The 61,282-nt window shown below is 34.4% G+C and overlaps 4 protein-coding genes across 4 annotated transcripts; all 4 read right to left on the bottom strand.

The window, feature by feature from the left end:
* Positions 1–5,099: 5,099 nt before the first annotated feature.
* On the bottom strand, positions 5,100–5,555 carry LOC133284155 (uncharacterized). The gene has a single exon (XM_061481145.1). The coding sequence runs from the start codon at positions 5,553–5,555 to the stop codon at positions 5,100–5,102; it is 456 nt and encodes a 151-aa protein (XP_061337129.1).
* A 4,966-nt stretch (positions 5,556–10,521) lies between these two features.
* LOC133284154 (zinc finger protein 4-like) lies at positions 10,522–11,019 on the bottom strand. The gene has a single exon (XM_061481143.1). The coding sequence runs from the start codon at positions 11,017–11,019 to the stop codon at positions 10,522–10,524; it is 498 nt and encodes a 165-aa protein (XP_061337127.1).
* A 30,569-nt stretch (positions 11,020–41,588) lies between these two features.
* On the bottom strand, positions 41,589–42,452 carry LOC133284153 (zinc finger protein 4-like). Its single transcript, XM_061481142.1, has one exon. It carries the CDS (start codon positions 42,450–42,452, stop codon positions 41,589–41,591), a length of 864 nt encoding a protein of 287 aa, XP_061337126.1.
* Positions 42,453–58,490: 16,038 nt separating this feature from the next.
* LOC133284156 (zinc finger protein 3-like) lies at positions 58,491–59,351 on the bottom strand. Its single transcript, XM_061481146.1, has one exon. The coding sequence runs from the start codon at positions 59,349–59,351 to the stop codon at positions 58,491–58,493; it is 861 nt and encodes a 286-aa protein (XP_061337130.1).
* Between the last annotated feature and the right edge of the window lie 1,931 nt (positions 59,352–61,282).

Below are 61,282 nucleotides of genomic sequence, written 5' to 3'. Positions count from 1 at the left end.
CAGATCAAGTTCCACCTTTGGTTCAGGAGCAGCAACCTTATCACCATTGGAAAGCTTCAACAGATCTAGCAGCGCCAAGGGTTTGGAACTGGAACCCTGATCTAGGTCAGGCTTGAGACCCATCTCCCTCAGTTTCATGGCCATATTCTCATCTTTGGAAATTGATGAGATGCTAGAGGCTTCAGAGGGAGAAGGATTCACACCGTGTGATGCCATGGCAGAAAAGTTAACAAATGTAACTTTTGAATCTCCGTGTGAGAATGGGATTGAAAGAAGCAGGCACAATGAAGGTTATTTATAGAGTTTCAATTCAATAATATCTGCATTAATGGGTAGGAAGAAGATCTCGTTTTACCGTTTTTATTTTGAATTATTACATCAACAAAATATCAAAATATTCTTAATCACAAAAACTTCCATAATTAAGAACGCGGGATGAGTTGTGTTAGTAAATCACAACTTATATGTAGTTCAAATATGATCATAGTTGTTAAAATCTCGATTTATCACTATAATTTTTTTCATCAAATTTTTTACGATTTTTTTACATTACGATTTTACATTTTATGATTTTTTAATCCCCTTCAATTTTACTTAAAATCTCGATTTTCACACCATTGAATATGATATCAACCGAGAAGCGGAATTGATATGATTAGTTACATTCAAATATTTTCCTAGCAAAGAAGTCTCTTGAAGATGCTACTAAAGAAGATATGAACTATAATATCGACTTAATTAATGACCATTATTTTTTTGAAATGCCTTTTTTAATATATTTTCTCTTATAATATGGGGAGATATATGAAATAATTAGGGGTGTACATGGGTCAGGTCGGGTCAGGTTTTTGTGCCGACTCGACCCAACTTGATTTTTATAGGTCAGGTATTTTGACCCGACCCGCTTTAATTTGATCCAAGTCAGGCGTGACTTGGTTTGGATTTTTTTGAACTAGTTCAGAACCGGGTCGGATCTGACCTGACTTGGTTTTTGAATTGGGTCTGACTTGATTTCTGAAGTGGGTCAAATCTGACCTGACCCTTTTTGACTTAGTTTCGTCACAAAATTTCGTTGAAATTTCTACGTTGCAAACGACGCAAAATTTTGTCACAAAATTATTTTTTCGTCGGAATACTTTTTGTCGAAAAGCGACAGAATTTTTTCTCTAATGAAAATTTTTACAAAAAGGAATTTTCAATCGAAATTTAGCTTCCGTCAAAAGTTTTGACGAAAATGATTTCCTCCATCAAATGTTTTAAACGAAAAAGAATTCATCAAAAATTTTGACGGAATATTTTTAGTTCAAAATTTTGATAGGAATGTGTTCTGACGGAAATTGTTTTAAGGAAAATGTTTCATTTGAAAATATCGACGAAATTTAGATTCTCTAAAGAATTTTGACAGAATATTTTTTCGGTCAAAATTTTTTATCGAAATATTTTTTGTCAAAAAATTTTACTAATTTTTTTTACAGAATTGTGTTCTGTTGAAAATTTTTATTGAAATATTTTTTATCAAAAAACTTGAAGAAAATATTTAGTTGAAAATTTTCGATGGAAATGTGTTTCGCTAAAAATTTGGACGAATTTTTTTTTTTTTGTCAAAAAATTTAACGAAAATATATTTGTTGAAAACTTTCACCGAAATTTGAATTCTGTAAAGAATTGTGTTGAAATTTTTTTCTTCAAAAAATTTCTATGAAAATGAGTTTCGTCGAAATTTGTGATGAATTTGTTTTTTTGTGAAATATTTTGACAAAATTTAGATTCCGTAAAAAATTTGACAAAAAAAGTTTTTCTGTCAAATTTTTTTACAGAAATATTTTTAGTCACAAATTTTGATGAAAATATTTTTCGTCAAATTTTTTTGCAAAAATTTTTTGTGGATTTATTTTCCGAAAAAAAATATGACGTAATTGTTTTACGTTAAAACTTTTCTTTTAATGTAATTGTGATTTTTTTTTCTATTTTTTTCACATAATGGGTATGGGTCAAGTTTTGGATCAATGTGTCATTATTAAAACAAGTCAGGTCTAAAACTGACTCAAATAAAAGTGGGTCAGGTCAAGGTCAGATCAAGGGCAGACTAAGTGAACCAGTTTTTTCACACCCCTAGAAATAATATTATGATATTTGACACTGTAGATAAGTTTGAACCATCCATTATAATTTTCAATTTAATTTTTTTCCTTTCGCAGGAATGGACGCAACGATTAAGGCTGCGTTTGTATGGACTTTTTAGTAAAGTCCTTTTTATCACTTCCTTATTTTAAAAGTACATTCTATAAAAGTTATAGCTATTTAGATTTTTAAAAAAATATTTGATTTTTGAAAAAACATATTTGACTTTTGACTTCTGCTTTTTTTAAAAGTTAAAATTTTTAGCTTTTGAAAAAAGTAAGTTTTTAGCTTTTTTATGACTTCTGTTTTTTTTAAAAGCAGACATCCAAACAGACTTTTTTCGAAAAGGACTTTTTTTCTTAAAAAAAGCAGCTTTTGAATAAAAAAAGCCCATCCAAACGGGCTCTAATTGGTGATTGATGAAAAAAGAACTTGAGAACTAAGAAGTGACTTAAAAAATTACCATAAAGTGACTCCCTCATTCATACTTACAATTACAAATGAATAACTAACATGTACAATTTCAAAGATAAGGTTGATAAAATCTATAAAAAAAATGTTATCAAAAAAAAAAAAAAAAAAATCTATAAAAAAATATGTGATAGCGTTATTCTATGTGAATTATATGATATATATCATAGAAAAAAACGTATTTGTTATGAAATACATAAATTAGAACTGTATCATAATAATAAAATAAAGATATAAATTATTGAAATTATTATAAAAATACTCTTATTTTAATATATGCATATACTAAGTTAAAAAATTAAGTCAAATTATATCATCTATCTTTTCTTATTTTCTTTGTCTGGGTTATTTAGAAACAAGTTTAGAAAAATTTATATCAAAATATTTTATCATAAATATTATATAAATTTTTAGTTGGTAAATTTAATTTTATGAACTTAGAATTTAAGTTTTTAATTCATCTTGAGATTTATTTTTTAAATTATGTTATTGTCTTATTTAAATTTAAATAATTAGTTTTGCAAAAAAAAAAATTTATAGCTGCACAATTTCTTTTTTAAATTCTCAGAAGTAACAAGAATTTCGGTTTAAAAGCATGAGATGTAAGGAACATATATGCAAAAAGTTTACAAAAACTCAAATGCTCTCAGCTCAGCAGAAAACCTGAAGCAAAAGGCAAGACAATTCACCCCGGCAGCCTGGACAACCAAACTACCGGGCTGAGGGGCAACTGTTATGGACCTGACAAAGGCCTATATTCTAGATGGCTCAAATAGGGCTAACAACTAAGATGGAATTAAGAAAATATTCCTTTAATTATACTAATCCTACTACGACAGCAATGGATCAACAATTGGACCCCCAATACTCCTAAGAGGCCGAAAAGTTCACTCCTCCCAGGTAACCCATCTATAAATAAGGGTTAAACCAATAAGGTACACACATTCTAAACTCTCTCTCTTAGCTTGTCACTGTGCACACACCCCACGCCTTGGCTATGTCGTTATATTATAGTGCACAGTGATCCGCTTATCTTTAGGGTACCTCTCCTATAGGTACCTGAGGGAGGGCAAACAGATCCTATATTAACATACCAATCTCTGATTAGACAATCACGATCTATCAGATCGTAACAAATACAAAATAAAATGATTTTATACCATATAAGCTCATTACCACATAACTATGTGGAAAATTATTTCATGTGAAAATCAATACCATTTAAGAACAAATCATATGACTCCAAAAATCAAAGTTTATGTGATTGGTGTTACTAAATTCATGATATATTATACCTTTTATGGTATCAGGAGAAAGAAATTTATGTAAAAAGCAATGAAAATAGTAAAATAAAAAAAAGGGTAAGATATTGTAACAACCAATTAGTGTTACTATTAATGTTATTACCAAACAATTTCACCGTTAGATCGATTATGTTGATCTAATGGTTATATTTATTTTCATTTTTGTATGGGTATGATTCCTCAAATTTAATACTTTATATTTATTTTCATATGGTTAAAATTTTAAAAACCTTTCATAAATTTCTACCACAGTAAGAAATTTAAATATTTTTGTTATGAATGCAGACGTTGACTATTTTCTAATTTTGTACCAATGAATGATGAGTGAAAGAAACCAACTTAATTAGGGGCGAAACCCATTCTGTTTGATGTTTTCAAATTTATTGATTTTTATTGCAATTTAGTATATAAATTATGAAAAAGGATATTATGACAGCTAATGAGATTGTTATATAAAAAATAAATAAATATTTATTCCATTCAAAATTAATTGTAACATAAAATCCATTATTTATTTCTTTCATGAATCTGTCACCAATCTGTTGCAATCTATAATTATTCAAAATATATACGGAAGTTATATTTTGCACAAAATTACGGCTAATTAGCTAGAGGCTGTATTGTGGAATTTCTGGTGAATCAATTTCCATTCCAATTCCTTAAGATATATAAATTTTCTTAGTGATAGTCAATCACAAACCTATCAAAACTCGTTACAAAAAGCTATCGACTTTTACTATAATGAACGCACTACTTATGTTATTCATCTCAAATGAATAAAGAAAAAATAAATCAAAATTAATACCAATAATTTCATATTCAAATCTGCAATTTGAAGCATGAATTGCATAACAATCGTTTAGTGATGATAAAGCCTCTAAATTGAAACAAGAATTTACAACTTCAATGATTAATTAAGTAACAAATCAAGATCCGAAAATTCTGTTTTGGAGGTTTCATCAGTAATCAATCAGGAATCTCTCAAAATCCGTTCCAAGAAAACAATCGCAATTGAATTTCTTACCAACGAAGATATAAAGTTATATCATTGTTCATCTCAAATGAATAAAGAAAAAAATGAAACAATATAAATAACAATAATTTCTTATTCAAATCTGTAATTTGAAGCCTGAATCACATGACATAACATCATTGATAATAAATTAAAAATCCTCTAAAAATTGAAACAAACAATTTACGTCTTCAAAACTTAAGTGACAAATCAAGATCAGAAGATTCAGCTTTGGCGGCTTCTTCTGGCACAGAATGATGATCAGCGGTTGCTGTTAGGGTTGGTTTGTTTATTGCTTGGCTTGATGAATTGGTAGCAGCATTTGCTGAAAGAGGAAGTCTTCTAGCGGTACCATTATCATCCTCTAGCCTTGAACTTGGAGTTGCACCACTTCTCAGAATTCCAAAGCCACCAAGTGCTGAAGAGTTTAGAATTCTCTGACCCTGATTTGACCAAGCGTGACCATACATGGAACTAGTGGAGTACCAAGAAGGATAGAAAGGCTTCTTGTGAATCGTGGAGTCCCTTCGAGGCTTCTTGTGAATCGTGGAGTCCCTTCGAACCCCAAGTGCATTATTATTAAAGGATCCTTCATAGAAATTAGAAAGTGTTGAATAAGGGTAATTAATGGAAATGAAAAGTCTCATATTATTGCCTTGCCTTCAAAGAACTACATCACAGTATTTATACATGGAAGCTAAAAGTGTAAAAGACAAGAAATAACAATATTCAATACAACTTAACAGAATGCAGCTGACATGGCAGAAATAACAATATTCTTAACTAACTGCATGTTTCTAACTAACTGCAGCTGACGTGGCAGTTCTCTCTTCATCCTCCAATACCCCCCCACAAGCTGGGCGATGGAGATCATACATCCCCAGCTTGGACATAGCATGATGAAAAGGGGTAGAAGAGAGTGGCTTTGTAAAAGAATCAGCAAGCTGAGCAGCGGAACTGATAGGAAGGAGATGAATTAAGCCAGATTGAATCTTGCTACGAGTAACATGGCAATCAATTTCAATGTGTTTAGACCGTTGATGGAAAGTAGGATTATGAGCTAGATAAACAAATGATTGACTATCACAGTAGACGGAAGCAGGGCGCGACCAAGGTAAATGGAGATCCTGAAATAGAAATTGTAGCCATTGGAGCTCGCAAGAGAGAGATGCAAGAGCTCTGTATTCAGCTTCGGAAGAAGATCTGCTCACTGTGGTCTGTTTCTTGGAGTGCCAGCAAACAAGAGCAGACCCCAAGAAAATGCAGAATCCTGAAGTTGATTTCCGAGTATCAGGGCAATTGGCCCAATTTGAATCAGCAAAAGCTTGAACTTTAAGGTCATTAGTTGCTGGAAAATATAAACCATATCCAGGGGAACCTTTCAGATAACGCAAAATACGTTTGGCAGCAGCCAAATGAAGATCAGTTGGTTGAGATACATACTGGCTTAACTGATGCACAGCAAAGCATATGTCCGGTCTTGTATTGGTCAAGTATAAAAGTCTTCCAATCAATCTGCGATAAGGAGAAGGATCAGACAAAATAACCCCTGTGTCGCGTGAAAGTTTGATGGTAGCACCCATAGGAGTAGAGACTGGTTTCCCAGCAGTAAGACCAGAATCCGACAGAAGCTCAAGGGTATATTTCCTTTGATTAAGGATGATGCCACGAGAGGAATGAGAGACCTCAAATCCGAGAAAGTATCGAAGCTGACCAAGGTCTTTAATTTTGAATTTACCATCAAGGAGCTGTTTAACTCTAACAATTTCATTCATATCATTGCCACAAAGAACAATGTCATCCACGTATATTAATAAAACAGTGAATGAATCTTGTTGCTGCAAAATAAAAACCGAATGATCAGCTTGAGTTTGCTGATATCCAAGTGAAAAGAGAAAACCAGACAACTTTGCATGCCATTGCCTGCTAGCTTGGCGCAATCCATATAGAGATTTTTGCAACCTGCATACTTGACCAGGTTTATCAGGAAGAAGACCAGGTGGCGGTACCATGTATACTTCTTTATGAAGGTCACCATGTAGAAACGCGTTGTTGACATCTAATTGATGTAAGAACCACCCTTTTGAAGCTGCAACAACAAGAAGAATCCGTATAGAATCCAGTTTAGCTACAGGACTGAATGTATCAAAGAAGTCCACACCTTCTACTTGAGTAAAGCCCTTTGCTACGAGTCGTGCTTTGTATTGTTCAATAGAGCCGTCTGACTTGTATTTAATCTTATAAACCCACTTGCAGCCAATAGGTTGTTTTCCCGGAGGAAGAGCAACTAATTTCCAAGTATTATTTTGATCCAAAGCATGAATTTCAGACTGCATGGCTTTACACCAATCCTCAGATTTGACAGCTTGATTATATGTGGTTGGTTCAATATGTGATGAAACAGTATGACAGAAATGTGTATATGACAGGTAATTGGACATGGAGTATTTAGGAAGATCAGTGGAAGACATACCTGGGCAAGTACTGATATGCTGAGAGCTGGATGGGTTGTAATAATATTGATCAAGATACTTTGGAGGTGCTTTGGTCCTTGTAGATCGACGAGGTGGTGGCACTGATGTGTCATGAGGTAAAGGTATTGGAGATATAGATGGAATAGGTTCAGGTTGTGAGGCAAGGATAGGTTCAGATATGTGGTTCTGAGTTAGGTTTGGTTCAGATGGTATGTGATTTTGAGCTATATTTGGATTGGATGGCATTTGGTGGATGGTTTGTATATGTGGAAGGTAATCATCAAACTCAGGTGTTTGTATATTGGATGATATATCAGAGTTAGTGCTTGTAAAATTGGTTTCGAGAAAAGGAAAATCAGTCTCATAAAATAGCACATTCCTTGACACAAATATCTCACCAGAAATAACATCATATAACAGACTACCTTTCATTCCAGTTCTATGTCCAAGATATACTGTCTTTCTGGCTCGAGGTGAGAACTTCAGTCGATGGTTTTGTAAGGTGGATGGATAAGCCAAACAACCAAACACTTTGAGATGGATTAGAGTAGGAGGTATGTTATACAATATTTCATAGGGTGTTTTATGGTTGAGAAGAGGTGTACATGTTCGGTTTATCAAGTGGACAGAGTGAGTAATTGCAAAATTCCACAATTGAATTGGGACCTTGGACTGAAATAATAGAGCACGTGCTACATTAAGTATATGTTGATGTTTTCTTTCCACTCTTCCATTCTGTTGAGGGCATTCTACACAACTACGTTGATGTATTATTCCCTTTTGTAAATAAAACTCAGACATTAGAAACTCACTACCATTGTCACTTCGAACTGTGCCTATGTGAGTCTGAAACTGATTTTCAACATAGGCAATAAAATGTTGTAAATGTGTTCTAGTCTCACTCTTAGACTTCATTAGGATAATCCAAGTGTATCTTGACATATCATCAACAATTGTAAGGAAATATCTATGACCCTCAATGGATGCAATTGAATATGGACCCCAAATATCAACATGGATCAAATGGAAAATTCTTGAGGATTGAGTTTTACTGTCACAAAATGGCAACTGCCTTTGTTTGGCAAAATGACAGGCATCACATGGGTTGGTACTTACAAGTGGGATAAAGGGAAATTTTAATGACATCTCTCTCATTACAGAATCTGGTATATGTCCAAGTCTTTGGTGCCATAAAACAGAAGCACCCTTATTCAAAGTATAACTACTCATAGCACTATAACCATTTGTTGAATATGTCTTGCAAGCAGTTGAAGCAGCCTTGCCACTGATCACATACAACCCATCCCTTTGCTCAGCTATACCAATCCTCACCTGGGAGTGTGCTTCCTGAATGTGACACATAGAACCACAAAATTGTAAGGTACAAGGAATAGTGTTTAGGAGTTTTGTGACTGGTATTAAGTTCACTCAGAAACAAGGCACATAAAGGACATCATATAAAATGAGTTTAGCAGATAAGGAAATGTTTCCACAATGTGTTGCCATAGCATAATCAACATTAGGCAAACTAATTCGAATAGGCTTAATTTTCTGTAACTGTAACAAATGAGACTGTATATATGTGACATGATCAGTAGCACCAGTATCCAGTATCCACTTCTCATTCGAAATACCTGGTTGCTGCATAAGGCTGGTATTCATGTTTGACACTTGTGTGAAATTCGTGGCATGTGGCATTGAACTTGGAATGGCTGTGTTTCTTTCCAAAAGACTCAGAAGTTGTTGATACTGATCATTAGAAAATGAAATACCAGATTGCTCACTTCGTGTGTCCTGAGTTATATTATTTGTGCTGGAATTAACATCATTCCTGGTTTTGAATCCTGGTGGAAATCCATGGACATGAAAGCATGTGTCTACTGTATGATTCGATCTCCCACAATGTGTACACAGTCTGGTGGTGATGCCTCTGCCACCATACATATTAGATGATGAATTTCGTCCACTGTAATTGCCATTTGGACCTCTACCTCTTCCTCTAAAACCAGGAAATGAACCACGACCATTAAAAACTCTTTTATTCATGTTACGATCATCAATAACAGCAAAGGCTTGAGCATTAACAGGATTTGCTGATCGAAATTCTCCTTGAAACTGACGCTCTTGTTGAACTATCATTGCAAAAGCTCGAGTAACATCAGGTAATGGATCAATCAACATGATTTGAGATCTTACCTGTGAGTACTGGTCGTTCAAACCTTTTAGAAACCGAATCATGTGGTCACGTTCTCTATATTCTCTCATCTTCGCATATCCTCCACAAGAGCAACGTGTGTTGCATTTACATACTGGTATTGGTTTAAGGTTATCAAGTTCATCACACAGAGTTTTCAATTCTGTAAAAAACTCAGTAACATTCTTGTCTCCTTGCTGTATTCTATAAATCTCCTCTTGAAGATCAGAGATGCGAAATACATCTGATCTTGAGAACCTTCTCCGCAGATCCAACCATACATCTTGAGCATCTTCTATCCAAATGATCGATTGCGCGATAGATTGTGATGTTGACTTATGGATCCAAGCTACTACCATGTTGTTGCATCTTTGCCAAGCAAAATAATTCGGATCTGTTTCTAGCGGTGGAATGATGGATCCGTTGATGAATCCGATCTTGTTTTTGGAGATGAGAGCTACTGTCATTGCTTTGGCCCATGTGTGATAGTTACTGGCATTCAACAACGGCGAAACCAACACTACTGATGGTGATTCATTCGGATGTAAGAAAAACGGATTAGAAGGATTGGTAAGAAAATCAGGTAGTTGATTTTGATGAGATCCAGAAGAGTGTGATCTGGAAAGTTGATGAACTTCAGGGATTTCCTCCTCTGTATGTGCCGTATCAGGATTCTGATCATCCATGGTAAAAAATAAATAAAACTCTCGTGTTTTCTCTCTTGCTATACCAGAGCTCCAATTTAGAGCTCTGATACCATAATGGAAATGAAAAGTCTCATATTATTGCCTTGCCTTCAAAGAACTACATCACAGTATTTATACATGGAAGCTAAAAGTGTAAAAGACAAGAAATAACAATATTCAATACAACTTAACAGAATGCAGCTGACATGGCAGAAATAACAATATTCTTAACTAACTGCATGTTTCTAACTAACTGCAGCTAACGTGGCAGTTCTCTCTTCATCCTCCAATAGTAATAAGGAAAGTGATCAAAACTACCAGCACCGACACCAAGGGTTTGACAACGTTTTGCAAAGGCACGCTCTCCTTTATGAGCGTTTTGATGCCCTCCCAAAGCTTGTGAGGTAGAGAATTTTCTCTTGCAAAAGTTGCATGAGAAACTCTTTGCCTCTGTCTTTGAGTTTTCGTTTTCCTCAATGCCTTCAGTGTCATGAACCCTAGAATTAGATGAACCAACAACATTATTACCTGATGGGTTGAACAGATCAAGTTCAACCTTTGGTTCAGGAGCAGCAACCTTATCGCCATTGGAAAGCTTCAAGAGATCTAGCAGCGCCAAGGGTTTGGAACTGGAAGCCTGATCTAGTTCAGGCTTGAGACCAATCTCACTCAGTTTCATGGCCATATTCTCATCTTTGGAAGTTGATGAGATGCTAGAGGCTTCAGAGGGACAAGGATTCACACCGTGTGATGCCATGGCAGAAAAGTTAACAAATATTGTAACTTTTGAATCTCTGTGTGAGAGTGAGAGTGGGATTGAATGAAGCAGGCACAATGAAGGTTATTTATAGAGTTTCAATTCAATAATATCTGCATTAACGGGTAGGAAGAAGATCTAGTTTTGCCGTTTGTATTTTGAATTATTACATCAACAAAATATCAAAATATTCTTAATCAGAAAAACTTCCATAATTAAGAACGCGGGATGAGTTGTGTTAGTCAATCACAACTTATATGTAGTTCAAATATGATATCAACCTAGAAACGAAATTGATATGATTACTTACATTCAAATATTTTCCTAGCAAAGAAGTATCTTGACGAAGTTACTGAAGAAGATATGAAATATAATATCGGCGTAATTAATGACCATTATTTTTTTGGAATATTTTTTTTAATATATTTTTTCTTATAATATGACTAGATATAAGAAATAATATGATATTAATTTGACACTGTAGATAACTTTGAACCATCCATTATAATTTTCAATTTTATTTTTTTCCTTTCCCAGGAATGGACGCAACGATTAATTGGTGATTGATGAAAAAAGAACTTTAGAACTAAGAAGTGGCTTAAAAAATTACCATAAAGTGACTTCCTCATTCATACTAACAATTACAAATGAATAACGTGTACAATTTCAAAGATAAGGTTGATAAAATCTATAAAAAAAATATGTGATATCATTATTCTATGTGAATTATATGATATATATTATAGAAAAAAAGTATTTGTTATGAAATACATAAATTAGAACTGTATCATAATAATAAAATCAAGATATAAATTCTTGAAATTATTATAAAAATTAATACTCCTATTTTAATATACGCATATACTAAGTTAAAAAATTAAGTCAAATTATATCATCTATCTTTTTTTATTTTCTTTGTCTGGGTTTCGAAAAATTTATATCAAAATCTTTTATCATAAATATTATATAAATTTTTAGTTGGTAAATTTAATTTTATAAACTTTGAATTTAAGTTTTTATTTCTTCTTGAAGTTTATTTTTAAATTATGTTATTGTGTTATTTAAATTTAAATAATTAGTTTTACGGAAAAAAAGTATAGCTGCACAAATTTTTTTTTTTAAATTCTCAGAAGTAACAAGAACCGACGTCTTAAGTTATGTTCACAACTTGATTGATAATACCTTAGTGTAGGGGTGTTCATCAACCGATCCAAACTGATTCAAACCGCGGCGAACGAACCGAAAAACCGATAACCGAATAAACCGAAAATCGAAAAATTAAAAATCGAAAAAAACCGCAAATTTTAATTGAATTGGATCGGTTTTTGGATGGGTTGATGAAAATCGATCCAATTCAAACCGATTCAATATATTAATTCGCCTCTACCTACTTGAATCTTTCCCTAATCATAACCTAAAAATTTCTAAACCCAAGACCCATTAACTAAACCAAAGAAAAAATTTAGTCACATCTCATCAACAAAATTTTATCTTTGTAGAGCTTCATATTTCATTGCAAAAAAAAAAACTATATTATAGTTTACTAATGCTTTTGTATTTCAAAAAAAAAATTTACAAAACCAATATATACAAAAGATGTTATTTGCACAATAATCATGAAATAAATTTTAGGATTTTCAGAAAATCGAAAACCGGTCCAATCCAAACCGAAAAAATTGGATTGGATTTGAAAAAAAATACAAACCGAATGGATGATTATAAGATCAAATCGAAGGTATTGGATCAGATGATTTTTGCTTCCAAAATCGATCCAATCTAGACCGCGAACACCCCTACCTTAGTGTACGGGTAGTTAACGCAAACATAAATCAAATAAGAAGAATAAAAGGAAAATATCTCTTCAAATTTCATTTAATATAAATCTGATTCATTCTATCACTTCTCATTCATATACGCCTTTAAAAAGAAAAAGGGAAGTTTATGATAACGGGGGACTACAGTCCAATCAACATTATACACCCCTAAAAATAAAAAAGTAAATTTTCTAAGAATAATTATATTTGATTACAAACCAATCAATATTAAACACACTTAAAATAAAAAATAATTAAATCAAATCAATATAAAAAAATTAAGACAGTTTTAGGAATGAAAAGTTAGGTCATTTAAATGCTCAAAACACATCCCTTAAAGCTTCCTTCAAAATATAGGTCATGTTTAATTGACACCTAATGAGTGTAGCTCAATTGACAACACATGTTGAATAGGTAGGGAAAAAAATGAGAATTAATCCTATAATTAGCTCAAATAATTAAAGTTTGTTTGTGGAGATATATATTCAGGCGACGCACTCATCTCAAAAAGATAAATATGTTCGGTATAACAAAAAAAAATTGATTGACCTATGTTTTCTAGAATAACTGCATTTAGTGTATCCTTGAATTTCCTAATTCAAATTTTTATATTTGGACAAACTCGGACTTAAGTTAGATCCCTTAATACCGTGCTCTGATTTATATTAAGATCAAATGCTAATAATTTCATCTATTATGTGAAACAGTGCATTCAAAATAGAGTTTTCGATTATGCAAGAGTTTTGATGATAATAAATGAGTATGGAAAAAAGACTTCAAAAGTGGTATAACTTGTAACAATATTAAAAAAGAAGTTTAAGAAAGCAATTTAATAAGTTAACAAATGCAAAACTATCAAGAATATTACGAAGTCCAAAAAGAGATCAAGAATTATGATAGGTAATGAGATTGTTATGTAAAAAATAAATAAACATGTATTCCATTGCAAATTAATTGTGAGATAAATAAATTCATTATTTATTTCTTTCGTGAATCTGTTATAGAATCAATATAATAAAAAATATTATTCCATCACAAATCTGTTGCAATCTATAATTATTCAAAATTTATATGGAAGTTATTTTTCGCACAAAATTACTATTAATTAGCAACAGGCTGTATTCTGGTCAATCAATTTCCATTCCAATTCCTTCGTATGTATAACTTTCCTTGGAATTTCGTCGGTAATCAATCACAAACCTGTTAAAACTCGTTTTGAGAAGCTATCAATTGAACTTTTTATTAGTTTCTTTATTAAGGTATTCTCAACTGACATCCTAAGATTAATCCTTTTGAGGTGTAGAGATCATCGAAGTGGATTTTGTCTCTACCAACAAAGTCTTTTTTCATATACACAGTCAAAGATGAAACATGAAACGGAATTGATATAATTACTTGGACATTCAAGAATTTCCCTAGCAAAAAAGTGTCTTGAAGAGGCTACTGAAGGAAATATGAAACATAATATCGGCTCAATTGATCATGACCTTTATTTTTCTAAAATACCTTTCTTTTAATATATTTTCTCTTATAATATGACTAGATATATAAAATAATATGATATTTGGCACCGTAGAAAAGCTTGAACTTTGAACCACCCATTATAATTTTTAATTTAATTTTTTTTCCTTTCCTAGGAATGGACGCAAAGATTAATTGGTGAGTGATGAAAAAACAACATAAGAAGTGACTTAAAAAAGTTACCATGAAGTGACTTCCACATTCATGTTTACAAATTAATTACTATGATGTGTATAATTTCAAAGATAAGGTTCATAAAAACTATACAAAAGTGATAGCATTGTCTCTATGTGAAATATATGAGGGGATTAATATTTGTTCCTTTAAAAGATATGTCATTTTAGTTAAAATTACAGTATTTTATGATGAGAGAAAGAGTTATATAATGGGAAATTATGGTCGGAGAAAGTATGAGGTTTTTATTTTTAATCTAAAAACTAAAATAACTATCATTTAAAAGAACAAATATTTTTCCCTTATATGATATATATAATAGAAAAAAAGTATTTGTTATCATATACATAAATTTGAATTGTATCATAATAATAAAATCAAGATATAAATTCTTGAAGGTTATTATAAAAATACCCATATTTTAATATATGTATATACTGAGTAAAAGAATGAAGTCTAATTATATTATCTATCTTCTTTTTTTATTTTCCTTGTCTTGTTTATTTTGAAACAAGTTTAGAAAAATTTATATAATAAAATATTATATAAGTTTTTAATTCATCTCGATATAAATTTTTAAATTATGTTATTATTGTATTTAAATTTAAATCGTTAGTTAAAAAAAAAACAACAACAACAACTATAGATGCACGATTTAATTTTTAAAGGGTACCTTAAAATTATTATTATTAGTTACGCAATTGAAACCATTACATTGGTCTACAAATACAGTCCACCCTTTTCAATTAAGATAAAGAAATTTTTACATTACTCTTTGCTTATATCATGATATCAATTGCTCTACTATTTAGCAGTCAAAACGTAATTACATATTATGCTTAATTGAAATATGAATTAATTCTTTGGACCGATCTTAAATTTTCAATATTGCATAATCTTAATATTTAATATTGTCGAATATAATATTTAAGAAATAATTATCACGTAATTATAAGAACAAATAGCTGATAATTTTTTTACCTTTAACTCGCATATATTAAAATAAAAAATTTCAATTGTTAAATTAAATATTTTAATTAATTGATATTTTATAACATGTGAACCCCATATTATTTTTACACCGCACGCATGTGCACTTTAAAATGTGAAATTTCTTGAACCGTGGCCTTTGATGACACAAAAATTATCATAAAATATAATTTTTACTCCAGAAGTAACAAGAACTTGATACTTGATATATAGTGTAATTAGCTAATGTAAACATAAATCAACTAGTTAAGAACAAGAAAAAGTAAAAAAAAAAAAAACAATCTCTTCAAATTTCATTTAATATAAATCTGATTCATTTTATCGCTTCTCATTAATTTACGGCTTTATAAATATATGGGGAAGTTTATGATGACGGAGAATTACAGTCCAATCAACATTTAAAAAAAAGAATTATATCTTATTGTAAATCAATCAATATTAAACACACATAAAATAAGAAAATAATTAAAATCAAATCCACATAAAAAAAATTAAGATAAAGTTTTATGAATGCATGAAAACACAGGTCATTATTACGGAAAAAAAAAAACTTAGGTCATTTACATGCTCAAAACACATCCCTCAAAGCTTCCTTCAAAACAAAGGTCATGTTTACTGGATCATAAATATGATTGACCCATATTTTCTAGAATCACTGCATTTAATGCGTCCAATTTCCTAACTCAAACTTTTATATTTGGACTAATTTGTACTTAAGTTAGGCCCCTTAACATTGTGCTCTGATTTATATAAACATCAAATGCCAATAATTTCATCTATAAGACTTATTTTATTATTAAAAATTGATAATGAAGATTTATTAATAAGGAAGAAGAAAAATATAACTGAAGACACCCAATGTAAAGACAAAAACAAAACAAAAAACAAAAAAAATAGAAAACAAAGGCACGAGCCTCATGGCTAAAAACTTAATAAAGTTATCTAATCATCAAACCAGACAAGTTTTATAAAGAAAATGACTTTTAATTCAATCAATTGGAGAGATTTAGTGCTTTTTTGTTAGTCTTTTTTTTTTTCTCCGTTAGTCAAATGACTCAATTTATATACATATTTTCATATTCTCAATTCCAATATGAATTACAAGCTATCAATGCCTCCTTGGACTTGCATCAATTTGTGGAAAATTTCTTAGTTGAAGATCGTTAAATTGGGGTAAACCTTCATTTGTCAACATTAAATTTATGGAACCATTTCCACTTTTAAATCCACAAGATGAGGTCAATACAAGTTTAAAATATTAATTCGTGTTGATTAATAAGTTTCAATTGCATCAATCACTCAAGTAGTAAAAGAATAAAAGGAATCAGTATCCAATGTAGCACCGATACCGACACGGGACCCGTGACACGATATGATACGACACTCTGACACGTTAATTCTAAAAAATGTTAAATTTTGACACGTTAGGACACGTTTTGATATTAAATAATATTTTTAATTTATGTAGTGTATATTATATTTAATATTTAATAATTTTAAAAAAATGAATCTAAACTTATAATATTCATAAATTTTGCAAAGAAACATAAGATATCCCAAATATTTATATAAACTATATAAAATAGTAATCGTAATTCAACAAATCTAATAGTTGGAACTAAAAACTCAACGCAACGCAAGCTTTGAACCTTTTTTTGAATTTCTATAACGCGTGTTGAAGTGTCGGAGTGTCCGAGAGTGTCGGAAAGTGTCGGACACGACACGTCAGGATTTTTGAAGTGTCAGTGCTTCATAGTCAGTATCATCCTACACGGATTGAATTTGATTACCAAAATTGAAATAACTTAATCTTAATTTGGAGGAATAATTAAAGAGATGTATTATTAGATAAATAACGCTTCAACAAATTAAAATAGATACGGTTGCAATCAACTAGAGAGATCCAAAGCTTTTGATTTGACCTTGTTAATCTTTGCCAAAAATTTTACGAAGGTGTCTAATCACAAAATGGTTAAAAAAATATAATAATAATAATAGTTATTATTATTACTTAATTATAAAATATATAAATAATCAATCATAAATTATTACAAACAATATTGCAAAACATATAATTCAATCACAAATTATTATAAAAAACACTTTAAAAAATATAAATCAATCATAAATTATTACAAACAACATTCTAAAATTTATAATTCAATCACAAATTAACATAAACAATACTCCAAAAATATATAAATCAATCATAAATTATTACAAATAACATTCTATACATATAATTCAAACACAAATTATTATAAGCAACACACCAAAAAATATAAATTAATCATAAATTATTAATCTACCAAAAAAATCATAAATTATTACAAACAACATTCTAAAATATATAATTAAATCACAAATTATCATGAACAACACTCTAGAAATATATAAATCAATCATAAATTCTTCTAAACAACATTCCAAAATATATAATTCAATCACAAATTATCATAAATAAAACTCCGAAACCTTAGAATACCAACAACAACAACAACAAAAACTTCAAAACCTTCCACATGAAAATATTTTTTTAATGATTATTAGGTAAAATAATATTTTACTATTACATTTTTAAATTTACCATTGATATGGTAATATTTTTCTTATAAATAGAAGCTAGAGAAGTGTAAGAACCCGCACCATTAATTAAGACATTTAATTAATTAATTATGTGAAATTAGGAAATAATTCCATAATTGAACCTAATAATTATTATGAGGCTTTAATAATTATAATTAGTGAGTAAGAATGCTGAAAGTCGCTTTTCGGAAGAAAAGTGCAGATACCGGTTCTGCTAGTCGGTATAAATGCGTACTGAAAAAAGTATCCCAGAAAATTATAATAAGTGCATGATAATTACTAGAATAATATGTAGGACTTGTAAAACGAGTTTTAAGTCCAAATAAAGAGAACTGGTGCTAGAAACCGGTACTGGCTTTGGAAAAGCGCGTACCGGAAAGGTGCTCAGAAAATTATAAGAAAAATATGATATTTCTTGTAAAATTGAGTAGTTAAGAATCCAAAGTTTGGGATTAAAATGCTAAGCGTAGCAATTAAAGTTAATATTGTGTGTTTAAATGTTAAATCACTATAAATATGCACACTTGGGCACAAAACCCTAAATAACTACTGCATATACGTGGCTTGGGAGAGGGTGGCTGACCAGAATAGTGTCCAAAGGTCTTCTTCTCCATTTCTTGGCCAAGTAATCACCTTTTGCTTGGTTTCTTCACCTCCAAACACTTGAGCCTTGTATGAGTGGCCTTGTGAGTGTGTAGAGAGCTTGTGTTCTGAGTTAAGAGGCTGTTGGAAGTCAGCTTTGAGGGCTGAGTTGGAGAGTTGAGTTGTGGGAACCTTGGATTTGGCTTATTAAGCTTCAAGGTGTGTTCTTTGTGGAGAAAAGACCAACCTTCAACTTACATTTTCGTTCTTGAGGGAGTCAGAACCTTGGAGTTGCCTTGTGAGCTCCAAGAGCACCTTTTGTTGGCTGGTTGAGCTTTGGGGTGAGTTACCTTACCTTGGTCTTGAGTTTTGATGAGTAAAAGAGGTGTCTTTGCATGTTTAATGAATTAAACAAGTAACCAACAGTGGTATGACCCTAAAACAGTATAAATATGCATGCTTTAACGTGTTTAAGTGTTAAAAATGGACCCTTGGGATTGATATCCCGATATTTGGTTGTAAATATCCGGATATCTGATATCCCGATATTTGGTTGGAAATATTCGGATATCAGATATCCCGATATTTTGGTCTGGACAGCAATGAACTTGTTTTAGTAAAAATTTGATATCTTGGGCTACAGAGCTCCAAATTGAGTACCGTCTGGACCTATGTGAAGCTCACCCATAGGGCTACAACTATGTAAATTTTTGTATCCATTGGATCAGTGCTTTGATCGCAGTGTCTATTATAAGTCACGTTTTAGTTGTTGGAAATTCTGTTTATCATGGTAAAATATTGGAATATGAATATTGATATAATTGTTGGTCTAAAACAGATTGTGATTGTGCTATTTGTGGACCTCGAGCTAGTGTGGACCTTGGTTTGGGTTTTTAGCTTGTGAGGTAAGCTTTCGTGTCCTCGGTTTAGCCATGTTGTGGTTCCACCATGTCCCATGGGGGTATGGTTATATGCATGTTGTGTTACATGCTTTGGATATTTGAAATGCTGTTGAGCTTTATGTGTAATGGCTTTTAATATGCATGTGTTGTTCCATCTTGACGGTAAGCCTGAGTATGTAGCGTCATACAAGACGGTGATCCGAGGTGGATGCAAGTAGCGTCTTGCACTAGTGTGGGTATTTGGCGTATGTAAATCCTGCATTTCTCTGGCCAGTAGAATAGAATTGACACACATGACATGATTATCTGCTGCATTGCACTATTTTAGAACTGATGATGATAAATTGCTTTTGAACTTATATTGCACATGTAAGTGAGCTTGGGGTGGAAGATCCTTGAGGACCCCTTGTCTTACTGAGATTTCTTGTTTAGAGATCTCACCCCACATTTGGGAAATGCTTATTTCAGGTTCCGGTAGTATGGTGACTGATGCCTCTGGTGGCAGGAGGCCAGAGCTTAGCTGATTATGATATTATGTTGTATTGCTGCCATGACTGGATTTGGATGTTGTTTATGTTTTCCGCTATGTATGTTTATGTTGTTGTTGAGACTGATGTTGGGCGTGTTGCCTTATTTGAGTGAGCATAGGGATTGTCCATGACACTTTATGTTAGTACTTTTAGATTGGAGTTGTATAACCTGCTAGTTGGTCCGGACTACTTGTGGTAGTTCCGTGATTTCCAGAGACACACTTTTATTATCTATGTTATGAGGTATTTCAGTTAGCTGTTTGATTGCAATTACATACAGGCGATGTTTTATTAATTGAGTAATAAGCAAGTTGGTAATGATAATGACATCATAATTGGAAAGAAAAAGATATTCCGCATTTTTAATTAAGCGCTGCTTAATACGATAGTATGATAACATTACCGGATATATACGGGGTGTTACAAGAAGCCATTAGTTATTGCTTTAAATTTGCGAGAAATCAAGAAAGGAAGAAAAACTCTACTAAGAAAGAGGGAGAGAAAAAGGAAAGAATATTAGAGTACAAAAGCTTGATGATAAGAAAATTAAAAGTAAATATTAAGGTTGATGATAACTTCTTTCTTTCTTCTAAAGATAGATTCCATGGAAGTATTATTTTATTATTTACTAGTATATTATCCGTGCGATGCACGGGGAAAAAAGATCAAAAATTTTGTCGTCCGCCGTGGTTGGTTAATCGCACTGCAAACCTTATATTTACAAAACACTGTGTTGTTATTTTGTTCTATATTTCAGGTGAAAAAAATTACAGCATTGACACAGAGCTTTGCAAATATCAACCACAAAAAAAAATCTGTTATTCAGAGGGATAATTAATTTTGCATACAACTACATCATAATACACCATAATACGTTATAATACACCATGTTAACATGATAAAGGGATATAAAAAGAAAAATGCGTACAAATCATTGCTAACTATAACATTCATCAACAAAATCAAGGTAACAATAACACCAAGCAAATATGGATTTAAAATATCAGTTTTTACCTATAATATGAAAACGCTATTCATTCAGTGTCATTTCTTAGCAATCATTGGAGGGATGAATTCAACACTTACTAAATATGTCATTTCTTGTGTGATTTTCGTTCCTTGTGCCTACGATACAGAAGGCAAAAACTCATGAAATAAGTAACACTAATATGTTAATACCTAAAAGTCATAGTATCAGCAAAAAAAAAAAAAAGATTGGATTAAATTTTTTTAAGGATCAAAAAAATGTTGTCTGAACGGGATTTGAATGCAAGTTAATCAAATAAGCATGTATAAGTCATATTTTTTGCTTACATTGCAACAAATGCATATGAACAAAATAAAAGCAACTACACTAATCTTAGATAGACTTTCATTTATTGCAATCACATTTAAAAAATAATAATAAATAATTATTATTTGCAAGGATTTGTGTCGTTAATATTTGGAATTTTACAAATTTGTATTTACAAAATAAAAAATCAGATTTTGGAATTTAATTATAAAAGAAGAAGGATGAAATTTTAATTTAATTATAAAAATGTGTTTATGGGTCGGCCCTCCGGGCCGGGTCAACTTTGCCACCTCTAACTATCAGCATATTAATATATTATTTATATTCATATATAAGAAAATTAAAAAAATATACGGATATGCACGATATCGAGTAAAAGGTTTTTATATTTATCCACAAAAAAATATTTTTATAGTTGCGTCTAGTTTTTATATTTTATCTCAGAGATGAACTTTCATTTACTACAATCAGATTTATAAAATAATAATAAGTAATTATTTATTTTGCAAGAATTTGTGTCGTTAGTCTTTGAAATTTCACAAATTTAAATTTACAAAAAATGAAATTAGATTTATTAATTTAATTATAAAACAATAAGGATAAAATTTCAGTTGAATTATAAAAATATATTAGCGGGCCGGCCTTCCGGGCCGAGCCCAGTTTTCCACCTCTAACTGTCAGCATTTTATATAAATAATTTTTTTTTTGCAAGGATTAGTGTCGTTAGTCTTTGAAATTTCACAAATTTGTATTTACAAAAATTGAAATCAGATTTAGTAATTTAATTATAAAAGAAGAAGTATAAAATTTCAGTTGAATTATAAAAATATATTAGTGGGCCGGACCTCCGGGCCGAGCCTAATTTTTCACCTCTAACTGTCAGCATTTTATATAAATAATTATTTTTTGCAAGTTTTTGTGTTAATTACACTCTTGCAATAAAAAAATGAAAGTTTAATTTCTTTCTTATGTACTAAATTAAAATTTTCATTTTTATAGTTCTTAAATTTTAATAAATTTTTTTTACAGAATGACAGATGTCATTTTTTATTTAAATTTAGAATTTAAAACTTTTTATATTAATTATACATATTTTTTATATAATTGTTTTCTATTTTAATTTATGATTTTTATATATTTTTTTAATTGGTTATACATGTATATTTAAAAATTTTATGTTAAATATTTTTTAAAAAAATACATGTATATAATTTTAATTGGTTATACATGTATCTTTAAAATTTTATATTAAAATTTTAATTTATTTTTAGTAAAGTATAAATTATTCTATTTCTTATTTTTCTTTTAAATTTGAAATTTTAAATAATTTTTATCGACTATAAATGTATTTTTATAATTTTAATTTTTTTATTTAATCTATAATTTTATATTAAATTCAAATTTATTATATATATCTTTTTTCACTACATAAATATTAAATGTTGAACTCTTTTCCCACATATCAAGTTCACATAATTTTTCATTTAATTTATTTCCAAATTTTGAATTTATATTACAATATATATAATTTTGTTCTTTTACAAAAAAATTTAATGTTTTTGTTTTTTTATGCAGCATTAATAGGGCTAACAATTATCCATGCAAAAAATAGTGGGATATACAACAAAAGAAAAGTAGAGGTCTTTTTATTCATAATATACAACAAAAGAAAAGTAGTGGGACATTAAATGAGTTGTCTGCCACACAAAATTTTCTACAAGTTTTTCCATCATTACAAAGTTAAAAATTCAAATCCAAAATTCAAATTTAAAAATAAATTCAAAATTTAGAAAAGTTGAAATCCAAAATTTGAAATCAATTCAGAATTCGAATTTCAAAAGAGTGAGCAATTCCAATGCAAAAAGCATTTAAAAGAGCTAAGTAATTCCAATGTACAAATGAGTGGGACATTGAATGAGTTGTATGCTACCATAAATGATTAACTTAATTTTTCATTGATTTATTATTTCGATTTTTAAAAGAAATTATTATTTATTTATTTTTTTTATTTTCAAATCTTTTCCCACCATTACAATTTGAAATTTAAAATTGAGATCCTAAATTTGAAATCAATTTAGAATTCGAATTTCAAAAGAGTGAGCAATTCCAATGTAGAAAGCATTTAAAAGAGTTGAGTAATTCCAATGTACAAATAAGTGGAACATTGAATGAGTTGTCTGCCACCATAAATGACTAACTTAGTTTTCTATTGATTTTTTATTTCGATTTTAAAATAAATTATTATTTATTTAATTTTTTATTTCCAAATCCTTTCCCAACATTACAATTTGAAATTTAAAATTGAAATCCAAAATTTGAAATCAATTCAGAATTCGAATTTCAAAAGAGTGAGGAAATACACATAAGAATTAGCATTAAAAATCTTGTTCCTCTATGATTTCAACTTCAACTTTCAAGGAATGAGAAGAAAATCGAAATGGAGAGTAAATGTGCATTTGCCCTTTTATTTCATTAGATAGCGGCTATCTCCTAATAACTTTTGGGAAGAACACTATCTTAGTGTGTGTGTGCATATATATATATATATATATATATATATATATATATATATATATTTATATATTTTTATTAATTAATATATGATAGATATTATTATTAATAAGTCAAGTTAGGCTATATACGTATACATTTGGTCTTAGCCAATATCTCTATCAATTTTTTATTTTTCGTATCCTCTTCAAATTTTGAGTGAAATATTTTGAATTATCTCTTCGGCTTTTGTACAATAATCCCCTATTTCTATTTTCATATTAATTGTTATCTTTTCATTGCTATCTTCATTCATTCATTAACATCATTTCCTAGGCTATGCGTGCATCATTGCAAAAGGATGCAATTATTACAATACGCACACTTCCTTCCATGCGTTGTTTAGTGCGTGTGCTTATAATAAATAGATTATATTTTTCATAGAAAAAATGGTATCGTACTCTTCACGGAATTATTACATTATCTTTTATTTTTATTTTGTAGAAAAATTAAAAGATGGCCTTTCAATTTGAGATTGAGAAAATAGTGGGAGTTACTAATGCAAGTTGATCATGAAAATTGTATACTTCAACAAATCTATGATTTATTAGTGATATCATTATATTTTATGAGAATCTAAATAGTTTTTAAGTAAATTATGCATTTTATAAATTTTTAGTCTAAATATTTATAGGATTTAATGTGTCTAAAGTGAATGTAGATAAGTTATCTACATTCGCTCCCAAAACGACGTCGTTTTGAGTTGAAAAATTAAAAAATTATAATGAAAAAGACTATTATAATCCAAAAATAAATTACAATTACAAAAATACCTTGATTTTTGCCTCAAAACGGCATTATTTTGGACTCACTGTAGATAAGTTATCTACATTGACTGTAGAAAAAGCGAGCCCATATTTATATGTGCTAATAGAGGGAATTTTTTAAAAGTAGAGAAATTATCCCATGATTATTTATAGAAGTTTCAATTCAAGGTGGCCTTCTTTTTCATCAAGCAAATGTCAAATCAGCTATGATCAAATTAAAGTGTTGCCAAGTTGGCTTTAATTATTATTATTTTTTTAATTTTTTTATGTTTGAATATTTTTACACTTCACTGTTATTTTTTCTCATTTTGCGTGGTTTAAATCACCATAAATATCAAGTACAAATATTTAATGGCAAATATCTTTTTGCGATGCAGGAGCTGGATGGTCATTCATTTTTATAGTGATTAAATTTTAATAATTTATTTTTTACAGAATCATAGATGTAAATTTTTAATTTTTTATTAGAATTTAAATTTTAAATTCTTTTATATTAGTTATACATATCTTTTTTTAAAGTAAGTTTTTTTCTCTTTTAATTTAAAAATTTATATTTTTTAAATTGGTTATACATATAAATTAAAAACGTTTATATTACTTTTAAAAAAAAAAATACTCATACGAGATTTTTTCTTTTTTTGAATTATTTTTTAAGTTAAATTTTTAATTTATTTTCTTTTAAAATATAAATATGTCATTTCTTTTTTTTTTCATTTAATTTCCAAATTTAAATTATTTTGTATCAACTATATTTAAATTTTTATAATTTTAAACATTTTTTTGTTTAATCTAAAATTTTCTCTTTTAAATTTTAATTGTGTTTTGGTGAGAAATTGATTGATTAATAAATGGCAGTTAATGGTGTGTTGTTATGTCTGATTCTTTAATCAGTCTTTTAAAATTCGTTTCACGGTATGATTTATGACATTTACAGAGAATTTGAAGTTACCATTCCTTTTATTATTACTTAAAGTTGGTGATTGTCAAAAAAATTTCGATTCTTTAATCAGTCTTTTTTTTGTTGTAATCAATCAGTTTTTTAATATTCTTATAGATGTTGATGTTGGGCTTTTATAAAAATTAAATGATATTTATTAGGCTTGACGCTTCCAATGCAAAAAGTTGTGATTCTGTTCATGCAACACAATCCCAAGATTCATAATAATTGTATTTTAATAAAAATCATTTCTGTTTTCAGTTTCAACAAAAATCGAAAAAGCTTGAAAACTTTTAACTTCTTCTGATATTGAAATCACAAATAAACAACTGAAACGCGGAGCGTTATATACTGGACAACGATTGAAATTTTATCTTATCTTACATCGTTTAAGTGCATCCTTTATATTTATATTAATTAAACCTCAACGAAAATGCCTAATACATGATTGTTAAGCATCAAAAAGATGTTCCCTCTTAATGTTTAATTATAACACAGCCATCGTCCATAAAATTATGCAACTTATTCCAAAACATCATTTATTCCTTCCAACAAATGGCTTTACAACAACATCAACAAATTCCAATATTTAGATTATAACAAATTCAAACATCATGCACCATAACTAAACACCACACAGATGCAGCATAACATCACACAAATTAAAAATATTCAAGAACAGCTTCAACGATTAATTTCTAAATATAGTTCAACAACAACAAAAAATAGTAATCCCAAATCGTCATCACAAACATTCTTAAATTATCAAGCACGAAGAAAATATATCCACAACTCGCAGAATACAAAAAAATATCCCCTGGAAGCCTTAAAAAATCCTTGCAACTTTTGCAGTAGTATTGCAAAGATCGACAAACCCTTTCTTCCATCCTGGCACGTTTGCAGAAAAAGGACCCTCGATGCAGATAAATTTTAAACTCTTCACCTGTTGACATTTTATTCCATTGATTACCATTCAATTTTTGTATCGGGTAGCAAAAAAAACGTAGGAAAGCACTACGCAGCATTGAGGGCGTTTACTACGTAAATAACTAATCACAGTAGTATGAAACCTTCAGCCCTGGAAAACGAAAAAAAGAGAATTAGTATACAAAAAATGAAAACTAATTCATAGCAACTTTCTTGTAAAGTAAACAATAATAATAATAATAATAATATAACATTAGCTACACATATGAACGAAGAAAAAAAATTGTAGGCAAGAACCACACAGCATGAAATACAACGAAACCTTCTGCCCTACAAAACGAAAAAAAAGAGAATTAATATACAAAAAATGAAAACTAATTCATAGCAACTTGTTTATAAAGTAAACAAAAATAATAATAATAATATAACATTAGCTACACATATGAACGAAGAAAAAAAAAATGTAGGCAAGAACCACACAACATGAAATACGAAGAAACCTTCCGTCCTACAAAACGAAAAAAAGAGAATTAGTATACAAAAAACAGAACACGAATTCATAGCAACTTGTTTATAAGGTAAACAAAAAAAATAATCATACAACATCCGCTACACATACTGTAACACCCCGTGTATACCCAGTTTGTTAACATTACATCGTATTAAGCTTTGCTTAATTAAAAATGCGAAATATCTTTTTCTTTTCCAATTATAACGTTATATAGCCAAGTTGATTACTTAATCAATTTCATAAAACATCGCCTGTATGTAAATTGCAATAAGACATCTACTGTGTAACACCCCGTATATATCCGGTAATGTTATCATACTATCGTATTAAGCAGCGGTTAATTAAAAATGCGGAATATCTTTTTCTTTTCAATTATGATGTCATTATCATTACCAACTTGCTTATTAATCAATTAATAAAACATCGTCTGTATGTAAATGCAATAAAACAACTATCTGAAAATACCTCATAACATATATAATAAAAGTGTGGCTCTAGTCACGGAACTACAACATCGTAGACCGGACCATCTAACAGTTTATACAACTCCAATCTAGAATACTAACATAAAGTGTCATGGACAATCCCCATGCTCACTCAAATAAGGCAACACGCCCAACATCAGTCTCAACAACGACAACATAATCATAAATAGCGGAAAACATAAACAGCATCCAAATCCAGTCATGCAGCAATACAGCATAATATCATCAACTAAGCTCTGGCCTCCTGCCGCCAGAGGCGTCAGTCACCAAACTACTGAAACCTGAAATAAGCATTCCCCAAACGTGGGGTGAGATCTCTAAACAAGAAATCTCAGTAAGACAAGGGGTCCTCAAGGATCTTCCACCCTAAGCTCACTTACATGTGCAATATAAGTTTAAAAGCAGATATCATCATCAGTTCTAAAATAGTGCAATGCAGCAGATAATCATGTCATGTGTGTCAATTCTATTCTACTGGCCAGAGAAGTGCAGGATTTATATACGTCTAATACCCACAAATAGTGCAAGACGCTACTTGCATCCACCCCGGATCACCGTCTTGTATGACGCTACATACTCAGGCTTATTGTCAAGATGGAACAACACATGCATATTAAAAGCCATTACACATAAAGCTTAACAGCATTTCAAATATTCAAAGCATGTAACACAGCATGCATAAAACCACACCCCCATGGGACATGGTGGAACCACAACATGGCTAAACCGAAGACACGAAAGCTTACCTTGCAAGCTAACACCCAAGGCCAAAAGTCCACAGCTCAAAGTCCAAACACAGCAGATTCACAATCTGTTATGGACCAATACTTTATTAATAATAATGCACCACAAGCATATAACTTAAAGACAACGCCTTTCCTTACGTTTTACGTCTTAAGGCTTCGTACCAAGCCATAAGTCCTTAATCACAACGATTCTGACTTAGTTCATTAATTACAGAAGTTCAACTTCATCAATCTAGGGTCCACAAACCCCCAATAGCCTACTGTACACACAACACAGCTACTATTCTACGAAATCCCAGAATATCCGGATATTCCTCGGGACCATATCCGGATATGCAATATCCGAATATCCAGAATCCCATATCCGGATATCTAATATCCGAATATCCAAATCCCATATCCGGATATCACATATCCGGATATTTCTCGGGCAGATATCCGGATATTTCACGACAGAATGCAGAAAATGCATTTCGTGAAGATATCCTTCCAAGGTTCCATTTTTAACATTTAATTACGTTAAAGCATGCATCTTTATACTGATTAAGGTCCACACCCCAGTTGGTTACTTGATTAACCCATTAAACATGCAAAGATTACACCTTTAACCCATTAAAACACAAGCTCAAGGTAGGTACAACTCACCAAAGCTCAAAACAGAGGATCAATGGCTCATGGAGCTCACCACACTGCCTCTACAGGTTCTGGAAATAAGGTGTACGAAAATGCAACACAAAGGTTGGTCCTTTCTTCACAAAGAAGCTTCTTGAAGCTTCACAAGCCAAGTAGGAAGCTCTCACCCTCACACAAGGCCACTCATCCCACAAACTGACTTCAAACAGTCCCTCAACTCAGAACCAAAACTCTCAACACACTCACAAAGGCCACTCACACAAGGCTCAAGTGTTTGCAGGTGAAGAAACCAAGCAAAAGTGATACTTGATCTCCAAAATGGTGAAGAAAGCTCAATGGAACAGTAGCAACTGACCAGCCACTCCAACATTCACGTAGCAACAAAAAATCCTAGGGTTTTGTGCCCTTAACAAGGGTATTTATAGCCACTTACCCAATTAACACACAGTATTAACTTTAATTGCTACGCTTAGCATTTTAATCCCAAACTCTGGATTCTTAACCTACTCAATTTTACAAGAATTATCATATTTTTCTTATAATTTTCCGAGCACCTTTCTGGTACGCGCTTTTCAAAGCCAGTACCGGTTTCTAGCACCAGTTCTCATTATTTGGACTTGAAACTCGTTTTACAAGTCCTACATATCATTCTAGTAATTATCATGCACTTATTATAATTTTCCGTGATACTTTTTCGGTACGCATTTATACCGACTAGCAGAACTGATATCTGCACTTTTTTTTTCCGAAAAGTGACTTTCAGCATTATTACTCACTTACTATAATTATTAAAGCCTCATAATAATTATTAGGGTCAATTATGGAATCATTTCCTATTTTCTCATAATTTATTTATTAAATTCCTTAATTAACAGTGTAGGTTCTTACATACGGAAATACCTCAATATATAAATAAAGTGTGTATCTAAATCACGACATTACATCTCGTAATCCGGACAATATCCTGATACATTATTACAACTCCCAAAAGACTCAAGACATAGACAATACTATGTGTCATGGACAATCCCCATGCTCACCAAATTAACAGCGTAAACAACAAGATGATATTCAATCATAAACTGAAGCTAAAAGCATAAAGCAGCATGCATAACCAGCATCCAACAAGTCAGAATAATATAACAGCAATATCCAACTCAGCTCCGGCCTTCTACCGCTTGAGGTCTCAACATTACCTGAACCTGAAATAAGCGCCCCAAACGTGGGGTGAGATCTCTAACAAAAATCTCAGTAAGACAAGGGGTCCTCAAGGATCTTCCACCCCAAGCTCACTTACAAGTGCAATATAAGTTCCAAAAGCAATTTAACAATATAATTTCCAAAATAGTGCAATGCAGCGGATAATCATGTCATGTGGGTTATAACTATTCTATTGATCAGAGAAATGCAGGAATACATCTATTACCCACACAGTACCAGGCCATGCTGTATCAGCCCATGCTGTACCCACCCCCAAAGGGCCACCCCATGGTTTCCCTTTAAGGCAGACACCACATAAATATCATACAACAATTGCATTTAACAGCTCCATAGCATTTCAATAAAACAGAACATGAAGACAACATCATGCATATAACCATACCCCCATGGGACATGGTGGAACCACAACATGGCTAAACCGAGGACATGGAAGCTTACCTCTAAGCTAGCTATCCAATGCCACAAGCTCAAAGTCCAATACACAGCAGATCACAATCTGATTTAGGATCAGCAAGTATATCAACATTCATAGCTCAAAAACGTAAACAAAAAGACTACGTTTCCATATTACGAATTATGTCTTAAGGCTTCTCACAAGCCATAAGCCCTTAATCACATGATTCTGACTTAGTTCAATTAAAATAGAAGTTCAACTTCATCGATCTAGGGTCCACAAACCCCCAATAGCCTACTGTACACACAACACAACTACTGTTCTACGAAATCCCAGAATATCCGGATATTCCACGGGGACATATTCGGATATGCAATATCCGGATATCTCACTGACCATATCCGGATATGCAATATCCAGATATACAGATTCCCATATCCGGATATCCAATATCCGTATATCCAAATCCCCATATCCGGATATCCAATATCCAGATATTTCACGGGCAGATATCCGGATATTTCACGACAGAATGCGGTTTCTGCATTTCGTGAAGATATCCTTCCAAGGTTGGGTATTTACCGATTAAAGACACTTAAACATGCATTTCTAGGTGTGTTTGACCAACCCCGACGTTAAGTTATCATCTTTAAGCCTTTACATGCATCAAGGTTCCATTTTTAAGCATAAAAACTCAAGTTCAAAGGTGGTGATCATACCACAAGCCAAAACAGAGGATGAAGGTGCTCTTTGGAGCTCACACAACAACTCCCAAGTCTGCCTCAACACTGTGCACGAAAATGCACACCAAGAAGGGTCCTTTCTTCACAAAGGTTGACACTTTGGAGCCCCAAGTCAAGAACAAGACCTTCACCACCCAAACCACAAACTCAGAACCTCAACACCTCACTCACAAAGGCTGGAACTCAGGGAAAGCCCTCACACTCCCTCACCAAGCAAGCTCTCACAAGCCCAAAGTATTTGAAGAAGAAACCAAGGAGAAAGGAGGCTCCTTGGCTTACAACAATGGAGAAAAGAGTGGCAAAAGGTGGCTGGAGTTGTTCAGCAAAAATAGAGGCATGTAGGAAATCTGATCTAGGGTTTTGTGCCCAATGATTAGAGTATATATAGCCACAAAAGCATAAAACACGCAGTATTAGCTTTAATTGCTACGCTTAGCATTTTAATCCCAAACATTGGATTCTTAACCTACTCAATTTTACAAGAATTGTCATATTTTTATAATATTTTTTCTGAGCACCTTTCCGGTACGCGCTTTTCATAGCCAGTATCAGTTTCTGGCACCAGTTCTCATTATTTGGACTTGAAACTCGTTTTACAAGTCCTATATATTATTCTAGTAATTATCATGCACTTACTTTAATTTTTCGGGATACTTTTTCGGTACGCATTTATACCGATTAACAGAACCGGTATCTGCACTTTTCTTCCGAAAAGCGACTTTCAGCATTCATAATCACTTATCATAATTATTAGAGTCTAATAATAAATATTAGGGTTAATTATGGAATTATTTCCTATTTTATCATAATTAGTTAATTAAATTCCTTAATTAACGGTGCAGGTACTTACACATACGAACGAAGGAAAAAAAACGTAGGCAAGAACCACACAGAATGAAATACTATGAAAGCTTTCGTCCTACAAAATGAAAAAAATATAATTAGTATAAAAATAAGAAAACGAATCGTAAAGATTATTTACGTCTTGTTTATAAGAAGATAGCATTGCAAAGATCAACAAACATTTTCCTCAATCCTGGCACGTTTGCGGAAGAAGGACCTTCCATTAAAATAATCGGAGAAAGCCAAAGAAAACAAAAAATAATACCAACACAACAACCCCTACAAACAGAAATGAAGAAAGAAATCGTAGGCAAGCTAAAAAAAAAAATAAGAAACACAACTTCTCTATTTATACAAAATGAATGCCACCCAAAACTCTCCAAATCTTTTCCCACCATCCATATTTTAAATTCAAAATTTGAAACCATTTCAAAATTCAAATTTTAGATCAGATGAGCAATTCCATTCTAAAAAGCAATTAAAACAACTGAGTCATTCCATTTCAAAATTTGAAATTTTTAGATCAGATGAGCAATTAAAACAGCTGAGTCATTCTATTTCAAAATTCGAATTTCAAAATTCTAATGTAAAAAGCAATTAAATCAGCTGACCAATTCCAATGTGATGGGCAGTGGGACATTCAATGCCTTGTCTGCCACCACAAATGGTCATTTATTTTTTGATTTAAAAAAAAATTCGATTTTTAAAAGAAATTCTTTTTCCAATTTACCAAAGAAGGAAAGTTTTTATATGCCATGTAGTGTGAACACAATTTTCAGAATTAAGCAGGAAGTGACACATCAGCGAAGTTTTCAACATTGAACTCTCCTTTATATATATATAGATTTTACTTTTCCTCTTTTTATTTTTTTTTATTTTCAGGATCAAGCAGTATTTGATAATGCTTGTTAGTTGCTACACTGATGTTGTATTAGCAAATCCAGAAAGAGTTGCGGTATCTTTAAATTAAAAACAGATTTTATCAATTAAATATTTTATGCATTATATATTTGTATAACGTTTCCTAATTTTATACAATTTTAATGTCTTTCCAGGATGATGATAGTCAAACATGTGATAGTGTCGATGTTGCTGATATTTCCCTCACTTTGTTGTCACCGTTGATTATAAAGTCAGATGCCGTCAAGGAATAAGATTTTAACTGTTTAGTTGTCCTAACAAAAAAATTAAGATAGAGAAAGAGTTAAGTACTTACCCATTATTTGTGTGTTTATAATTTTCTACTACATATTATTTGTTTATTCTATATCAATAATACAGTATAGTGACTCCAACAATTTTTTTTAATTAGTTCTATTGCTGAACTTAGAGACACCTTGTTGGAGAAAGGGAAGTTGTGTATGGACAGAGCTGTTGGGAAAGAAGTTACATTTTTGGGTGTTGTTGAATTATATATTTGATAATTATTAGACAGTTAAAAAATATACAATGTCTTAATATTTATTTGACGTTTGATTGAACAATTGTGGATGATTGTCAAATGTTTAACATGAGGTTAAACATTAATTATTTGACGTTATGATATTTAATATAATTTAAATTTTTTGTGTTTATTTTTCTTCTTTTTCTTCTAAAGTTAATCTTCTACAATAATTAATATACAATAATTCGCTTATTACTTGAAATTTGGAAATATTCATTCCTTTGTTTGATTACGAAAAAAAAGTTTAATAAAATACATTTATGGTAAATCATCTTCAACTAAAAAAATTGAAGAGACACATTCTGCATCGTAAAACTATGTTTGTCATTAAATTTTTTATTATTCATGTGTCTACACTTTAACCGACTTATTTTAATTTTTATATATCAGAAAATTTGTTTTTTTGTTTTTTTATTATAAATTACATGTTAGTTTCTTAATCCTGATTATTTTCTGAAACCTTTTGATATTCTTTTTTTTTTTTTTATGAACCTTCTTTCAATGGTTGATTCTTCATCTTCTGCAAAGCGAGGAGAGATTGAAAAACAGAGACAGATGTCCTTGAAATCTACTCCAAGGGATTTATTATTGCAGATTTTTGGAGTCACTAATGTAACATTCTTAGAGTTTATTATAGACATCATTCATTATTAGGTTGCAAAACTCTTATCTATTTTATCTTTTAATTATTCCTTTATTAATTGTGTCCTAAAAAAATTTATTTATAAAGTTTATTTAAAATTTGCGTTAATTTTTACGAGACAAACAAATCGATTTCTTTTTTTCTCCATGCATCGCACGGGTAATAAACTAGTTAACATAAACTACAACCTCAAGGTCAAGTTTTAAGCAATGAAATATTTTTGGCACCAGTTCTCATTATTTTAACTTGAAACTCGTTTTACAAGTCCTACATGTTATTCTAGTAATTATCATGCACTTATTATAATTTTCTGAGATACTTTTTTCGGTATGCATTTATACCGACTAGCAGAATATCTGCACTTTTCGTCAGAAAAGCGACTTTCAGCGTTATTACCCACTTACTATAATTATTAGAGCCTCATAATAATTATTAAGGTCAATTATGGAATTATTTCCTAATTTCACATAATTAATTAATTAACTTCCTTAATTAACGGTGTGGGTTCTTACAGGGCCCAAATTAAAAAGCCATGCAAGAAGAAGCAGCAAATGCGTCTACTTAAATATAAGGCTTCGACGAAAGAAGCCAAGTCAGAATGAAGATCGGCCCTCTGGGATAGAAATGGTTTATTAAATGGAGCCAATCCGCGATAAGAGTTGAAGGAAAAGAAATAAAGCAACTCAACCACAGAGCCGAGTTCAAATACTCAAATACAAATTGAGAAAGAAACCGACCAAGGGCCCCTCATCTGCTAGGCCAACCAACTAGCACTCAAACAGATGTGATGGCTAGCAAATATAAAGTTGGCCAACAGGAAGTTATAGGCCAGGTGAGCAGAAACTTGCACCAACGGTCAGATAGTCAACATCTGAATTTTTATCAGCATATATGAAATATTGATTTGTGATAATGATATGAGCACACTAACAATTAATGGGCTAAGCCCATTTGCAAGTGTATTATCTCCATAATCACATGACATCTAAAGGAAATTCAGGCAGTCAACATGCTTCATGTATAAAAGATCATAAAATGATGATCCAACAAATTCATTCATCCTTGATCAAAATGATATGAACATGTTCTAGCAAAGAAACAGCAATAGGGCTATAGCCCTCGATAATTAGGCAAACTGGCATGTAGCCGAGTTTCAAAATCTTCGGACACTAAATTCAGAGATCAAAATCATTTCGATCACAGCATCAGGATCCGAGATAAAGAATAAAGACTGGATTGGAGAGATGGGATCTTGGCAAAAAGATCACACCCAATCTGAAATATAAATATGAAGACGGATTGCAATCCTTACGACAGGTTGACACTTAAATCCGAGATAAAGACTGGCCCTCCGGAATATAAATGGTTGTTAAATAAAGACCGGCCCTCCGGAATATAAATGGTTGAGAAATAAAGATCCGAGATATAAATCGGAAATCAAATAAAGATGGATATGGCGAGATCCAATCCGGGATAAAAATAAAGATCTGATATACAAATCGGAGATGGATATGGCGAGATCCAATCCAACCCAAGTTAAAGGCGGATATGGAGAGATCCAATCCGAGATAGAAATAAAGATCCGAGATAAAAATCGGAAATAAAACGAAGACGAATATGGCGAGATCCAATCCAGGATAAATATAAATCCAGGATATAAACTGACAGGCGGACCCAATTCGGGTTCAAACATAAGAATAATGCATGCATCCGACATCAAGCCTGGTTCAAGGAAAGCGGGAGGACGCTTCCGTAATCCAAACTGAACTAAAATTCAATAGGGCAAATTGAAGCGACACTAATCAAGTCATCATGACGCCTTTGAAATTGAAACCCAAGCAAAAAGCCGAGTTGGATATTATGAAACAACGGTACACGAATCCGGGTTAAAGTAAAATGAGGGAACAATTAGATACCTTCGTAAATATGGATCCTTGTGTTTCTGATGCATCTACACATATCTGAGATACAAGCGCAATTTGTCACGCTGACTTTGATCAAGTCAAAATTCTCCGTACTAAGGTCGTAAGACCCAAGTGGGACATGTGGCAATACTGGCTTTATCTTGGATAGTATCGGGTTATGAAACCCAGGTCATGATTGAAGGCGACAATGATCACCTTCATCAATGCTGACTTAACAAAAAGTTAAGTAAAAACAAACATGTGTCACAGAGAGTGACAAAAAGCGGAATCTGTATAATGCTTTGACCTCGGCCAGGTCAATATACCGGAACTCGTAAAATGCACGAGTTGCGAAAATAAGAATTTATTCGAGTTGTAAAAATAACCTGTCTCGGATGAGGGACAACTCGGGTAAGGTTTGATATTCTTAGAAAATTGCCTAAGTTACAAACCTAGATAACAAGGATACAATCTTGTTTATCAAAATCAAGAGAATGCTAAGTCCTTAGAAGTATTTAACGAATACTTCCGACAACTCTGGAATCTGATGAACCTCGAATACTTAGAAAAATATATCTAAGTTATCAGGGAGGCGTAAAACTCAAGATGCGAGTATAAAGACAAAATCAGTCAGCGGGAGTCTCACCCCGTTCTATCTAAACGTCACGACAATGCCAGCTGGAGTCAAAAAGGTAAATGATTTTGATCAAATCAAAATCTGTGAAACACACGGTATGCATAGCCGGGTTGAAACAGAAGACGATATCACAACGAGATTCTGGCAAAGCCGAGCTCAAGTGAATAAAGCTACAGTATATAAAAATGGGCTAATTCAACTCTGCAAACGAAACATGCGGAGAACCGGGAACAAAACCCCGCAACATTAGTGAAAAGGGATCTCAAAGATACTCAAATCAGCAAAAAAGGCAAATTGCAAAAACAAGTCAGTAATCCGACATAAAGATGCTTGAATTAAAGTAATACAGCCCGACATTTCGTATTTCCCGACTGCCGGACTGGGGGGCAAGTGCAGGAATACAACCAAAATTAAAAGAAGAAAACAACAACCTCATAAGTCAAGATCTCGGTACGACAGTCAAAAAGACTGGTCAACTAGTTCGAGCTACGTACCTCGACCAAAAAGGTTGAGGGAGGAATGTTGAAACAGCATACACGGTACTCAGCTCATGAGGCTCGACACCGAAGAAAGAACGAAATAAGAAAAAATAAATCCAAAACACGGATCGATAAGAATCCATGAATTCAGAACATGGATCAATGAACCACCACGATCCCGACGACAGTAATAAGACTTCGGCAAAGAGGTCCAAGGGAAAAACTTTCCTACTTCCAATAGAGACCTCGGTCACGGAAGTTTGACCAACAAGATCATGCTTCAACAGACTTCCCTTTGGACACCCTAACTACCGCGTAGGAAAGCAAAAGAGGATGTCTGAAGAAAGAATTCGACATAAAGTTGAAGCCATACATCACAAAACGAAGGCTCGGACCATGAACATGGCCGAGTTCTAGGCATTGAGAATAAAATATTCACAAAATGCGATCAAGAGCGACGCACAATAACCCAACTATATCTATCAGATATGCACCCCGGAAACCCAGGCTGCCGAATTTGGAAAGATGTGGTCTTGGAAAAAGGATCACACCTCAATCCGCGATAAAATGAAGACGGATTTGGGAAAAGAATCGCACCCCAATCCGCGATTACTGACAAGAAAGTTGGTAAGGAGAACTGAAAACTCACATCCGGGATCCACGAAATGAACACCTGGACACAACGATGTTAAGCTGAGTTACAAGGATGATGCGCTTGGGGACAACTCGCCAGTTCGATCCGCACAACTCAAGCGCATTCATCACCCGGTTATATGGAATGTACGCAGTATCTTGCCGGGTTCATGCTCAACCCGCCAAGATAAGGGGCAATGAAGTACCATTCCCGTTCCAAAAATTCAAAGCCTAGAATGCATGGGAAAGTTAAAATAAGCCAAAGTCAAAAAATGACACTCTGGCAAGAAGCTGAGTTAAATATTATAAAGCCAAGGTATTGGAAACCAACGATTAGCAACATGCAAAAACCTAGATTGAAAACGGATTAAAAATAAAAAGCACACTACATGACAGTGGCTTATAGCCGAGGCATAGGAAAACGGAAGGACACTTCTGAATCCTAAATGTTGTCAAAATAAAGAACATGTGTACAAGCTGTGATAAATGAAATCAGGCTTGAAAAATAAGTGGCAGATTGGTACGACCTTAATCAAGTCACCATGACACCTCAAAATTGAAAACCTAAATTGGGTTAAAAGCAAAAAGTGGAATCCGCATAAAAGACCATGGCTAGGTCATTTTGTTCAGTCAACGCTGAAAAGCTAAATCTGAATAAATAAAGCTACAATGCAAGAAGTTGGGCTCAAAGTGAAAGCCTCGGAAGGAGAAGCCGAGCTCGATGTTGAAAGGAGGCAAACATTGCCTCACCAAAGCACCACCTCAGCCAAAAAAGGTTGAGGGAGAAATACGAAAATAAAATATTCAATACTCGGTTCACTAAAAATGGCTGAATAAATGACAGAGATAATAACCGCAATCGCTAACCCAATTAAGTTGGCCAAGGAAAGTTCCAACCCAAAGAAAATTGCTTCAATGAAGATACCAAGTCAAAGCGAGAATTCGACCGCTAACTTGAAAATCAAATGCAGATATTACTGCTATTACATGCAAGTATACGACAACTCTTATCCGGGTTATGTGAATGATGTTTGGGGGCAACTCGCCAGTTGGATCCCAACTACTCAAGCACATTTGTTACCCAATTACACATGCAGAATATCTTGAAGGGTTCATGCATAACCCGTCAACATAATTGACAAGGGAAAATCATTCCCGGATTCCAGAAGAAAGCTACAAGCTCAGGACGTGTGCGTATGGAATGATGCTTGGGGGTAACTCGCCAGTTGAATCCCAACCACTCACTCGTCCCAAACTCGGTATAGGAATACGTGAAATATTTTCCATGGTTTATGATCAACCCGCCAAGATAAGGGGAAATGAGGACCTCAGTTTAAAAGCTTGGGATGTAACGAACATATATGCAAAAAGTTTACAAAAACTGAAATGCTCTCAGCTCAGCAGAAAACCTGAAGCAAAAGGCAAGACAATTCACCCCGGAAGCCTGGACAACCAAACTACCGGGCTGAGGGGCAACTGTTATGGACCTGGCAAAGGCCTATATTCTAGATGTCTCAAATAGGGCTAACAGCTAAGATGGAATTAAGAAAATATTCCTTAATTATACTAATCCTACTACGACAGCAATGGATCAACAATTGGACCCCCAATACTCCTAAGAGGCCGAAAAGTCCACTCCTGCCAGGTAACCCATCTATAAATAAGGGTTCAACCAATAAGGTACACACATTCTAAACTCTCTCTCTTAGCTTGTCACTGTGCACACCCCACACCTTGACTATGTCGTTATATTATAGTCCACAGTAGGAATATATATGCAAAAAGTTTACAAAAATTCAAATGCTCTCAGTTCAGCAGAAAACCTGAAGCAAAAGGCAAGACAATTCACCCCGGCAGCCTGGACAACCAAACTACCGGGCTGAGGGGCAACTGTTATGGACCTGACAAAGGCCTATATTCTAGATGGCTCAAATAGGGCTAACAGCTAAGATGGAATTAAGAAAATATTCCTTAATTATACTAATCCTACTACGACAGCAATGGATCAACAATTGGACCCCCAATACTCCTAAGAGGCCGAAAAGTCCACTCCTGCCAGGTAACCCATCTATAAATAAGGGTTAAACCAATAAGGTACACACATTCTAAACTCTCTCTCTTAGCTTGTCACCGTGCACACACCCCACGCCTTGACTATGTCGTTATATTATAGTGCACAGTGATCCACTTATCTTTAGGGTACCTCTCCTATAGGTACCTGAAGGAGGGCAAACAGATCCTATATTAACATACCAATCTCTGATTAGACAATCACGATCTATCAGATCGTAACAAATACAAAATAAAATGATTTTATACCATATAAGCTCATTACCACATAACTATGTGGAAAATTATTTCATGTGAAAATCAATACCATTTAAGAACAAATCATATGACTCCAAAAATCAAAGTTTATGTGATTGGTGTTACTAAATTCATGATATATTATACCTTTTATGGTATCAGGAGAAAGAAATTTATGTAAAAAGCAATGAAAGTAGTAAAATAAAAAAAGGGTAAGATATTGTAACAACCAATTAGTGTTACCACCAATGTTACTACCAATCAATTTCACCATTAGATCGATTATGTTGATCCAACGGTTATATTTATTTTCATTTTTGTATGGGTATGATTCCCCATATTTAATACTTTATATTTATTTTCAAATGGTTAACATTTCAAAAACCTTTCATAAATTTCTACCACAGTAAGAAATTTAAATATTTTTGTTATGAATGCAGACGTTGACTATTTTCTAATTTTGTACCAATGAATGATGAGTGAAAGAAACCAACTTAATTAGGGGGCAAACCCATTCTGTTTGATATTTTCAAATTTATTGATTTTTATTGCAATTTAGTATATAAATTATGAAAAAGGATATTATGACAGCTAATGATATTGTTATATAAAAAATAAATAAATCTGTATTCCATTTAAAATTAATTGTAACATAAAATCCATTGTTATAGAATCAATGTAATAAAAAAACATTATTCCGTCACCAATCTGTTGCAATCTATAATTATTCAAAATTTATACGGAAGTTATATTTCGCACAAAATTACGGCTAATTAGCTAGAGGCTGTATTGTGGAATTTGTGGTGAATCAATTTCCATTCCAATTCCTTAAGATATATAAATTTTCTTAGTGATAGTCAATCACAAACCTATCAAAACTGGTTACAAAAAGCTATCGACTTTTACTATAATGAACGCACTACTTATGTTATTCATCTCAAATGAATAAAGAAAAAATAAATCAAAATTAATACCAATAATTTCATATTCAAATCTGCAATTTGAAGCATGAATTGCATAACAATCGTTTAGTGATGATAAAGCCTCTAAATTGAAACAAGAATTTACAACTTCAATGATTAATTAAGTAACATATCAAGATCCGAAAATTCTGTTTTGGAGGTTTCATCAGTAATCAATCAGGAACCTCTCAAAATCCGTTCCAAGAAAACAATCGCAATTGAATTTCTTACCAACGAAGATATAAAGTTATATCATTGTTCATCTCAAATGAATAAAGAAAAAAATGAAACAATATAAATAACAATAATTTCTTATTCAAATCTGCAATTTGAAGCCTGAATCACATGACATAACATCATTGATAATAAATTAAAAATCCTCTAAAAATTGAAACAGACAATTTACGTCTTCAAAGCTTAAGTGACAAATCAAGATCAGAAGATTCAGCTTTGGCGGCTTCTTCTGGCACAGAATGATGATCAGCGGTTGCTGTTAGGGTTGGTTTGTTTATTGCTTGGCTTGATGAAATGGTAGCAGCATTTGCTGAAAGAGGAAGTCTTCTAGCGGTACCATTATCATCCTCTAGCCTTGAACTTGGAGTTGCACCACTTCTCAGAATTCCAAAGCCACCAAGTGCTGAAGAGTTTAGAATTCTCTGACCCTGATTTGACCAAGCGTGACCATACATGGAACTAGTGGAGTACCAAGAAGGATAGAAAGGCTTCTTGTGAATCGTGGAGTCGCTTCGAACCCCAAGTGCATTATTATTAAAGGATCCTTCATAGAAATTAGAAAGTGTTGAATAAGGGTAATAAGGAAAGTGATCAAAACTACCAGCACCAACACCAAGGGTTTGACGACGTTTTGCAAAGGCACGCTCTCCTTTATGAGCGTTTTGATGCCCTCCCAAAGCTTGTGAGGTAGAGAATTTTCTCTTGCAAAAGTTGCATGAGAAACTCTTTGCCTCTGTCTTTGAGTTTTCGTTTTCCTCAATGCCTTCAGTGTCATGAACCCTAGAATTAGATGAACCAACAACATTATTACCTGATGGCTTGAACAGATCAAGTTCAACATTTGGTTCAGGAGCAGCAACCTTATCGCCATTGGAAAGCTTCAAGAGATCTAGCAGCGCCAAGGGTTTGGAACTGGAAGCCTGATCTAGTTCAGGCTTGAGACCAATCTCACTCAGTTTCATGGCCATATTCTCATCTTTGGAAGTTGATGAGATGCTAGAGGCTTCAGAGGGACAAGGATTCACACCGTGTGATGCCATGGCAGAAAAGTTAACAAATATTGTAACTTTTGAATCTCTGTGTGAGAGTGAGAGTGAGAGTGAGATTGAAAGAAGCAGGCACAATGAAGGTTATTTATAGAGTTTCAATTCAATAATATCTGCATTAACGGGTAGGAAGAAGATCTCGTTTTGCCGTTTTTATTTTGAATTATTACGTCAACAAAATATCAAAATATTCTTAATCACAAAAATTTCCATAATTAAGAAGGCGGGATGAGTTGTGTTAGTCAATCACAACTTATATGTAGTTCAAATATGATATCAACCTAGAAGCGGAATTGATATGATTACTTACATTCAAATATTTTCCTAGCAAAGAAGTTTCTTGACGAAGTTAATGAAGAAGATATGAAATATAATATCGGCTTAATTAATGACCATTATTTTTCTGGAATATTTTTTTTAATATATTTTCTTATAATATGACTAGATATAAGAAATAATATGATATTAATTTGACACTGTAGATAACTTTTTTGGAGCTTACAAGAAATTGAACACAACACCCTACACTACACACACTCCTAACACACACACCCCACACCACTAGGCTAACCCTAGTGGTGCCACTGTAGATAACTTTGAACCATCCATTATAATTTTTAATTTAATTTTTTTCCTTTCCCAGGAATTGACGCAACGATTAATTGGTGATTGATGAAAAAAGAACTTTAGTACTAAGAAGTGACTTAAAAAATTACCATAAAGTGACTTCCTCATTCATACTTACAATTACAATTGAATAACTAACGTGTACAATTTCAAAGATAAGGTTGATAAAATTTATAAAAAAAATGCGATATCATTATTCTATGTGAATTATATGATATATATTATAGAAAAAAAAGTATTTGTTATGAAATACATAAATCAGAACTGTATCATAATAATAAAATCAAGATATAAATTATTGAAATTATTATAAAAATACTCCTATTTTAATATATGCATATACTAAGTTAAAAAATTAAGTCAAATTATATCATCTATCTTTTTTATTTTCTTTGTCTGGGTTATTTTGAAACAAGTCTAGAAAAATTTATATCAAAATCTTTTATCATAAATATTATATAAATTTTTAGTTGGTGAAAATTTAATTTTATAAACTTAGAATTTAAGTTTTTAATTCAGCTTGAAATTTATTTTTTAAATTATGTTATTGTGTTATTTAAATTTAAATAATTAGTTTTACAAAAAAAAAATATTTATAGCTGCACAATTTTTATTTTTATTTTTTAAATTCTCAGAAGTAACAAGAACCGACGTCTTCAGCTATGTTCTGACAACCAAACTCACAACTTGATTGATAATACGTTAGTGTACGGGTAGTTAGCTAACGCAAACTTAAATCAAATAAGAAGAATAAAAGAAAAATATCTCTTCAAATTTCATTTAATATAAATCTGATTCATTCTATCACTTCTCGTTCAAATACGCCTTTAAAAAGAAAAAGGGAAGTTTATGATAACGGGGACTACAGTCCAATCAACATTATACACCCCTCGTATGTATAAAAAATTAAGATAAAATTTTATGAATGAAAACTAAGGTCATTTTAATGCTCAAAACAAGTCCCTCATAACTTCATTCAAAACGTAGGTCATGTTTAATGGATCATAAATATGATTGACCCATAATCTGATTTATATTAAATCAAATGCCAATAATTTCATCTATAAGACTTTTTTATTATTAAAAATTGATAATGAAGATTTATTAATAAGGAATAAGAAAAATATAATCGAAGAGACCCAGTGAAAAGAAAAAAATTAAAAAAATTAAAAAAAGTTATATATACCTTGCAGAAAATTATGACTAATTAGCGAGAGGTTGTATTCTACGGAATCAATTTCCATTCCAATTCTTTAAGATATATAGGTCTAATTATTTGGTGGTAATCAATCAAAAACCTATCAAAACTCGTTCCTAAAAGCTATCAATTGACTTTTTTTTACTAATGAACGCACTAATTATGCTATTCATCTAAAATTAATAAAGGAAAAATAAAACAAAATTAATACCAATAATTTCATATTCAAATCTGCAATTTGAAGCCTGAATTGCATAACAATCATTTAGTGATAATAAAGCCTATATAAGAACCCGCACCGTTAATTAAGAAATTTAATTAATAAATTATGAGAAAATAGGAAATGATTCCATAATTGACCCTAATAATTATTATGAGTCTTTAATAATTATAGTAAGTGAGTAATAATGCTGAAAGTCGCTTTTCGGAAGAAAAGTGCAGATACCGGTTCTGCTAGTCGATATAAATGTGTACCGAAAAAGTATCCCGGAAAATTATAATAAGTGCATGATAATTACTAGAATGATATGTAGGACTTGTAAAACGAGTTTCAAATCCAAATAATGAGAAATGGTGCTAGAAACCGGTACTGGCTTTGAAAAGCACGTATCGGAAAGGTGTTCAGAAAATTATAAAAAAAATATGATAATTCTTGGAAAAAAGTTTAGTTTCAGATTCCAAAGTTTGGGATTAAAATGCTAAGCGTAACAATTAAAGTTAATACTGTGTGTTTAAGTGCGTTTGGGCTATAAATACCCTTATTAAGGGCACAAAACCCTAGAAAATAGTTTCTCTACGTGGGTGAGGGGCTGTTCAGCTGCTGGTTCCACTGTTACATTGCTTCACCACCATTTTGTCAGCTTTGTGACCTTTCTTCTTCATTTTCTCTTCACTTTGTACCTTGGGTGAGTGGCAGAGATCATTGTGAGTGTGAAAGGAGCTCTTTTCCTGAGTGTGGTGGCTGTGTGGAGGCTGTTTGGGGTCTAAACTGCCTTGTGGGAGTGTGTGAGCTTCTTCCTTGGGTTGTTGGAGCTCCAAGGAGCAACCTTTGTGAAGAAAGGACCCTCCTTGGTGTGCATTTTCGTGTACAGTGAGAGACAGAACCTTGGAGCTGTTGTGTGAGCTCCAAGAGCACCCTTTTTTCTGAGTTTGAGCTTTGGTAAGCTTCATCACCTTTGATCTTGAGTCTTTAAGCTTAAAAATGGAACCTTGATGCATGTAAAGGTTAAAAGGTGATAACTTAACGTTGAGTAATGTCAAACACACCTAGAAATGTATGTTTAGGTGTTTAAAATCGGTAAAAACCCAACCTTGGAAGGATATCTTCACAAAATGCAATTTCTGCATTCTGTCGTGAAATATCCGGATATGTGATATCCGGATATGGGATTCTCGATATCCGGATATTGCATATCCGGATATGTCCAGTGAGATATCCAGATATTGCATATCCGGATATGGTCCCGAGGAATATCCGGATATTCTAGGATTTCGTAGAACAGTAGCTGTGTTGTGTGTACTGTAAGAACCCGCACCGTTAATTAAGGTATTTAATTAATTAATTATGCGAAATTAGGAAATGATTCCATAATTGACTCTAATAATTATTATGAGTCTTTAATAATTATAGTAAGTGAGTAATAATGCTGAAAGTCGCTTTTCGGAAGAAAAGTGAAGATACCGGTTCTCCTAGTCGGTATAAATGCGTACTGAAAAAGTATCCCGAAAAATTATAATAAGTGCATGTTAATTACTAGAATAATATGTAGGACTTGTAAAACGAGTTTCAAGTCCAGATAATGAGAACTAGTGCTAGAAACCGGTACTGGCTTGGAAAAGCGCGTATCGGAAAGGTGCTCAGAAAATTATAAGAAAAATATGATAAATCTTAGAAAATTATGTAGTTTCATAATCCAAAGTTTGGGATTAAAATGCTAAGCGTAGCAATTAAAGTTAATACTGTGTGTTTTATGGTTAAGTGGCTATATATATGCATTTTAGCACATAACCCTAGGCATACCAGAATTCCTTTTGTGAAGCACTTGGTGGGCTGAGGGTGGTTTACTGTTCCATTGCCTCCTTTCACCATTTTTGAACTCAAGTTGTCACCTTTACTTGATTTCTTCCCTCTTTGAGCTTGTATACACTTAAGAACATGCATGGTGAGGAAGTGTGAGGGTGTATTCTGAGTTTCCATCCTCTGTGTGTGGGTGAGGGTGCTGGTTTTGGGTGGTTTGGGTGCTGAAAGCCATAGTCATGGCATTTTGAGGTCCAAGTGGTGACTTTTGGTGAGAAGAACCAACCTTTGTGAAGCCATTGTCGTGCATCTTCCTTGAGTCAGACTTGAGGGGCTGTGTTGAGCTCCAAGAGCATCTCCTTTCTCTGTTTTAAGCCTTTGGTATGTATACCAACCTTTGATCTTGAGTGTAATGCTTAAAAATGAAAGCTTGATGCATGTTAAGGCTTAAAGATGATAACTTGTTGTTGAGTAATGTTGAATACACCTAGAAATGCATGTTTAGGTGCTTTAAATCGGTAAAAACCCAACCTTGGAAGGATATCTTCACGAAATGCAGTTTCTGCATTCTGTCGTGAAATATCCGGATATGTGCCCGAACAATATCCGGAAATTGGATATCCGGATATTAGATATCCGGATATGGGATTCTGAATATCCGGATATTGCATATCCGGATATGTCTAGTAAGATATCCGGATATGGAATATCCGGATATGGTCCCGAGGAATATCCGGATATTCTGGGATTTCGTAGAACAGTAGCTGTGCTGTGTGTACAGTAGGCTATTGGGGGTTTGTGGACCCTAGATTGATGAAGTTGAACTTCTGTAATTAATGAGCTAAGTCAGAATCAAGTGATTAAGGACTTATGGCTTGGTATGGAGCCTTAAGGCGTTAAACGTAAGGAGAGGCGTTGTCTTTAAGTTATATGCTTGTGTTGCATTATTATTGATATAGTATTGGTCCATAACAGATTGTGAATCTGCTGTGTTTGGACTTTGAGCTGTGGACTCTTGGCTTTTGGAGTTAGCTTGCAAGGTAAGCTTTCGTGTCCTCGGTTTAGCCATGTTGTGGTTCCACCATGTCCCATGGGGGTATGGTTTATGCATGTTGTGTACATGCTTTTGGATATTTGATATGTTGATTGAACTTTACATGTAATGGCTTTTAATATGCATGTGTTGTTTCATCTTGACGGGAAGCCTGAGTATGTAGCGCCATACAAGACGGTGTACCGGGGTGAATGCAAGTGGTACTTGCACGGTGTGTAGGTGATAGACGTATACCTGCATTGTCTCTGGCCAGTAGATTAGTATTGACACACATGACATGATTATCTGCTGCATTGCATTGTTTTAGAAATGATAAATGATAAACTGTTTTTAAACTTATATTGCACATGTAAGTGAGCTTGGGGTGGAAGATCCTTGAGGACTCACTGACTTACTGAGATTTCTAGATTAGAGATCTTACCCCACGTTTGAAGAATGCTTATTTCAGGATCAGGTAGTATGGGTACTGATGCCTCAGGCGGCAGGAGGCCGGAGCTTAGCTGATTATATTGTTTCTGCTTATATGTTAGCATGACTGGATTTGGATGTTGTTTATGTTTCCTCTATTTATGATATGTTGTTGTTGAGACTGATGTTGGGCATGTTGCCTTATTTGAGTGAGCATGGGGATTGTCCATGACACTTTCTGTTAGTACTTGTATTTGGAGTTGTATAAACTGTTAGATGGTCCGGTCTACGTTGTTGTAGTTCCGTGACTAGAGCCACACTTATATTATCTATGTTATGAGGTATTTCAGTTAGCTGTTTTATTGCAATTACATACATGCGATGTTTTATTAATTGGTTATTAAGCAAGATTGGTAGTGTTAATGGCATCATAATTGAAAAGAAAAAGTAATTCCGCATTTTAATTAAGCGCAGCTTAATACGATATGATGATAACATTACCGGATATATACGGGGTGTTACATTTATGGTATCAGAGCAATGGTTTGAAGGAAAAGCTTGTATGTATTGCAATTGCTAGGTTGTTTGGTTGTGTCTGTCTTTGTGTTTACTCCGTCGAATTTTATTATGATGATGTATATGTGATCACATTTCGTGGGCCTGATCAACTCATAATTTGTGTAACTTGTGCAGAGTCATGGTAAGGTCCGGGAGAACACGAGAGACTTCTGAGGATCAATCCGATCCTATCCTGACTGCATTGGCTGAGATGCAGGCGGCTAGGTTAGCCGATCAGGAGGCCGCTAGAGTGGCCAACGCGGCAATGATGGAAGCTGTTCGCGAGGCGAACCGGATAGCCGCAGCTGAGGTTCGTGAAGCGAACCGGAGGACCACTGAGGAAGTCCTCGAGGCGAACAGGATGGCGAACATGACGATGATGAGAGTCATGTTGGAGGAGATGAGAGCTGGTCCTGCTATTGGCCAGGCTCCACCATCACCGTCGCCACCGCCACCGCCTCCACCTAGTGCTCAGGAGGAGAGCCATAGTCACATCGGCAGTGCTACTCATGCCGCTGAGACAGGGGAGCCCCTTGTGGGGATTGCTGAGGATCGTGATGTGATCGATCGCCGGCTGAATGCTTTCAGGAAGCATAAGCCACCTGTGTTTGAGGGGTCTTTGGATCCTATTGCTGCTGCGAGATGGCTAGAGTCGCTGGAAAAGATCTTTCGGGTTATGCAGTGTACAGACCCACAGAAGCTGATGTTCTCGACCTACATGCTGGAGGGCGATGCCCATGAGTGGTGGACGCACACCTCTCGTGCTTTTGAGAGGCAGGGTCGTGTCATGACGTGGCCATTCTTTGAGGAGTGCTTTCTGGGCTGATACTTTCCCTATGATGCGCAGGAGAGGAAGTAGGGAGAGTTTGATCGTTTGGTACAGGGCTCGATGTCTGTTGATGAGTACCTGGCTAAGTTTAATGAGCTAGTGAAGTTTGCACACTTCCGGATGGTTCCTCCTACTCCGTTGTTTCTGGCAGCTAAGTTCCGCAGGGGACTTAGTGAGGTGATTGCTGAGCATCTTGCTGGTGCTGCTTCGAGGGACTTTGGTACACTGGTACAACAGTGTAAGGACATCGAGGATGTTTGCGTTGCAAGCAAGGCCAAGAGGGCCAAGGTTGAGGAGAGCAAGGGAACAGGTGGTTCCACTCCTGCTCCTACTTCTTGGAAGGACAGGAGGTTTGCTGATAAGGGCAAGGAAAAGCAGTTAGCGACTAGGCAGGCGCCTGGTCAGTTCAAGAGAGCTGTTTCACATCAGGGGAGTTCTGCTAGGCCTCCTACCACTCCGAGATGTTCGGGATGTGGGAAGGAGCATGTGGGACGCTGTGCTACGGGGCAGTTGCTGTGCTTCAAGTGTGGCAAGGAGGGCCACTTCTCTAGAGATTGTCCGTCGTCGACGGCGAGAGCTTCAGTTGTTCAGGCAATTCCTTTGCAGATGGTTCCGATGGCATCTTCTTCGGCACCTACAGTGCCACCTTCTGTTGGGAGAGTGTATACACTGGATAGGCAGCAGTCGGACCGCGCTCCGAACCTTGTCAGAGGTATTGTGTCTATTGGTGATTCTTTTGTGGATGCTATCTTTGATTCCGGGGCTACTCATTCGTTTGTTGCTACCCCGATTGCTTTGGGGCTTGAGTTGCCCAGTGTTGTGCTTTCTCCACCGTTGCGGGTGACTACTGCCATCGGAGAGATTTGTGATTCTACCACTGTACATCGCGATGTAGCGTTTTAGTGGGATGGCCGTGAGTTCTCGGTAGATCTGATAGGGTTGCCGATGGCCAACCTTGAGATTATTCTGGGCATGGATTGGTTGTCTAGAAACTGTGCTTTGATTGATTGCTGTGCAAAGCGCGTGGTGATGTCTCCGTGTGATTCCACAGCTAGTTCCTCGCCATACATTTCACTGCTGCAGGCCAGGAGAGCGCTGCGAGTAGGGGCATTGGGTTATGTCATGTTGGGTGGTTTGGTGAGTGGGACACAGGAGGATATCACTGGCATTCCTGTGGTGGGGGAGTTCCTCGAGGTGTTTCCTGAGGAGATTCCTGAGTTTCCGTCACAACGGGAGATAGAGTTCTCCATTGACTTGTTGCCCGGTGTGGGGCCAATTTCTTTAGCTCCTTATCGGATGTCGCCACCGGAGTTGGCTGAGCTTAAGAAGCATATTGAGGATCTTTCGGCGAAAGATTTCATTAGACCGAGTGTGTCTCCTTGGGGAGCACCGGTTATCTTTGTGAAGAAGAAGGACGGGACAATGCGATTGTGCACCGACTACAGGCAGTTGAACAAGGTGACAATCAAGAACAAGTATCCTCTTCCTCGGATTGATGATCTGTTGGATCAGCTCAGGGGTGCTTGTGTGTATTCCAAGATTGATCTCCGGTCCGGATACCATCAGATTCGGGTGAAGCCGGAGGATGTTCCGAAGACCGCGTTTCGTTCGAGATACGGTCATTTTGAGTATTTGGTGATTCCGTTTGGACTCACAAATGCGCCGGCAGTGTTCATGGATTACATGAACAGGATTTTCCATCCGTATCTGGATCAGTTTGTGATTGTCTTCATTGATGATATTCTGATCTACTCCAAGACTGAGGAGGAGCATGCGGAGCATCTGAGGATAGTTCTGCAAGTGCTGAAGGAGAAAAAGCTTTATGCTAAACCTTCTAAGTGTGAGTTTTGGCTCAAATCAGTCAAGTTTCTGGGGCATGTGATTTCAGCAGATGGAGTTGCTGTGGATCCCAACAAGATTGAGACCGTGTTGGATTGGGAGAGGCCCAAGACAGCTACGGAGGTGAGGAGCTTCTTAGGTTTGGCAGGTTACTATCGGAGGTTCATCAAGGGTTTTTCCACGATGGTTCTCCCTTTGACTCGCCTTACCCGAAAAGAGACTCCATTTGTGTGAACTCACGAGTGTGAGGCGTGCTTTCAGGAGTTGAAGGAGAGATTGACTTCTTCACCTGTGTTGATCCTTCCTGATCCTGAGGAGCAGTTTGAGCTTTACTGTGATGCTTCTGGAAAGGGGCTGGGCTGTGTGCTGATGCAGTCTGGTAGAGCTGTTGCTTTTTCTTCGAGGCAGTTGAAGCCTCATGAGGAGAACTACCCGACTCATGATTTGGAGTTGGCCGCGATTGTGTTTGCTTTCAAGATTTGGAGGCATTATCTTTTTGGTTTGAGGTTTGTGGTATTCAGTGATCACAAGAGTTTGAAGTACCTGTTCAACCAGAAGGAGTTGAACATGAGGCAGAGGAGATGGATGGAGTTCTTAAAGGACTACGACTTTGAGCTAAGGTATCATCCTGGCAAGGCCAATGTGGTAGCCGATGCTTTGAGTCGGAAATCCAGTAGTTCATCCAGTTTGCTACTTGGTAACTTCGATATGGTTGAGAAGTTTCGCCACTTGGCAGTGACCGCTCCGTGTGCGAGCGTACTTCTCGGGTTGGAAGCATCTAATGTTGTGAACGAGCTGCTAGAAAAGATCAAAGAGGCACAAGTTCAGAGAGAGTGTCTGGATTATGTGAAGAACCAAGACGGTGTGTCTTGGAATGATGATGGATTGCTTTTGTTCCAGCGGAGGATTGTGGTTCCTCGAGGTCCGTTGACAGAAGAGGTTATGGCAGAAGGCCATAAGGGTCAGTTTTCTATCCACCCTGGTGCTACTAAGATGTATCAAGACTTGAAGAAGAACTTCTGGTGGTCGGGCATGAAGAAAGATGTTGCCATCTTTGTGTCCAAGTGTTTGGTTTGCCAGAAAGTGAAGATCGAACACCAGAAGCCGTCTGGTAAACTTCAGCCTCTTGAGATTCCAGAGTGGAAATTGGAGAGCATTTCCATGGACTTCGTTGTGGGTTTGCCGAAGACTCAGGTTGGCTGTGACTCGATATGGGTCATTGTGGACAGACTGACGAAGTCTGCCCATTTCCTTCCAGTGAAGATGATCTTCACTACAGAGCAGTTGGCCAGATTGTATGTTCGCGAGATTGTGAGGCTTCACAGGGTGCCCGTGAGTATCATCAGTGATAGGGACCCGAAGTTCACATCTCGGTTCTGGGAGGCGCTGCAGGGAGCTTTTGGTACACAGTTGAGATTGAGTACCGCCTATCACCCTCATACTGATGGACAGACTGAGCGGACTATCCAGACCTTGGAGGACATGTTGCGGGCTTGCACGTTGGAGCAGGGCTCGGCATGGGATAAGTACCTTCCATTGGTAGAGTTTTCTTATAACAACAGTTTTCATGCTAGCCTGGGCATGGCACCTTACGAGGCGCTCTACGGTAGGAGGTGTCGTACACCTACCTGCTGGTCGGAGGTTGGGGATCGTGAGTTGTTTGGCTTGGACTTTGTCCAAGATACCACCCTGCAGATCCAGATGATCAGGGAAAAGCTGAAGCATGCGCAGAATCGTTAGAAGAGCTACTACGACGTCAAGCATCGACCACTGGAGTTCAGTGAGGGTGAGCACGTGTTTGTGAGACTTTCACCTATCACCGGTGTTGGACGGGCACTCGGAGTGAGGAAGCTGAGCCCGCGGTTTATTGGGCCATACCAGATTCTTGGTAGAGTAGGACCTGTTGCCTACCGGCTTGCCTTGCCTCCGAACATGGCCAACATCCACGACGTGTTTCATGTGTCTCAGCTTCAGAGGTACATAGCAGATCCTTCGTACGTGGTGCAACCGGATGATGTGGAAGTTCAGGAGAACTTAAAGACTCCCGTCGGACCACTAAAGATTCTCGATCGTGGCGAGAAGCAGCTGAGGAGCAAGATCATTCCGATGGTCAAGGTGCAGTGGACCGGAAGGACTCCTGAGGAGTGTACTTGGGAGCGTGAGGACGAGCTTCTCCGGCAGTACCCCGAGTTTCGACCAGGTATGTTTCTGATTTTGAGGTCAAAATCCTAAAAAGGTGGGGTGAATGTAAGAACCCGCACCGTTAATTAAGGTATTTAATTAATTAATTATGCGAAATTAGGAAATGATTCCATAATTGACTCTAATAATTATTATGAGGCTTTAATAATTATAGTAAGTGAGTAATAATGCTGAAAGTCGCTTTTCGGAAGAAAAGTGCAGATACCGGTTCTGCTAGTCGGTATAAATGCGTACCGAAAAAGTATCCCGGAAAATTATAATAAGTGCATGTTAACTACTAGAATAATATGTAGGACTTGTAAAACGAGTTTCAAGTCCAGATAATGAGAACTGGTGCTAGAAACCGGTACTGGCTTGGAAAAGCGCGTATCAGAAAGGTGCTCAGAAAATTATAAGAAAAATATGATAAATCTTAGAAAATTTTGTAGTTTCATAATCCAAAGTTTGGGATTAAAATGCTAAGCGTAGCAATTAAAGTTAATATTGTGTGTTTTATGGCTAAGTGGCTATATATATGCATTTTAGCACATAACCCTAGGCATACCAGAATTCCTTTCGTGAAGCACTTGGTGGGCTGAGGGTGGTTTACTATTCCATTGCCTCCTTTCACCATTTTTGAACTCAAGTTGTCACCTTTACTTGATTTCTTCCCTCTTTGAGCTTGTATACACTTAAGAACATGCATGGTGAGGAAGTGTGAGGGTGTATTCTGAGTTTCCATCCTCTGTGTGTGGGTGAGCGTGCTGGTTTTGGGTGCTGAAAGCCATAGTCATGGCATTTTGAGGTCCAAGTGGTGACTTTTGGTGAGAAGAACCAACCTTTGTGAAGCCATTTTCGTGCATCTTCCTTGAGTCAGACTTGATGGGCTGTGAAACCAAGAGCATCTCCTTTCTCTGTTTTAAGCCTTTGGTATGTATACCAACCTTTGATCTTGAGTTTAATGCTTAAAAATGAAAGCTTGATGCATGTTAAGGCTAAAAGATGATAACTTGTTGTTGAGTAATGTTGAACACACCTAGAGATGCATGTTTAGGTGCTTTAAATCGGTAAAAACCCAACCTTGGAAGGATATCTTCACGAAATGCAGTTTCTGCATTCTGTCGTGAAATATCCGGATATGTGCCCGAACAATATCCGGATATGGGATTTGGAAATCCGGATATTAGATATCCGGATATGAGATTTTGAATATCCGGATATTGCATATCCGGATATGTCCAGTAAGATATCCGGATATGGAATATCCGGATATTCTGGGATTTCGTAGAACAGTAGCTGTGCTGTGTGTACAGTAGGCTATTGGGGGTTTGTGGACCCTAGATTGATGAAGTTGAACTTCTGTAATTAATGAGCTAAGTCAGAATCAAGTGATTAAGGACTTATGGCTTGGTATGGAGCCTTAAGGCGTTAAACGTAAGGAGAGGCGTTGTCTTTAAGTTATATGCTTGTGTTGCATTATTATTGATATAGTATTGATCCATAACAGATTGTGAATCTGTTGTGTTTGGACTTTGAGCTGTGGACTCTTGGCTTTTGGAGTTAGCTTGCAAGGTAAGCTTTCGTATCCTCGGTTTAGCCATGTTGTGGTTCCACCATGTCCCATGGGGGTATGGTTTATGCATGTTGTGTACATGCTTTTGGATATTTGATATGTTGATTGAACTTTACATGTAATGGCTTTTAATATGCATGTGTTGTTTCATCTTGACGGGAAGCCTGAGTATGTAGCGCCATACAAGACGGTGTACCGGGGTGAATGCAAGTGGTACTTGCACGGTGTGTAGGTGATATATGTATACCTGCACTGTCTCTGGCCAGTAGATTAGTATTGACACACATGACATGATTATCTGCTGCATTGCATTGTTTTAGAAATGATAAATGATAAACTGTTTTTAAACTTATATTGCACATGTAAGTGAGCTTGGGGTGGAAGATCCTTGAGGACTCACTGACTTACTGAGATTTCTAGATTAGAGATCTTACCCCACGTTTGGGGAATGCTTATTTCAGGATCAGGTAGTATGGGTACTGATGCCTCAGGCGGCAGGAGGCCGGAGCTTAGCTGATTATGTTGTTTCTACTTATATGTTAGCATGACTGGATTTGGATGCTGTTTATGTTTCCGCTATTTATGATATGTTGTTGTTGAGACTGATGTTGGGCATGTTGCCTTATTTGAGTGAACATGTGGATTGTCCATGACACTTTCTGTTAGTACTTGTATTTGGAGTTGTATAAACTGTTAGATGGTCCGGTCTACATTGTTGTAGTTCCGTGACTAGAGCCACACTTATATTATCTATGTTATGAGGTATTTCAGTTAGCTGTTTTATTGCAATTACATACAGGCGATGTTTTATTAATTGGTTATTAAGCAAGATTGGTAGTGTTAATGACGTCATAATTGAAAAGAAAAAGTAATTCCGCATTTTAATTAAGCGCAGCTTAATACGATATGATGATAACATTACCGGATATATACAGGGTGTTACATGTACAATAGGCTATTGGGGGTTTGTGGACCCTAGATTGAGGAAGTTGAACTTCTGTAATTAATGAACTAAGTCAGAATCATAGTGATTAAGGACTTATGGCTTTGTATGGAGCCTTAAGACGTAAATCGTAAGGAAGGGCGTTGTCTTTAAGTTATATGCTTGTGTTGCATTATTATTGATATAGTATTGGTCCATAACAGATTGTGAATCTGCTGTGTTTGGACTTTGAGCTGTGGACTCTTGGCTTTGGGAGTTAGCTTGCAAGGTAAGCTTTCGTGTCCTCGGTTTAGCCATGTTGTGGTTCCACCATGTCCCATGGGGGTATGGTTATATGCATGCTGTGTTACATGCTTTGAATATTTGAAATGTTGTTGAGCTTTATGTGTAATGGCTTTTAATATGCATGTGTTGTTTCATCTTGACGGTAATTCTGAGTATGTGGCGTCATACGATATGGTGATCCGGGGTGAATGCAAGTAGCGTCTTGCACTAGTGTGGGTATTTGGCGTATGTAAATCCTGCATTTCTCTGGCCAGTAGAATAGAATTGACACACATGACATGATTATCTGCTGCATTGCACTATTTCAGAACTGATGATGATATCTGCTTTTAAACTTATATTGCATATGTAAGTGAGCTTGGGGTGGAAGATCCTTGAGGACCCCTTGTCTTACTGAGATTTCTTGTTTAGAGATCTCACCCCACGTTTGGGGAATGCTTATTTCAGGTTCCGGTAGTTTGGTGACTGATGCCTCTGGCGGCAGGAGGCAAGAGCTTAGTTGATGATATTATGATGTTTGCTGCCATGACTGGATATGGATGTCGTTTATGTTTTCCGTTATTTATGTTTATGTTGTTGTTGAGACTGATGTTGGACGTGTTGCCTTATTTGAGTGAGCATGGGGATTGTCCATGACACTTTATGTTAGTGCTTTTGATTTGGAGTTGTATAAACTGTTAGATGGTTCGGTCTACGTTGTTGTAGTTTCGTGACTAGAGCCACACTTTTATTATATATGTTATGAGGTATATTCAGATAGCTGTTTTATTGCAATTATATACAGGCGATGTTTTATTAATGGATTAATAAGCAAGTTGGTAATGATAATGACATCATAATTGAAAAGAAAAAGATATTCCGCATTTTTAATTAAGCGCTGCTTAATACGATAGTATGATAACATTACCGGATATATACAGGGTGTTACATTTATGGTATCAGAGCAATGGTTCGAGGGAAAAGCCTGTATGTATTGCAATAGCTAGGATGTTTGGTTGTGTCTGTCTTGTGTGTTTACTCTGTCGAATTTATTATGATAATGCATATGCAATCACACTGCGTGGGCCTGATCAACTCATAATTTGTGTAACTTGTGCAGAGTCATGGTAAGGTCCGGGAGAACACGAGAGACTTCTGAGGATCAACCCGATCCTATCCTGACTGTATTGGCTGAGATGCAGGCGGCTAGGTTAGCCGATCAGGAGGCCACTAGATTGGCCAACGCGACAATGATGGATGTTGTTCGCGAGGCGAACCGGATAGCCGCAGAGGAGGTTCGTGAAGCGAACCGGAGGACCACTGAGGATGTCTCGAGGTGAACAGGATGGCGAACATGACGATGATGAGAGTCATGTTGGAGGAGATGAGGGTTGGTCCTGCTGTAGGCCATGCACCACCGCCACCACCGCCACTGCCGCCGCCTCCACCTAGTGTTCAGGATGAGAGCCTGAGTCACATTGGCAGTGCTGCTCATGTCGCTGAGACGAGGGAGACTCTTGTAGAGCCTGCTGAGGATCGTGATGTGATAGAAACCTTTCATAAATTTCTACCACAGTAAGAAATTTAAATATTTTTGTTATGAATGGAGACGTTGACTATTTTCTAATTTTGTACCAATGAATGATGAGTGAAAGAAACCAACTTAATTAGGGGGGAAACCCATTCTGTTTGATATTTTCAAATTTATTGATTTTTATTGCAATTTAGTATATAAATTATGAAAAAGGATATTATGACAGCTAATGAGATTGTTATATAAAAAATAAATAAATCTGTATTCCATTTAAAATTAATTGTAACATAAAATCCATTGTTATAGAATCAATGTAATAAAAAAACATTATTCCGTCACCAATCTGTTGCAATCTATAATTATTCAAAATTTATACGGAAGTTATATTTCGCACAAAATTACGGCTAATTAGCTAGAGGCTGTATTGTGGAATTTGTGGTGAATCAATTTCCATTCCAATTCCTTAAGATATATAAATTTTCTTAGTGATAGTCAATCACAAACCTATCAAAACTCGTTACAAAAAGCTATCGACTTTTACTATAATGAACGCACTACTTATGTTATTCATCTCAAATGAATAAAGAAAAAATAAATCAAAATGAATACCAATAATTTCATATTCAAATCTGCAATTTGAAGCATGAATTGAATAACAATCGTTTAGTGATGATAAAGCCTCTAAATTGAAACAAGAATTTACAACTTCAATGATTAATTAAGTAACAAATCAAGAACCGAAAATTCTGTTTTGGAGGTTTCATCAGTAATCAATCAGGAACCTCTCAAAATCCGTTCCAAGAAAACAATCGCAATTGAATTTCTTACCAACGAAGATATAAAGTTATATCATTGTTCATCTCAAATGAATAAAGAAAAAAATGAAACAATATAAATAACAATAATTTCTTATTCAAATCTGCAATTTGAAGCCTGAATCACATGACATAACATGATTGATAATAAATTAAAAATCCTCTAAAAATTGAAACAGACAATTTACGTCTTCAAAGCTTAAGTGACAAATCAAGATCAGAAGATTCAGCTTTGGCGGCTTCTTCTGGCACAGAATGATGATCAGCGGTTGCTGTTAGGGTTGGTTTGTTTATTGCTTGCCTTGATGAATTGGTAGCAGCATTTGCAGAAAGAGAAAGTCTTCTAGCAGTAGCATTATCATCCTCTGGCCTTGAACTTGGAGTTGCATCGCTTCTCAAAATTTCAAAGCCACCAAGTGCTGAAGAGTTTAGAATTCTCTGACCCTGATTTGACCAAGCGTGACCATACATGGAACTAGTGGAGTACCAAGAAGGATAAAAAGGTTTGTGAATCGTGGAGTCCCTTCGAACCCCAAGTGCATTATTATTAAAGGATCCTTCAAAGAAATTAGAAAGTGTTGAATAAGGGTAATAAGGAAAGTGATCAAAACTACCAGCACCAACACCAAGGGTTTGACGACGTTTTGCAAAGGCACGCTCTCCTTTATGAGCGTTTTGATGCCCTCCCAAAGCTTGTGAGGTAGAGAATTTTCTCTTGCAAAAGTTGCATGAGAAACTCTTTGCCTCTGTCTTTGAGTTTTCTTTTTCCTCGATGCCTTCAGTGTCATGAACCCTAGAATTAGATGAACCAACAACATTATTACCTGATGGGTTGAACAGATCAAGTTCAACCTTTGGTTCAGGAGCAGCAACCTTATCACCATTGGAAAGCTTCAAGAGATCTAGCAGCGCCAAGGGTTTGGAACTGGAAGCCTGATCTAGTTCAGGCTTGAGACCAATCTCACTCAGTTTCGTGGCCATATTCTCATCTTTGGACGTTGATGAGATGCTAGAGGCTTCAGAGGGACAAGGATTCACACCGTGTGATGCCATGGCAGAAAAGTTAACAAATATTGTAAATTTTGAATCTCTGTGAGAGAGTGAGAGTGGGATTGAAAGAAGCAGGCACAATGAAGGTTATTTATAGAGTTTCAATTCAATAATATCTGCATTAACGGGTAGGAAGAAGATCTCGTTTTGCCGTTTTTATTTTGAATTATTACATCAACAAAATATCAAAATATTCTTAATCACAAAAACTTCCATAATTAAGAACGCGGGATGAGTTGTGTTACTCAATCACAACTTATATGTAGTTCAATCAAATATAATATATTTTTTCTTATAATATGACTAGATATAAGAAATAATATGATATTAATTTGACACTGTAGATAACTTTGAACCATCCATTATAATTTTCAATTTAATTTTTTTTCCTTTCCCAGAGGAATGGACGCAACGATTAATTGGTGATTGATGAAAAAAGAACTTTAGTACTAAGAAGTGACTTAAAAAATAACCATAAAGTGACTTCCTCATTCATACTTACAATTACAATTGAATAACTAACGTGTACAATTGTACAATTTCAAAGATAAGGTTGATAAAATTTATAAAAAAAATGTGATAGCATTATTCTATGTGAATTATATGATATATATTATAGAAAAAAAAGTATTTGTTATGAAATACATAAATCAGAACTGTAACATAATAATAAAATCAAGATATAAATTCTTGAAATTATTATAAAAATACTCCTATTTTAATATATGCATATACTAAGTTAAAAAATTAAGTCAAATTATATCATCTATCTTTTTTATTTTCTTTGTCTGGGTTATTTTGAAACAAGTCTAGAAAAATTTATATCAAAATCTTTTATCATAAACATTATATAAATTTTTAGTTGGTGAAAATTTAATTTTATAAACTTAGAATTTAAGTTTTTAATTCATCTTGAAGTTTATTTTTTAAATTATGTTATTGTGTTATTTAAATTTAAATAATTAGTTTTACGGAAAAAAGAATAGCTGCACAATTTTTTTTTTTTAAATTCTCAGAAGTAACAAGAACCGACGTCTTAAGTTTTGTTCACAACTTGATTGATAATAACTTAGTGTAGGGGTGTTCATCAACCGATCCAAACTGATTCAAACCGCGGTGACCGAACCGAAAAACCGATAACCGAAAACCGAAAAACAAAAACTCGAAAAAAAAACCGCAAATTTTAATTGGATTGGATCGGTTTTTGGATGGGTTGATGAAAACCGATCCAATTCAAACCGATTCAATATATTAACTCCCCTCTACCTACTTGAATCTTTTCCTAATCATAACCTAAAAATTTCTAAATCCAAGACACATTAACTAAACAAAAGAAAAAATTTAGTCAAATCTCATCAACAAAATTTTATCTTTGTAGAGCTTCATATTTCATTGCAAAAAAAAACTATATTATAGTTTACTAATGCTTTTGTATTTCAAAAAAAAAAAATTTACAAAGTCAATATATACAAAAGATGTTATTTACACAACAATCATGAAATAAATTTTAGGATTTTTAGAAAACCGAAAACCGGTCCAATCCAAACCGAAAAAAATTGGATTGGATTTGAAAAAAAAATACAAACCGAATGGATGATTATAAGATCAAATCGAAGGTATTGGATCGGATGATTTTTGCTTCCAAAACCGATCCAATCCAGACAACGAACACCCCTACCTTAGTGTACGGGTAGTTAACGCAAACATAAATCAAATAAGAAGAATAAAAGGAAAATATCTCTTCAAATTTCATTTAATATAAATCTGATTCATTCTATCACTTCTCATTCATATACGCCTTTAAAAAGAAAAAGGGAAGTTTATGATAACGGGGGACTACAGTCCAATCAACATTATACACCCCTAAAAATAAAAAAGTAAATTTTCTAAGAATAATTATATTTGATTACAAACCAATCAATATTAAACACACT

Source organism: Gastrolobium bilobum, unplaced genomic scaffold (assembly GCF_033153095.1).
Source record: "Gastrolobium bilobum isolate Gb01-03AN ecotype WA unplaced genomic scaffold, APGP_CSIRO_Gbil_v1 utg14622, whole genome shotgun sequence".
Classification (NCBI taxonomy): domain Eukaryota; kingdom Viridiplantae; phylum Streptophyta; class Magnoliopsida; order Fabales; family Fabaceae; genus Gastrolobium; species Gastrolobium bilobum.
This window is presented reverse-complemented; position numbering and strand designations above follow the sequence as displayed.

What these genes read in the sequence shown, in the direction of transcription:
- LOC133284155 (XM_061481145.1), bottom strand. Translation starts at nt 5,555, where the DNA reads ATGAGACTTTTCATTTCCATTAATTACCCTTATTCAACACTTTCTAAT.
- LOC133284154 (XM_061481143.1), bottom strand. Translation starts at nt 11,019, where the DNA reads ATGGCATCACACGGTGTGAATCCTTGTCCCTCTGAAGCCTCTAGCATC.
- LOC133284153 (XM_061481142.1), bottom strand. Translation starts at nt 42,452, where the DNA reads ATGGCATCACACGGTGTGAATCCTTGTCCCTCTGAAGCCTCTAGCATC.
- LOC133284156 (XM_061481146.1), bottom strand. Translation starts at nt 59,351, where the DNA reads ATGGCATCACACGGTGTGAATCCTTGTCCCTCTGAAGCCTCTAGCATC.